This window comes from Phoenix dactylifera, chromosome 14, assembly GCF_051530095.1.
Source record: "Phoenix dactylifera cultivar Ajwa chromosome 14, Ajwa_hap1_PhDact_Kaust_v1.1, whole genome shotgun sequence".
Taxonomy (NCBI): domain Eukaryota; kingdom Viridiplantae; phylum Streptophyta; class Magnoliopsida; order Arecales; family Arecaceae; genus Phoenix; species Phoenix dactylifera.
In genome coordinates this window covers 18,285,900-18,356,733 of record NC_143203.1, presented here as the reverse complement: position 1 = coordinate 18,356,733, position 70,834 = coordinate 18,285,900, and the positions used below count along the sequence as shown (strand labels likewise).

At 40.8% G+C, this 70,834-nt stretch overlaps 5 protein-coding genes across 6 annotated transcripts; 4 read left to right on the top strand and 1 right to left on the bottom strand.

Moving 5' to 3' along the window:
- Nucleotides 1–11,356: 11,356 nt before the first annotated feature.
- Nucleotides 11,357–12,411, top strand: LOC103719693 (histone H2AX-like). The gene is made up of 2 exons (XM_039132627.3): nucleotides 11,357–11,690; nucleotides 11,893–12,411. Exons 1-2 carry the CDS (start codon nucleotides 11,493–11,495, stop codon nucleotides 12,112–12,114), a joined length of 420 nt encoding a protein of 139 aa, XP_038988555.1. The 5' UTR covers nucleotides 11,357–11,492; the 3' UTR covers nucleotides 12,115–12,411.
- Nucleotides 12,412–12,562: 151 nt separating this feature from the next.
- LOC103719691 (uncharacterized) lies at nucleotides 12,563–24,134 on the top strand. The gene is made up of 7 exons (XM_008809053.6): nucleotides 12,563–13,141; nucleotides 14,559–14,777; nucleotides 17,405–17,491; nucleotides 17,854–18,000; nucleotides 20,227–20,253; nucleotides 23,515–23,610; nucleotides 23,681–24,134. Exons 1-7 carry the CDS (start codon nucleotides 12,893–12,895, stop codon nucleotides 23,879–23,881), a joined length of 1,026 nt encoding a protein of 341 aa, XP_008807275.4. The 5' UTR covers nucleotides 12,563–12,892; the 3' UTR covers nucleotides 23,882–24,134.
- Nucleotides 24,135–24,275: 141 nt separating this feature from the next.
- LOC103698735 (aromatic amino acid aminotransferase 4-like) lies at nucleotides 24,276–33,845 on the top strand. Its single transcript, XM_088710339.2, has 8 exons — nucleotides 24,276–27,239; nucleotides 27,320–27,624; nucleotides 28,673–29,012; nucleotides 30,580–30,792; nucleotides 31,039–31,098; nucleotides 31,180–31,335; nucleotides 31,417–31,510; nucleotides 33,559–33,845. The coding sequence occupies exons 1-8, from the start codon at nucleotides 27,168–27,170 to the stop codon at nucleotides 33,684–33,686; spliced, it is 1,368 nt and encodes a 455-aa protein (XP_088566465.2). The 5' UTR covers nucleotides 24,276–27,167; the 3' UTR covers nucleotides 33,687–33,845.
- A 9,661-nt stretch (nucleotides 33,846–43,506) lies between these two features.
- LOC103719690 (nicotianamine aminotransferase 1-like) lies at nucleotides 43,507–52,260 on the top strand. Of its 2 annotated transcripts, XR_015973217.2 has the most exons (9): nucleotides 43,507–43,576; nucleotides 43,672–43,976; nucleotides 48,000–48,339; nucleotides 49,324–49,536; nucleotides 50,566–50,625; nucleotides 50,702–50,857; nucleotides 50,945–51,038; nucleotides 51,481–51,596; nucleotides 51,949–52,260. XR_015973217.2 is itself a non-coding variant. In XM_039132628.3 (8 exons), the coding sequence occupies exons 1-8, from the start codon at nucleotides 43,553–43,555 to the stop codon at nucleotides 52,065–52,067; spliced, it is 1,311 nt and encodes a 436-aa protein (XP_038988556.3). In that variant the 5' UTR covers nucleotides 43,507–43,552; the 3' UTR covers nucleotides 52,068–52,260. The 2 variants fall into 2 exon arrangements, 1 of the variants encoding a protein (XP_038988556.3); XM_039132628.3 differs by lacking the exon at nucleotides 51,481–51,596.
- A 4,452-nt stretch (nucleotides 52,261–56,712) lies between these two features.
- Nucleotides 56,713–59,142, bottom strand: LOC103719706 (paramyosin-like protein). Its single transcript, XM_008809073.6, has one exon. It carries the CDS (start codon nucleotides 58,928–58,930, stop codon nucleotides 56,900–56,902), a length of 2,031 nt encoding a protein of 676 aa, XP_008807295.2. The 5' UTR covers nucleotides 58,931–59,142; the 3' UTR covers nucleotides 56,713–56,899.
- Nucleotides 59,143–70,834: the final 11,692 nt, after the last annotated feature.

Here is a 70,834-nt window from a genome sequence, read left to right as displayed (position 1 = left end):
GCGGGCCTCAAGTATGAGGACGGGGTTTCCCGCCTCCGAATTGAGCAGCTTGAGGCCCGAGAGAGGAGGGCACTCGAGCGAGCTGATCATGCCGTGGAGCTCTTCAAGGGGTCGCAGGAGTTCCGCGACATGTTAGAGGAGGAGACAGTCGACGGGTTTCTCTGGGGTTTCGAGAACTTCCGGCTGCAGGTGATCCGGTATTGCCCCAGTACGACTTTTCGACGATCCGTCCGAAGATGAACCTAGGCTACGAGTCCGACACGGAAGACATTCCTGCCGTTTTGACATCCGAGGCGGGATTGTACGAACAAGACCCCACCGAGCCTTCAACGAGGGCGGCCGAGGCGGACGGCGTCCCGGAGGCGGCACCGGCGGCCGAGACGGACGGCGTCCTGGAGGCGGCACCCAAGGCCCCTGCCCCCGACCCCGAGCCTGTGCCGGCTGAAGGTCCCGAGGTCATCACAGTGCCAGATGATCCCCCGGATGTTGCTGCCGCCGCTTGAGGCTTGGCGCATTTTTTCATGTCAGCGGACGAGATCGTGGAGGCACAGGTGGAGAAGATGGATCCTTCCCTGATAGAGATGCTAAAGAAGCGTGGGCAAGACAAGTCAGGGAGAAAGAAAGGTGCTGACTTGAAACGGGAAGGGGGATGGCATGATCTGGGAAGTGCTAAGCCAGTTGGAGAAGACCCCGAGCCTGTGCCGGCTGAAGGTCCCGGGGCCATCGCCACGGACGACCCCGCGGATGTTACTGCCGCCGCTTAAGACTTGGCGTATTTTTTCTTTTTCATTGTATCCGAGGTCGGCTCTTGAATGGCCGACCTCCAATTTTATAATTGGCCTTCCGGCCCTTTGTCAATGAAAAATACTTTTGTCATTTTGTGCTCGTCTTTCCCTTTCTTGTCGTGAATGAGGCTAGAGTCTTAGCTAACCGCCTCGACGACCTCTAACTCTGTATTTTAGTTCTCGGGCCACTTAACGAAGTTGCCCTTTTCCTGAGTTATACCTTAGCCTTCTCGGATCTTAGTCATTCCGAGCAAAGGGAGCTCCGAGCTTAGGTTTCCAGAAAATTTTCTAAGTCCTATAACTCAGATCTTAGAATCGCGAAAGTCGTCATGTTCGACTTTTAGGAAAATCCCAAGGCATTGAGGTCGGGCCTTAGCCCTTCGAGTAGGACCGGGCTAGGTCTGTTCGTGCCGCTATTCGGGGGAGTCTAGTCGGGTTTCCAAACTTGACTTCCGGGTCCTTTGTAGGGAGCGCGGGCTAATAGTCGAATTATCGCCGAAGGTTTTCATAGTTATTGTTCTCGGACTCTGCCGAGATTTCAGTGAGTAAGGCTGGAATCTCTGAAGATCGCCTTAGTATCTGTGTTCGGCTGGTGCACTTGCGGCCGGGACCGCTTTCTCAGCTAGACATCGGAGTCTATGTATGGGGGCCGAGTTGGGCCCTAACTTACGAAGACTTTGTTCAAGTTGAGACTTGACGAGTGGAGACTTGTCGAACGGAGCATGCATAATGTAATTAGGAGATCGGTCTTAAGCCGACCCATTGGAGTAGCCCGACTTTGGGGCGAGATAGGACTCCAACGTTAGATGATTAGCGGTATGTAGATAAAATTTGACAAGGAGGGCATCGAATTAGATGTACCTCTTGCATTCTCGGAGTTGTGTTTCACATGGCGGAGTAGGTTGCTTCCCTTCCTCGTCGTCCTCCGGAGTCATTTTTGACTTGTAAGGGGGCTCGGGCTTCTCACGGACCCGACGACACCCACCGAAGTTGAGAGGATCTGGGGAGGCTTTATTGATCTACAGTTTTTTTCGAGGTCGAGGGAGCTTGAGACCCTCTGGTCGGACCCCGGGGCGCCCCAACCTTAGTTGAGGAGTCTTGTGTCAGGTCGGCAGGCCTGTGGGCGCTCTACCGAAGTAGGGTGCGCGCTAGTTCAATGGCAGAGCTCTGCTTCAGAAAGTATTGTCCGCTTCGGGGATCGTCGACCGCTCCCGGGGGTCCACTTTGTGGCGCCCCGGGTGGAACCACCCTTTCCACCCCTCACGGCTTCGTCCCGAGGTCGAGGGAGTTTGGAACTCAGCGGTCGACCCTCGGGGCTCCCGACCTTAGTCGAGGGATCGTTCGTCAGGTCGGTGGGTCTGGGCACGCTCTACCGACCTGCGACGCTTTCCGAGGTCGAGGGAGTCTGGTTCTCTACGGTCGACACTCGAGGCATCCCGACCTTAGTCGAGGAATCGTTTGTCAGGGGATCGGAGATCGTCGACCGCTTCCGGGGGTCCACTTTGTGGCGCCCCGGGTGGAACCACCCTTTCCACCCCTCACGGCTTCGTCCCGAGGTCGAGGGAATTTGAGACTCTACGATCGACCCTCGGGGCATCCCGACCTTAGTCGAGGGATCGTTCGTCAGGTCGGTGGGTCTGTGCACGCTCTACCAACCTGTGACGCTTTTCGAGGTCGAGGGAGTCTGGTTCTCTACGGTCGACACTCGGGGCATCCCGACCTTAGTCGAGGAACCGTTCGTCAGGGGATCGGGGATCGTCGACCGCTCCCGGAGGTCCACTTTGTGGCGCCCCGGGTGGAACCACCCTTTCCACCCCTCACGGCTTCGTCCCGAGGTCGAGGGAGTTTGAGACTCTACGGTCGACCCTCGGGGCATCCCGACCTTAGTCGAGGGATCGTTCGTCAGGTCGGTGGGTCTGGGCACGCTCTACCAACCTGCGACGCTTTCCGAGGTCGAGGGAGTCTGGTTCTCTACGGTCGACACTCGGGGCATCCCGACCTTAGTCGAGGAACCGTTCGTCAGGGGATCGGGGATCGTCGACCGCTCCCGGGGGTCCACTTTGTGGCGCCCCGGGTGGAACCACCCTTTCCACCCCTCACGGCTTCGTCCCGAGGTCGAGGGAGTTTGGGACTCTACGGTCGACCCTCGGGGCATCCCGACCTTAGTCGAGGGAATCTTGCGCCGGTCGACGTTTCGTCGTCCTGCGATACTTCTCGAGGTCGAGGGAGTTTGGGACTCTACGGTCGAGCCTCGGGGCATCCCGATTTTGGCCGGAGAATCTGAGGATCACAGACGACCCAACATTAGAAGAGAATTACAGTCATCAAAATGAGAGAATTATTTGCAAAAAGGAAGCTGAATCCATTGTCCTAATTGTCTTGAACCCTTAGGGGTTTCATTGGTGGTACATTCGTAGATTCTCGGAGTTCCAGCTTCGCGGGATCAGAGTCCCCTCCAGGGACTTCAATTTGTACGCCCCTGGTCGTTGTACCCGGGCGATTCTATACGGCCCTTCCCAATTCGGGGCGAGCTTTCCTTGCTCGGTCGGTTGAGAAGCCTCGGCTCTCCTGAGGACGAGGTCCCCTACTTTGAAGAGCTTGGGCTTGACTCTGGAGTTGTAGTATTGGGCCGTTCGCTGTTGGTATCTTGCCATGCGGACCCGGGCGACCTCTCGTGTCTCTTCGACGAGGTCCAAGTTGCTCCTGAGCTGGGAGGAATTGGTGTCGGGGTCATAATGCTCCACCCTTGGAGAAGGCAGGCCGATCTCCAACGGGATGACGGCCTCAGTGCCGTATGCTAGGTTGAAGGGGGTCTCTCCCGTGGGCAGTCGGAACGTGGTCCGGTACGCCCAAAGGACATTGTACAAGTCCTCGACCCACTGTCCTTTGGACCGATCAAGCCTAGCCTTGAGTCCCTGCAAAATAGTGCGGTTAGTTACCTCAGTTTCCCCGTTTGTCTGGGGGTGAGCAACCGAGGTGAAGCGGTGATCAATGCCGAGCTCGGAGCAAAATTTTCTGAAATGAACATTGTCAAATTGTCGACCATTGTCGGATATAAGGATACGGGGTAGTCCGAATCTGCAGATTATGGACTTCCACACGAAGTCCCGCATCTTTTGCTCGGTGATCCGGGCGACGGGTTCGGCCTCGACCCATTTGGTGAAGTTGTCGATGGAGACGACCAGGAACTTTCTTTGTCCGGATACTTGGGGAAAGGGCCCCAGGATGTCGATCCCCCATTGGGCAAATGGCCAGGGGGCGATGATAGAAGTCAGCAGGGCCGAAAGTCGGCGCTGGATATTGGCGTTTCACTGGCACTGATCGCATTTCCGGACGAAATCCGTCGCATCCTTCTGGAGTGTGGGCCAGTAATATCCTTGCCGCAGGATCTTGTGGGCCAGTGCTCGACTCCCCATGTGATTTCCGCAGATCCCTTCATGGACCTCTCGGAGGGCATAGTCCGCCTCGGAGGGGCGGAGGCATCTGAGAAGGGGAGAAGTGAATGATCGACGATAAAGTCTATTCTCGTACAGGACATACCGGGGGGCTTGGCGCTTGATTCGGCGAGCCTCCGTCTCGTCATGAGGTAGGGTCCCGTCTTGGAGGTAGCAGACGAGCCCATCGATCCAGCTTGGCTCGGAGTCGATGCACATGGTGGGCTCGGGTTCCTCCGTGCTGGGGATCTGAAGATACTCGAGCGTTGTTCCCTTGGGAAGCTCGCTCATGCGGGAGGTTGCCAATTTGGACAGCTGGTCTGCCTTGAAGTTTTCCGCCCTGGGAATGTACTGAATATTGAAAGAATTCAGGGCAGACGTAAGTTTCCGCACCTTTTGGAGATACTTTTGCATGGATGGCTCTTTAGCTTCAAAGTCTCCTTGGATCTGGTTCACTACCAGCTGGGAGTCGCTGAAGGCCGTCAGGTCTTCCACTTTCAGTTCTTTCGCCAGCTTGAGCCCGGCGATGAGAGCCTCATACTCGGCCTCATTGTTCGAGGCCGGGAATTCGAGGCGCAAGGCTTGCTCGGCCACTACTCCGTCTGGACTGGTGAGGATGAGTCCGGCTCCGCTACCCCCCGAGGTTGAAGACCCGTCCGAGTGCAGGACCCATGGCTGCCTCGGGGCTTCCTCCGCGGATACGGGTGGCAACTCGGGGTCGTCCGGCAGAGTACACTCCACGATGAAGTCGGCGAGTATTTGGGCCTTGATAGCCGGCCTGGGCCGATACTCGAGGTCAAATTCTCCGAGCTCAACCGCCCATTTGGCGATCCTCCCCGCACGATCCGACCTTTGCAATATTTGCTTCATAGGCCGGTCGGTCAATATAGCGATTGTGTGGGCTTGGAAGTAAGGCCTGAGTCTCCGAGCCGAGATGATGAGAGCGAAGATGGTCTTCTCAAGTTTAGAATATCGGGTCTCAGCATCCCTGAGAACCCGGCTGGTGTAATAGACCGGCTTTTGGAGCTTGTCCTCTTCCCGGACGAGGACTGAGCTCACTGCAGCTGGGGAGACGGACAAGTATAAATAAAGGACCTCGCCCTTCTGGGGCTTGGTGAGCAGCGGGGGAGAGGCCAGAAGGCTCCGGAGCTCTTCAAAGGCTCGCTGGCATTCTTCTGACCACCGGAAGTCTTTCGGCCGTTTGAGGCTCTTGAAGAAAGGAAGGCAGCGCTCGGCTGATCGAGAGACGAACCTTCCCAAGGCGGCAACTCGCCCTGCGAGCCGCTGCACCTCCTTAACTGTCTTCGGAGGCGACATCTCTTGCAGTGCCCGGATTTTCTCCGGGTTGGCTTCAATTCTGCGCTGGGTCACTATGAAACCCAGGAACTTGCCCGAGGTGACCCCGAACGCACATTTCGCCGAGTTGAGCTTCATTTTGTATCTTCTGAGCTTGGCGAATGTCTCGTCGAGATCGGCTATGTGGTGTTCCGCCGCTCGGCTTTTCACCAGCATGTCGTCCACGTAGACTTCCATATTTCGGCCGATCTGGTCTTTGAAAATTTGGCTGACCAGTCTCTGATAGGTGGCCCCAGCGTTTTTCAGGCCAAAGGGCATCACCTTGTAGCAGTAGGTGCCCTTGTCGGTGATGAAGGCCGTCTTCTCCTCGTCTTCTGGCGCCATTCGGATTTGATTGTACCCTGAAAAGGCGTCCATAAAAGTTAGCAGTTGGTGCCCTGAAGTAGAGTCGACGAGCTGGTCGATGATTGGAAGGGGAAAGCTGTCTTTCGGGCAGGCCTTGTTCAGGTCGGTGTAGTCCACGCACATACGCCATTTCCCGTTGGCCTTCTTTACGAGGACTATGTTGGCGAGCCAGTCCGGGTAGGAGACCTCCCGGATGAAGCCGGCTCCGAGGAGTTTGTCCACCTCCTCGACCGCAGCACGTTGCTGTTCCGGGGCGGAGCCCCTTTTCTTCTGCTTTACAGGCCTGCTGGTTGGCCTCACCTGGAGTCGGTGAACCATGACCTCAGGGTCAATTTCCGGCACGTCCGCAGGCGACCAGGCGAAGATGTCAGCATTGTCCCGCAGGAAGCTGACGAGGCGATCCCTCTCGCGGGCGCCGAGGCCGGAGCCGACCTGCACGGTTAGCTCGGAAAAATTTTCTTTTAGTGGAACTTGAACAAGAAGCTCACCGGGCTCTACTTGCTTCTTCCAGAGGGTGTCCCTCGCATCGAGGGTTTCTATGGGCAATGAAGGGCCCGTTGGCTGAATTGTCGTCTCGGTCGGTTGCTTTACTCCGTGGGCCGCCGTGTAGCATTGCTTGGCGACCAGCTGGTCTCCTCGGACCTCGCCTACTCCTTGGCCGGTGGGGAACCGCATGAGCAGATGGTGGGTTGAAACTACGGCTCGAAGGGCATTCAGCCCTGGCCGCCCAAGGATGGCGTTGTAGACCGAGGGCAGTCGGACCACCAGGAAGTCCGTCCTCACAGTGCTCTCCCGGGTGGCGAGGCCAACTGTGACAAGGAAGCTGGTCTCACCTTCGACCGGGATCGAATCTCCGGTGAACCCGACCAGTGGGGCGTTGATCCTCCGGAGATGTCCTTCTGTCAACCCCATTTTTTGGTAGGCATTATAATACAAAATGTTGGCTGAGCTTCCATTGTCAACTAGGACACGCTTTACATCAAACTTATTTACAATCATTGAGATGACCACAGCGTCATCGTGAGGGGTCTCGACCCCTTCTAAGTCCTCGTCCGAGAACGAGATGACTTCATCAGTGCGTGGGCGTTTCGGGGGTGCTCCCGGGGCGGCTGCTCCTGCTGAGGCCCTTCTAATCATGTTGATGGTGCCGGCAATGGGCCTGTTGTCGTCCGGATTTTCGGTTGGTACGACATCCTCCGCCGGCCTCCTTTCCTCGCGCCGGTTTCTCACGAACCGGTTGAGTACTCCTCGACGGATGAGTGCTTCTATCTCGTCCCGGAGCTGGAAGCAGTCCTCCGTGTCGTGCCCACGGTCTCGGTGGAAGCGACAGTACTTCCTGGGATTACGGGAAAATCCCGTGTCTCGCATAGGCGGCGGGGGTCGGAAGAAGTCCCGACCCTCGATTTCCATCAGGATCTCGGCCCGGGGGGCGTTGACGGGTGTATAGTTCTCGTACCTCCCCGGGTACGTCCGAGGCCGTGGTGGGGACCTCGATCGAGGAGGGGTCCTCTGCTGAGGTCGCCCCTGCTGACAGGGCGGGCTCCTCAGTCTGGGGAGATTCTTCTTTCGACGGGGGGATCGGCTCCTTTGTCGGTCGCGCTCCTCGCGGCGCTTCTTCTGCTTCTTAGAGGCGGGCTCAATTGCTCCCCGCCTAGAGGCAACTGCCTCCTCGGCCTTGGCATACTTCCGGGCCCGGGCCAACATTTCGGTGAAGTCGGCCGGGAAGCTCTTCTCGATGGAGAAGAGGAATCGGTAGGAGCGAACCCCAGTCTTCAGAGCCGACATGGCTATCGACTGGTCTAGCTCGCGAACCTCCCATGTGGCGGCGGTGAAGCGGTCCAGGTATTCCTTGAGGGACTCCCCCTCTTTCTGTTTGATATCGAGGAGGGAGTCTGACGTCCGTCGCTGGCGCCGGCTGGCAGCAAAGTTGGTGGCGAACTGCCTGCCGAGTTGCTCAAAAGAGGACACCGTGTTCGGCTTCAGTCCAGAAAACCAAAGCCGAGCGGTCCCTCGGAGGGTTGCTGGGAAGGCCTTGCAAAGTATGGCCTCCGAGGACCCTTGTAGGGCCATGAGGGCCCGATAGCTCTCCAAGTGGTCGAGAGGGTCGGTGATTCCGCTGTAGGGCTCCATCTGAGGCATTTTGAACCTCGCGGGAACCGGCTCATCCTCGATCCGGCTGGAGAAGGGGGACTTGGTAGTGAACTCAAAGTCTCCCTCTTGCCTCGCCTTCTTGCTGTGGAGTGCCGCGATCTGGCGCTCCAGATGCTCAACTTTTCGGTCGAGCTCCCCTGCCTGCGGAATTGTTGCCGTGGTTTGCACCGGCTCACGGCGGTCCGGAGCTGACTCAGCCTCAGAAGGCTGGAGTCTTCTGTCGAGATCTTCCCCCGGTAGCTCTCTCTGGGGGGAAGTCCGCTCCTCGTTATTGGCTCTGGAGGAGCCATGTAAATTCTGGCCGGGGAGAACCGGGCCGTTGGGAGGAAATTCCGGCGGGAACTGGGCCCGCGGGGGAAGCGTTGGTAAAGCTTCCTCGCGTCGCAGGCCCTGAACGGCGGCGGCCAGGGCCTGGACTTGCTGTACTAAGGCGTTGAACTGTTCCGGCTGGACCTGAGGAATTGGGTCAGCCGGAGTTGGAGAATTCTGGACGGAGCGTCCAGGACTTTGCGGGGGACGCCGGGAGACGTTGGAGGCTCCCTTACTTCTCAACTTCATGACTGCTACTCGGACCCTTCCTCTAGCGCTAACTGTTGCTGGAAATTGGACCCGGGGGCAATTTTCGGTCGAGTGAGAGGGAGCAGCGGGGCGGCGACCAGTCGGCGGGCGGCGTCCTCCGCTTGGGGTGGCCGGAGAGAGGGAGCTGGGGGTCCTCACAGCGGGACGGCGATCCGTCGGCGAGCGGCGTCCTCCGTTTGGTGTGCCTGCAAACAAGCCGGTGGCCGGGTCTTCCGGCGCCGGCCCTCCGACGCTCAAGTCAGGGAGGGGGCAAATAGTGTTGAAGAGGAGATAAAGTGTTTGTAGAGCGTGTAATTTCCCCCCCCCCCCCGCCTGAGAAGCCAAGGTTCCCTTTTATAGGCGGGGGTCGGTGTACCTGTGATGTAACGGGGCGAGGCCGTAGTACGGCTTGGCATGTTGTCCAGGTTGGCGCACGGTCAGGCGAATTATTACATCGATGTCGGCGGTGAGGTCGTCGTACGACCTGAATTGGGGCGCTGCCAGGCGAATTATTGCATCGGTGTCGGAGGTACGGCCGAGATCGGGGACTTATCACGGTTGACTAGACTCTGCTGGGCTAACTTGCCGTGGAGAGCCGAGGATCCGTAGATGTCAGGAGCCATGCGCATTAATTGTGGAGTAAGCCGGAGATCCGCATTAATGGTGGAGTAAGCCGGAGATCCACATTAATTGTAGAGTGAACCGGAGGGTTACAGCGGCCATGCGCAATAAATGCTGAAGCAGTGGCAGGGTATGGTCCTCAGTTGGACCTCGGAGGAGTACGGCCGTAGTAGGTGGCTGACAAGGGTAGACCTTGAGCATCAAGATTTTTCTAGGTCGGATGTCTTGAGGTCGGGCGTTCCGAGGTCGGACGCCGACTTCGGCTGTTCAGGGTCGGCGATTGTGCGGCTTCTTGGGGGCATTCGTGTTACTTGGGAAAAAATCTTATTCCCCCAACAAAAATCATTATTGCATTATAATGCCATTTTAACATTCCAAAGAATGCAATTTAACATTTCATTGCAACAAACTATACAATCGATTTATCACAATTTCTTGTTCATTAAACAACCCAAATAATTGATGCATAAACTCCCAAATTGATATCACTCCTTCCCTAAATTGATCATCACCAGAAGCTGTGGTGATGGGGTGCCCTAAGAAGTGATTCAGGCATCCCACAACCCAACTTAGTGTCGAAACTACAACTACAAGCAGCCATGATGCCACCAAATATCAGGTAATACATTTCACTTCAACCTTGCATCTTCTGAGCTTTTGCTTGAGCTATCTAACTTTTTAAATGAACTTGTTTATGTCTTTTTTTCCCTATCTGCCTGAGTCGGAGGATTATGCCATGAGAAGTAGCCATAGCTTCTGTCGATTTGCTACAACAAATTGAAGAGATTATCAAACAAAAACTAGATTTTAGTCAAGCAAAAAGAGAATATATCTCGAATATTGAGTGCCCACAATACCAAGGTTTGCTACCGTTCAAGAGGTTTGCAAAGTGATCCCCTTTCATAGTGGTAGACAAATCCTCTCTTTTTGTTACCTGAGGAGATGCTAGACAAATAATGTTACCAGGGGAGGTGCTAGAGGAGAGATGAAGTTTTGGCTTGCTTCCATGGTATTGCCTTCTCTCTCTCTCCCTCTCTCTCTCTCTCTCTCTCCCTCTTAGCCTTGCTCTCTATTTCTTTTATCTTTTATCTGACAACTCATCGTCTTGTTTCGTGGGAGCCTCCACCTCCTGGCCATCTAAAGATGAATTTCAATGGCAGTATGTCCGGGATTGGATACAGTACAGATGTGGATTTTGTAATCCGGAGTCATGACTCGAGATTGACTGTTGTGGAGGAGGAGGCGTCACTTGGCTGGACTGACGACCGTCGGAGCGGAGTTGAGGGCATCATGGGAAGACATTGCATATGTGAGATGGGTGCTAGGGGCCGAGCACATTTTAAATGAGGGAGATTCAACCACTGTGATTGATTGGATTCGACGGGTAAAGCTGAGGAGGGATGACAACCCTCTATTTCGTGACATCCAGAGGATAGCAAGTGGCTGCAGGGCCTTCAGGCTGCACATGTATACTGTGAGGCGAATAGGACCGTGAACTGGATCGCCTCTTTTGCTGCACAACATTCTGGTAACATTCTCTGGACACACTAGAGGGTTTTATCATTTTTTATCTCTTGATTTTATTGGTTGTACTCTATCGAGAGTAGTGTAAGCAGAAAGCCGTGTAAATTTGGATACGCGATAGTAACAGAGATATAGTGTAAATTTGGATACACTAGAGTTATTCTACCAGCTAGTTGACAGAGATGGACGGAATGATGCATTGTTGCCTCAAACCGAAAGTTAAGAGAGCTGATTGAAACTTTTAAAGAAAATGTAGTATTAGTATAATGGTTAAGGGTTGAGGGGTTAAAATGTAACTTTCTAAAGTGGAGTTTATCCATGCAGCAAAGCGCCCCCCAAAAACCGCCCCCCCCCCCCAACCAACCAAAAAAAAAAAAAAAAAAAGTGGAGTTACCCATGCGGAAATTGGAATAAACATAGAAACATGATAATTTCCGCTTCCCCAGTATCCATCCTACATCTGGCCACTTGGAACAACCCATGCCCCTCCACGATGGCAATCCGTGGCTACACCCATCCGACCAATTGCAGCAAAGCGCCGTCTCAAAACCCCCTCCCACCCGCGCCTATATAAACTACCCCTCTCTCTCTTTCTTTCTCTCAGACCACCGCGGCTCTCTGCGGAAGAAAGAAACCGCGAGATCCCTCGTCCTGCTTTCCCGTTTGCACCTTTTGTGTGGGTTAGGGTTTTCCTTTTTTACCTCGATCCAAGAGGAAGATGAGCTCCACGGCTTCTACCAAGGGAGGCAGGGGCAAGCCCAAGTCCTCCAAGTCCGTCTCTCGGTCCCACAAGGCCGGCCTCCAGTTCCCCGTCGGCCGGATCGCCCGCTTCCTCAAGGCCGGGAAGTACGCCGATCGCGTTGGCGCCGGCGCCCCCGTCTATCTCTCCGCCGTCCTTGAGTACCTTGCCGCTGAGGTCAGTGGCCTGATCCCTAGGGCTTGGCTTTTGTACTGTTTTTGTTCGATTTTGTGATTCAAAGTTTGATCTTTTTGTGTTTGTTTTGCTATTTTTTGTTCCTTTTCTGATTCAGAATCTGTTCTGTTATCAAAACTTCATCTTTTTGGTTTTTGTTCTATTTTTGTGACTTTTCTGATTCCAAGGTTTGATCTTTTTTCAGGTTCTGGAGTTGGCTGGTAATGCTGCGAGAGATAACAAGAAGACTAGAATCGTTCCAAGGCATATACAGCTTGCAGTGAGGAATGATGAGGAGCTGAGCAAGCTTCTGGGGACCGTTACAATTGCCAATGGTGGTGTTTTGCCTAATATCCACCAGACTCTGCTGCCTAAGAAGGCAGGGAAGGATAAGGGAGGGCTTGGGTCTGCATCGCAGGAGTTCTAGAGTCCTAATCATCCCAAATCTATTCAGGAGATGATGGGGGTATTTTCCATTTGTGGTTTTCATGTCAGTGGTATTGACAACTTGATGTATGAATTGGGTTGACCTATGTAATTTTTTTGGTATTGAATCAAACTATACTCTTTGCTTTATCCAAAAAAATTGCCAAAATAATGGATCTCTTTCTGTGTGTGTCATGCTCTTTGCCTGTATCAAATTGGCAATTTGATTTTGTTCATGTAATTCTTTTCTGTATTTTTGATTCCATACGTATTCAATCTAGTTGTTGTTAGTTTCAAATGTTATCTTTTGATGGATCAGAGTGTCTGAGTTTGGGGGTTATAGTCTAATTGTATGATGTTGATATGCTTCATCATGGGGTTTGTCTTGTGTTTCTACCCCTCGTAGGACTTGTTTTAAGCCTGAAAGGTAAAGTTTGTCTTGACTCTACTATGACATTGTTATTGGGTATTTGCCACTGGCTTTGTCTTCCATACATCCATATACATATACATATATATTATTTGTCTATACTTAATCAGGATTTGATTTTGAACATTAACCTTGGGGTCAACTTGTGTGGTTCAGATGAAAAGAACAAGTGATGTTGCTGATGTCACGTTCAGGGCTGATATCTGGTTAAGTCATTTGTTTATTTGCGGGGTGGTTGTGTGGCCGAGGTGTACTCTTCTTCCTGGAAAAGAGAAGAGAAAAAAAAGTTCATTTGTTTCACACAAATTACTCTGGCTGTCTTCCAAGATGTCTGATTTGTGAAAAGGAGATGGGTTTGGTGATCTGTTACAGTGGTGTGCCACTGCATGTTAGGCTGAGGGTGCTGACAGTCCGAGCTGTGAATTCCTCTGAATCATCTCTGGATTCTGTCATTCTGAAGTCTGGTGGTTCACGGTTACAAGTCCTACAACAAGTTGATGAGTTGCTGAGGAAGGGGAATGAGAGGGGAGCTCTCTCCCTGGTCAAGGATTTGCAGGGAAAGCCTCGGGGTCTTCAGTGCTTTGGAGCAGCAAGGCAGGTTGTTCATTTGGATATTTTCTCCTTTGTATGGTGTTTTTTCCTAGAGATTGTGCCAGGATTTGTTTTGATAGATGTGCATGCTTCTCATATTATTTTGATTTTATGTGGTGGTTCCTGGTCAGGTCAACCTGGACAATTGTCTAATTAATTTATGTTAGTTATGGGATGCTTCTATAGCACATCCAACTGATTCAAGGCTACTTATAATTTCACAAACATGCTGTCCGTTTAGTTTGATTTAGGTGGGGCAAATCCAGGGATCCTGAATACAGAATATGCCTCTTCTTCCACTGGTATACATAAGAAGCTGATGCTTGCCTGAAATATGTAATACAATAATTTTGTGATGCTATGAAACTTCTTTCTCCTTAATAAAAATATTTTTGGTTTGCAACACAATTATGGGTCGCCAGGTTTTAAAGTTCTGAATTACATGGTTATTTCTTCCAGAAAACAACAAATACTATTGACTCGCTTGATGCTGCTGAGTTTCTATCTGTGATTAAGAGACATGGGTCGCAGCCTATATTAGACTACGGAAATATAACATCCATATTGTCCATGAGATTCATATTTCAAGAAGTATAGGTAAATAATTGAGTTCATTGTTATATAGCACTTCATAGCAGTATTTCTTAGGTAAATTATTGATGCACCTTTTATATAGCAATAAGTACAAATAGAAGGTGGTCTATGCATACACGCGGAAGATACATTAAGTGTAATGTGCCAGTGAGGCTGAGTATGGTAGGTTAAAACAAGGTTCAGCATTCACCAGTTCTTACGTTCTTGGATCTAATGTGCCTGTAATGGCCCAAATTGTGCTGTCAGTTTCCATCGTTACCAACTATATAATGTATTGGCCAAAGTACTGATAGGTTGCTCTCTAATTGTATGATTCTTTCAAGCAAATTGTTTGGGATTAGCTTGAGTTTTCATAAGGTCAAGTAGATGCATCTCAATAATTCTTTTGATACTTATGGGACAACTATCCTTGAATTTTATTTGTTTTGAGATTTGCTAATCTTGGAACTCTAGTTTTTATCCATTGGATGTTCGATATCAAATGATTTTTAGTCCCCATTTGTCATTGTTATGACATGTTCATTCATTTTTAACCTTCATATGTTATTTGGGAGCTTTGTATTTTAAATACTCCTCTTCTTGGTTGTTTTCCAGGCTGATGCTGCAAAGCAATTGTACAATGTAAAACCACTCTTATTGTGACACTCCAAACAAAAACCGTTCTAATATGCAAACAATCATATTCTGTTTCATGTTGAAGTTTTTATAAGTACGCATCTGTTCCGATCGTTTACCTTATATATATATATAATGTTTTTTCTCTCTATTTCTATAAACCTTGGCAATTGCTTAGCTTTTCCTTGTTTAATGTGTAAAATTTGTGCTGTTAGGTGCCACAAAGATTCTATAACTTGGATGAGTTGAAGCTAAATGGAATCAACACTGCTGCTTTTTTGTCTCCTGCGGATATAACTTTGGGTTCGATAGAGAGAAATCTTCAACTTGTTGCAGTCCTGGGAGGCTTTGCTGCATGGCTTGCATTTGGTTTTTCTCAACTACAAATATTGTATCTTTCCTTAGGTTTACTGTTTCTATGGACGTTAGATTTGGTGAGTTAATATCTCCTGTTTTACTGAACTGCATTTTTCAGTGCCTGGATTAATAGAGCTTACTGTTAGATTAAGTTATGCTAGGGGAAAATGTATACATGCAAATGTGCATTTACTTTTGGGGTTGATAATAGTTTATTCAGATCTTTGCCTCTGACTTAATGATACAGATTCAGTAAAGACAAATTCAGTGCGCATAAGTTTTATACCTTAATGTTTTTGGCATCCAAAAATTTCTAAAATTAGCTGTTGTTAGTCTCATTTTTGTTGTGCAAATGTTAATATTTGCTTTATGCTTATAAGCTTTCTTAGTAAGGAAGCATTAAGAAAATTTACATGCAGATATATTTTCTTTGTTATTACTTTTCAGGCAGAAAATCTCTTCTGATTTTCTTCTCAGTAAAATTTCGTTATTTGATTTAGAAATCACATTTTTGCATGTTGAGTAATTAAATAAATATAAAAGAGGACTAATTTGAACAACATAAACTTGAAAAATACTTTAATAAATGAAATAAATGATGGAAATAGTCACTTTACCATTTAGCTCTGTCTAATTGTTGACAAAATGAAAGCTAGTGTCAGTCAACAGAAGAAAAGAAAATAAACCAAAGAATTTTCTTTTGTTTAAATGAACCAGCAGAACTGCAGAAAGGGTTGTTCATATTTGGGCTGGCAATCTTGATCCACTTGCTTTCTATCAGAGAAGAAAAATAATTAGTCTATGAGAACATAAAATCTTTTCTCCTTATTTTTCTTTCCCTTAATTTTCTTTTTTGTGCCAAAACAGAAAAGAAGAATATCTTTTTCATCAGTTTCTTTGCAAGTAAATACTAAATAGGGCACTCTCTATCCAAAAAAAAAAAGAAAAGAAAAGAAAAGAAAAATGAAGCTGTGGTTGCAGGAGCTGTTGATGAATTGAAGTCCCATTTACCTAGTAAACCTTTTTCTTTCCTGTTATGGGTCCCATATATTTTTAGGACCGTGTACTTTTACTTCATGCAGATCAGCTTCTTCCACCGTGTTATCTCTAGTATGCCCTTGTCTTTAGATAATGTCCAGAAGATCCATTTCCCATCCTTCTATATTTGACTTATGTTGGTGTGTCATTTACTCATTTCCCAACTATTTTGGCTACCTATAGATTCATGATGTCATTTTCTAGGTAACTCACTACTCTACTGCTCATCCATTTTGTTATGCTATTTATTGAATGTCTTTGCGAGTCTACCTTATTGAATATTCCTTCACCAGCCTCAATAAGATTCTTGTGGACATTGTGCCACTATTTTCTTGAGATTCACCAATGATTCATGTTACTATGCTGCGTTTCTTTTTTCTTTTCCATTTCTCTTTGTTAGCGTTAGCAGTAAGGTTACTCTATTGCGACTTAGGTGTTACAGGTTCGAAACACAAAAACAACCTCTCTGTATGTATGGACAGGGTTGCATACTTCTAACCCCTACAGACTTGCAATAGTTGGGGCCCCGTGTGTTAGACTGTCCTTCTAATCAAACTTGGATGTTCTTTTAATATGCAGGTGGCTATTATTGAGGCATGGGGATGCTCGTATCCTGACCTTTATTGTGAAGTGACCAATATCTAACTAATTATATAACGACCTAGGATTTTACCGAAATGGCTGGACAGAAGATATTATTTGAATTCCTCGATCCTGTAGAAGCACCCAAGTTTTTCCTAGCGTATAATTGATGTAGGACCAAATACAGGACCACACAAGTCCTCATATACTAATTTAAGATCCTACTGCACAGTGGAAATATATGTGAGGATCTATGCGGTTGCGTATTTAGTCCGACATTGGTTGTACGCCAAGGAGATCTTGGGTACTTCCATAAGGCCAATAAACCCAAATATCACTTTCTGGCTACCTTCTTTGATGAGGTTTTTGGTCGTTACAAATGGTAATAGAGCAGACCCAATCAATGGACAATGTGTGATGAGGTGACACTGCATCATAGACCCTTTTGGGGTTGAGCATGAGCTGATTGTGATGATTTTGATTGGATTTTTGTGATTGGATCCTTAGCCTGGTAAGAACACGCTAGCTTAAATAGACGGAGTACATGAGGACTTGTGGGTCTTGTGTTTAGTCCCACATTGAGTGTATATTGGGAGATCTTGGGTACTTCTACGGAGCCAAGGAACCCAAAAAGTACCTTCTTACTTGCTCTTCTGGTTGAGTCCTAGGTCGTTACAAATTAACTAGTGTTGGGTGTATAGTTTTTATGCAAGTGAATCCACTATGAATGATGTAGGACAAACGTATAATAGTGACTTGTATGTTGTTCTATAGGTTTCAATGCAAGTCAACCAACTAGCAACATCTTCTACTTTATGTATATCGAGAGATGAATGATATATGGAGGTCACGAATGTAACAAGAGCAAGCAAAAGAGAGAATTCATAAGATGACGCAAGAAAGAAAGAATTAAGTCAAGTCTATATCTCAATGGGGCTATTTGTAAGATGATGGTTTCCTATCTCATTTGAGGGGAGAGTTGGACTTTGTATTGTCTTTTCGAGCCCCTTTCCTTGCTTGAGTGTCTTTTAAAAGCTTAAATCTATTTCTTTGTTTTGGCTTCTTTCTGATTGTGATCTCTTAGGCCTCTTTTGATGGAGGAGTGAGGAACTTGGTGCTTGATACGATTGGTCACAATCTGAGTCAAAAATATCACAACAGGGTTATTCAGGTTAGTCATGTTATGCATTGAGCATTCTTTATTCAAATATTCCTTATTGTGTATTTACCCTATTCTTATGAAGAAGAGTGTGTGCGTTTGTCATGTTTTCCTAATTTAGTCCAATTGAGTTGGCATGAATTTAATTGCAAGAACAGGAGATGTTCTAGTCATGCTTAAGTCATAATAATCATCAACTGGCAACCAATCATAATGTTTTAATCGGATTGTCTCCAAGACGGTCCTGAAAGGTGGGAACTTTTGTCCACATACACTATTGCGCTTAGGAATCAAATTAAATCATATGTTTTAAATATGTTCATTGGAGCTAGTTGTTTTCGGGAACTAATGTTCTAAGGATGGGTACTTTGCAGCATGAAGCTGGTCATTTCTTGATAGCCTACTTGCTTGGAATTCTTCCAAAGGGATACACATTATCAAGTTTAGAAGCCTTAATGAAAGAAGGATCATTCAATGTGCAAGCTGGAACGTCTTTCATGGATTTTGAATTTCTTGATGAAGTATGTTTGTTTTCTCTTTATTTCTTCTGTTTTCTTATCTGTTCTAAATTTGGCATGTACCAGTGCCTTCATGCTATTGGCATCATTAAATTAGGAACCTGAAGATTGCCTTGGCTTTTTTTTCCCCATCCAGTGTTAAAGGGTAATAACTTTTCAAAAACTTTCTTATACTCTTCCTGCCTGCCTGAAATTCCTGTAGCATTGTTATCACGATCTGTGATCTCTTTGCCATATCATTTAGTTTGTATTATGCTTTAAAATGCTAAAGATGTGCACTAACCTGGATGCTTATGCCATATTGGTGGTATGCTTTATACCTTGTGGGAAAGTTAGATGCTTTATAATTTTGTTATGTATAATTGTGGCAATCCTTATCAATCTCTTTTTATCAATATTGTAAGGTGAATATGCCATAACATGCTGTTGTATGCTTACTCATTGTATCAAGTACATTATTATTGGTCTTCTCAAACTAGTATGTTGTTGGGTTGTAGGGTGCCTATGGGCTGTTTCTACGATCTGTTTCTCAATATGTGGAGTATTATTAACCACACAAGGTGTATTCTGAGTTAGTGCATGGTGCTGGAATTATTCATGTGGAAGAAAAAGGCCAAGGATATTTTGGTTGCTTAACAACATAATAATCTGCCCCATGTGCTGAAAGGCCAATGATCATTGCAATTGTTAGATGAGCAGCATACAATTGTTTGGCTCTTGGTATTCCATGTGACTAAAGCTGAAACATCTTTATTGGTCATTTTGTAGCTTGCGAGTACTCTTGTTGCAGATTCTGTTTGTGTGTGACCCTCCTATGACTATGGGGCCTAGGGAAGGTCAGATGTATGCTGCGTTACCTCCATGTTTGGAGAGGTTGTTTGTGTGTGTGAACCTCCCAAGGCTATAGGGCCTGGGGAAGGCTGGATGTATGCTGCATTACCTCTATGTTCAGAGGCTGTTTCTGTGATTTGAACTTATGACACTCATGTCATAATAGAGCAACCTTACCATTGCGCCAAGGCTCACACTTTATTTGAAACTAAAAGAAATAAATACCTAAACATTTAAGGATTTCTTACCTATATCTCTTTGCAAAACTTTGACTTGAAACATGGTTCGAGTATCTAGAGTTCCAGACCCTCTTAAATTTGGTGCAAATATGGAATTTTTTTAACAAATTGACGAGGATGCACTATATCAGCACTATTTAAATGGAGTGTTGTTCAATAGTTTGATGCCATATCGAAACCCTCTGATGTTCTTAAAAACTTTATGGCTATCACTGGTTAACATTTTGCTAGTTATATGGAGGGGATGTTAGTAGGGTTATTTCCAGTGGGGGAGACTGGATTTAAAGCCAACATGTGGCCTGAGAAAACCATTCCTTATTCTGCTTTTTTGTCAAGTCAATCCGGATGCCATTGCTGCACTGACCAGATTTATGCTAATGATAGGCTATTGCTTCTCCCATAAGACTACAGAGTACAAACAGCATACAGTCATGGACTATTTCCAAACGTTGTTGGTTACAGTTCTTAAATGTTTATTACAAATTAGAAATGTTTCAGTTTACATGCAGTCATGCATGTGAATGAAAATACAAGTTTGTATTAGACAAATTTGTTCCCCCTCTCTCCTCAGGGTTATTATATCAGAATATTTAACAAAAAGCTACATTATATAGATCCAAACCAAGTGCATAGTTATATGAATAACCTCAGTAATCCTGTATGTTATTTGCGAGACACAGCTGCAGCTTCTGATTATGTTCTAGCATGCTTTTGTTGAAGTGCCAAGGAACATATTTCCATCCTGAATATTGTAGAAGTTGCATCTCAGTCCTATATGCAACTGCATTCAGATGTAGCATAAGATGATACTAAAGAACACCTTAAATAATTCATTTTCTTGTTTAAAACTATAATTTACACTACCGGCACATGTTTTCTGCATGTATATTGTCTCCGGAGTTCTCTGAGTTGCAATATTGAGCATCTAATGTTTTGAAGCTTACTTACATCCTAGTCATATAATATAAATTTGGTTCCTGTACCGTGCCTAGGAAGCTTTTGGATCAGAATAATGCGATAAGCAGTTAAGATATTTTTAAAGTTGAATTTAAGGACAAACTGATGTATATCCTGAAGATAGTGATAACTTTTTTGGTTCAACTTTTGTATGATGTGCTACTCTTGTGGCTTTAATATATTCTTTTTGTATTTTTTGCAGATTGCTATGGGAAAAATATCTGCAAAGGTGAGACTCTTTCTTTCCTCTATAACATTATGGTTTGTTTCAAAGAAGAGATCATACTAAAGCTGTTTTCAGAGTTCTCATTGATGTTTTTTTTCCTGAGTTTGCTTCTTTCATATCACTTATTTGAGAATACACGCACCACGCACACATGCACTATCCTGTTCTTTATGTCATTCTGTTCTTGTCACCGCAAATATCTATTAGAGCTAAAATTGCAGATGCCTAAAAAGATGTACGCACATAGTTGCACCATCTTGAAATTAAACTTACAAGCTGCATTGTGAACTTATAAAATAAGGTGGCTGAGCAGATACAAATGACTATTATCTTTGAGAACCAATCTTGACTTTGGGAAGTTAAATATCAATGCTAATTCCCAACTTATTAATTAAGGCACGAGCAAGGTTGAATGCTAAAGTAAAACTATGTATTACATGCAGAAGATGTGGTTCTAACACTTAGTTAAGCCAACGTAGAATATGATTGAACGGGCCCTCATATGACTAATATATTATAAAGAATGATCTTTAAATATGTTTTCTCTGAAACTAAGTTCGCTCTGTATGATACTTTTATTGTCGTTTTGATGTATTGTATTTAATATTTGATTGACATCTCTACATAAAAAAAAAGAATGCATGCTTTGTGGCATACGGATTCGTATATATTTGGATATATAATACTGGATATTGGCACATGCCACGCATGTGACTATTTCTTGACATTGTCGGCATGTGTGGTTCATGTGGAAGGTAATGTGGATGGCTGAGATCTTCCAATTTGATTGAAGATTTCCATTATTATTATCTTTTTTGATTATTTTTTACTCTTCCTTTATCTTGTTTCACTCCCTTGCAAATAAATACTAAATTATGTGGAGTATATCTATTAGATATAATAATTATTAGTAGGGTGAAATATTTCGTTTTTATTTTGATCACGTGCATTGTTGATTGAGAGTAAGGAATGTGGAGACAGACATAACTCAGGTCTTTCTGTCTAAATAGAGGGCTCAACCAACACCAATCTTTTAGTATTCCTGTGTTTTTCTGTCTCTATCTCTCTCCTTCACTCACTCTATCTTCTCTGTTTTTTTATATATATAGTTTAATTAGACAGGTGGCATCTATGCTACAGTTCTCTGTACAACAGAAGCTAATATGGGTGTGTCACTGATCCAGTGAGTTGCCCTTTCTCTAATACACACTAAAGCTTCAGACTGGAAGACTCAACAAACACGAATGTTTTAGTTGTTCCTTTCCCTTGCCAAAGCAAACGGGATTCTACTGCAGTCCCTCTTTCGGATTTTGATTCCTCCTCCCTTTCATAATGGTAGAGCAGTTGGCTAGTGGGTCAGCTGACTCTGATATGAGAATGAACTGCATTAGCTTTTTGTCGAAGATTTGGATCCAGACCATAATATTTGGATAAATTTGGATTTAATTTTGATCGGATATATACTTTTACATGACATTTTGTAGTTTTTTAATAAGGCCTACCCATGTTTCTGGGTTCGGTCCAATTTTGCCATATCCGCAGCCCACTTAATTTGAAAGCTGGGTTAGTTTTGGGATGCAATTCTGAACCATAGGCAGGGATAACAAGCTGAGTTTGGGTTGCTGAGACTTGATTCAGTCATATTTGGAGGGCATTTGACCACACCTTAAGCTAGCGACCACCCCGTCTATTGTTGTTCAAGGCTTCAAGCTTGGCTTGTGAGCCACATAAATGTGCTATCTTGAGCCGAGTTTGAGATTTTATTTTTTTTAAAAATTGGGTAAGGCCCAATCTGATTTCATTTAGAGAATGGTACAAGGGACCTCAGGGAGGTTGAAAAGAGTGAGGAGCAGGTGGAGAGGGGGACGGGGAAAAGATGGGAGCAACAGGAAACGATTAGCGTAAGGGTATATTTACCACCTAGATGGCAATAAATAATAGGAGAAACCTTTGCTGAGTCGGAGCTTTATTCCTCTTCGGTGGCCAGCTAATGTAGATTCCAGCTTGTTTAAAAGCTTAGATTAAAGCTTGTGCTTGTCTTGTTTGCTAAACAAAGGAGTTTGATTGGCGTGGACCAGATCATGGATAAACTTGGTCCACCAGCAGCCCTGCCCATAGGTCAAAAAACAACTTGTGCCTCTAATTAACACATCCCATAATCATCATTCACATTATGTCAATTTCAAGAATTTGGCATGCAGCTTATTATTTCATGAAATATGAAGGTTGAATACGCGCCCATATAGAACCTTATCTCTTTACAACGATGGTCGTCAGTTATGGTTTAATGGAGTCAACTCCTGATTGGATGTAAATATAGTGGTAAACATAAATGAAATGCATCCTGATTACAATTGATGACTTTATAAACAATCCTGGGGTTACTGTTTCTGTTGTCTTGATGTGACTATAAACTATCCCACAATAATTTTTTCTGTTATCTTGATTTAGCTATACAGATGGATGTGAAAGTAGAAAAACATATTTCCAATATAATGAGCTGGATGAATTAGGTGATGTGCTTTTGGAATGATGTCTGACAGCTGCATGCTTGCAAGACTAGGGGGGAATGTTCTGAAACCTATGTATGACCATAAAATGTTGTATGGATGGAGGTATCACATCATGATGATGGTTCATGTATGTAAGAAAAACACAGTTAAAGTTGCAAAGTTGAAATGGATCCATGCAAATAGAAAGGATAAGGTCATAGCTAATAGGAAGAAAAGTGGATGGGTGCCTTAATATAATGGAGAGAGTTAGAGCTTATGGGAAGCTCATGTAGGTTCAACATATAGTGGATAAAATCATGGCAAGTGTGTAAGAGAATGGGAGAGGACAAGGATTGTGGAAAGTAACAACGTTTCAGGGATGATCTACAAAGACTGACGTGAAGTGGCAGGATAAATTATTTTATTGTGGTCATGATGATAAATATACATTACTAGATCACTAGAAATACTAGATACTGCAAATATTCCCGTCATTTTGTTCATTGAACTTGTTTCTCAAGTTCAAGCATGGACACAAAAACTTGCTTTGGTTCGATAAAAACCAAATATTTTTTTTAAGTTGATCATGTCCTTTGATGTTTCTGTAGGGTTCATCCCACTTCCCACCGAACTTCGTAAGGGATGTCACCAGTTAAGGTCGTCTCGTAAGCACATTGCATGAGCCGACCAATTAACTAGTTTTGAAGCACATACCAACCTGTTTGCAATTAGTTTCCTTGAATGGTACCTCATGTGAACTGCTTTTTAGCAGATGTTGAACAGGTTCTCATGCATAGCTTTGGCAGGAGTGGCTACGGAGTATCTTCTATTTGGATATTCTGAAGGTGGGCTTGCAGACATTGATAAGGTCAGTTCATGAATTCAAACATAAATGTTTTGACCGTGAACTGGTTCTGACTCTATTCATTCGGAAACAGTTGGATAAATTACTTAAAAGCCTGGGGTTCACACAGAAGAAAGCGGATTCTCAGGTGAGATGGGCTGTGCTGAATACTATTCTAATACTGCGTCGTCATGAAAGAGCTAGATCACAGTTAGCAGAGGCCATGTCTTCTGGTAAATCAGTGGGGTGTTGCATTGACATAATAGAAAGAAGTATAGATGATGCAGATGTTTGATAGCAAAAAAGTTGGAGAAACATGCTGTGATAGAACTGGGAATGGCTAAATCTTTGATGTTTCAAAGTTTTTTTTTTTTGACAGGTAAATCTAGTAAATTGCACTTATAGGTAGAAGACCTCCCAGATTCCATAAAGAAGGGGAAAGACTGTAATTTGATTGCTTAAATTTTCAAAATGTTGCTTTCCTTGTTGGACACATGGGGCATCGAAAAAATAAAAAATAAAAATAAAAATGTTAGCTGTTCAATCAATTTTTTTGGTTAATATGCATTTTTTTTAACATGCAATTTTTTAATTCATGAACTTGTGACCTGTAAAACATTCTTCTGTTAACAAAAGATCAAGTGAAAAAAAAGGACAGATTGGCAAAGATGGATTCCCTCAACTGGATCAGCCCTGAGAGAGGTTAACATTGTTAAATTGGTAACTTCCCTCCAAAGTGCAGGTCACACTTAATTGCATGGTTAAAACTCCATGGCCCTATGGCATCTCAAGCACAGGAATCTCAAGGTCTGACAAAATATGAAAAAAAAAAAGCTACTTGATTATATATTCTTACTGAAGGGAAACTGAGGGTTAGATTGATTTAAAGGAAACAATAATGCTGAATTCATTGAATTGTACCACCAGAACTTTGATATCTCTTGCATATTTAGGAGATAATTCAGTCTGCAATGCGTGAGCTTTATTGGAGTCTTGGTTCTGTGACTTGTTTGCACCAAATTTATTTATTAATGTTAAAAGAGTCAAACTTAGTTTCCCAGGGTTTTCTTTTTCAACTTTGGAACAAAAGATTTAGGTGGAACTTGGAATGCAGGTGGAGTTGAAACCCAAACCCAAACTTAATTTCTTCTAAACTCGCCGGGGAATATAAGATCCACCTCGACCTTGATTAAAGAAATTTCTTCTATTGTTGTATCTGATTGGAAGAGTGCCTAAAACCAAAACGAACAAGATTTGACTACAAAGTGATTTAGAAGAGTTGCCTCATCTAATTTGTTTTCAAAAAGTTCTGGTCTGGTTTCAAAGTCTTTGCGCTGTTAGCAAAAATGATTCTCTTTGAGCATGCTGAACCGTCAATAAGAAGAAGCTCACAAGGGGCTTAGGCAATACTGAAATGGAAAAAAAAATGCAAACACTATTTGTTCAGCCTCAGTTCTGAGTAGTTCTATGACTTGCACTATATAGCAAGAAGGTAAAAGGAATTGGACTAACTTTAATACTCTTATTAAATCAAGATTTTAATCTTGGACCAAGATATTTGCTGACCTTTACAATAACAAGTTCCTCAATCCCACTTGGATTTTAGCATGGCAAGTCATAAAAGCTCAGTTGGATTTTAGCATTGCAACTGATAATTCGGCAATTGTATATTGTACTAATTTTCCTGAATCACGATGATGCCTTAGTGTCTCATTGCATGAGGAACTTTTTTGTGATTGGATTGGCTCCTCCTAACATTAAATTAAGCTTAATTATTTCATCTGATATAAGCCAACATATTACAAGATTGGTAGATATGAATCATATGATATCATATATCAGCTGAGGTGTATGAATCTAACATTTACTATTTTAAATCAGATTTTGATTATTATTTCTTAAATCAGAATCTCGAATGGTACTTAATTTAATGTTAGTATATTGGCCAATGCATTGATATCTTAGTTGTTATATAACATATGGTAGGATCATGTCGTCACTTACAGTGATCGACAAAGGACTTTCAAATATCATATTTAAAAAAAGAAGAAGAAAAAAAGAAGAATTCCAGAAAGGATCAATAATTATTTATTTGCATTTATGGATCCCTACTCATTTTTCTTTTCCTTTCCCTTTTTCTTTTCTTTTCGAGCAACAAAAAAAAAAGACAGATGCAGAGAATAAGTAGGTAAAATTAAAGCAAGCAAAATGGGTATAGGAGACACAAATGCAGCAAAAAAAAAATTGGTTACATAAATGTTCCAGCCCAAGTTGCATTGGTTACAAACAACAGCAATGGTGTCATATTTGATGAACAATTATAGGCCTATGGGAACCAATAAATTTCTAGGAGATCAAGGACCTCCCCTTCCATGCATGCTACACCAACCACTCCAAGTGGATGCCATTTTTTCTCTCACTCACCTTTGGAGCAATTCTGCCCCCCTAAAATTGGGAATTTACTTGATATGGAGTTGCTAATAAAGAAATCCAATTGAGGCTAGCCACTATTGCAAACCCTAAAATTATCGGTTTTGTTAAATATGTGTGGCAATCAGTGGAATCCATTCATTTTTCAGTCAGCCCACTTATAAATTAGGATTGAAATCTCCAGATTTCCATATCCAATTAATAAGTCCAAATCCCTTCAAATCTTGAAATCATCTTAAAACTGATGTTTTGAAAGTAATGTTCTTTCTTAGAAGATGATGAAGGCTGCGAAGTAGCAGTTAGGACAAGGTACTTCTAATTCTTGTTCTACGTTTTTTTCCCTTCATCCACATTGTTATGTTATTTCTACCAGTAAAAGTGCACGATCGAGCTTCTCTTTTTGTTTCCATGCAACCTACAATATAAGGGTAGCCTCCGACCTCCTCCCAGGACCTATGGTAAAATTTTAACATTTAATATGCCCACTCTTGATCAAAATCGTTTCCATTGCAATCACAATTTTATCAAACTTGGCTTGTTTGTATCTCTTTTGGTGAAAAGAGAGGCTATCCTTGGCTCGTTTGGAGCAAACTCCATGGAATCATAAAGTTGGATTCAGATGTCTCGCAAATATCATCTACAAAGATACTCCATAGAATCCTCTTTTTTAAGCTACTTAAAAAAAAAAAAAACCTGTTTAGAGACTCTTTGAGATGATCAAGGAGAAAATGGAAAAAGAAAATGCGAGGCAGGTAAGAAAATTGCCGGTTAGTTGAACATGAGAGGCTGTATATAATAGCTCACATTTCATTCCCGTGAAAGAGAAACATCCTAAATTGAGGAATAAGTGAGAGGAGGATTAAATAATATTTGACATGTTTCTAAATGCTTGTCAACGTTCAGCATAGGGATAGTCGACGTTATCAGCTTCAAAAGCTGACATCTTTAACTCATACTTTTCACTGTATCATTTACAATGCTTTTTTTTTTTTTTTTTGCTTTGATTTTACAATGCTTTTAATTCAGTGCAAACTAAAGCTAACTGAGAGTTCATTTCATACTCAATTTGAGGCTGCCTTCTACTTCAGTGAATTAGATGCTCATGGTGTAGTCTCATATCCTTCTTTCCACAGCCTAACAGGAACTGAACAATGAAACAACCCAAGAAAAAGGTCAGAGTAGTAAAAGACAGCTCTTCAACAATGGCACCACCAGTACCTCAGGCACTCATTTCCCTCAAACCCATATCTATTTTTTTTTTCCCTTTTGTTTCTTCTTCTTCTTCTTATTATTATTTTTATAGATTCCAACTGTTAAAAGCAATGGAGTTGATCTCAGCAACAAGAAGGCAATAGTGACCAACTGCCGAGTGCAGTGCAACCCAGTACTTCTACTGGAAAACAAGACATCGATAAGAGGAGTCGTCGGGGAGCTGCTGAAAACGACCAATGGGGAGAAGCCTCTCATCTCTTTGGGCATCGGCGACGCCTCGTCGTTCCCGTGCTTTCGGAAGGGGAAGGAGCGCTTCGCAGCGGCCGTCGCCGATGCGGTGTCGTCGTCGTCGTTTGACTGCTACGCTCCCTCCTATGGCTTCCCCTTCGCCCGCCGGTGGGACCGCACATCTACTTAAGTTAATTGTCTTTTTTTTTTTTTTTTGGTGGATTGGCGGGGAAGAAGGTGGGGGGAGAGAACGAACCTCAATTGTGTGACGATCTGTATGGACGTATGTTTAGTTTCATATCGATTATTCGTTGAATAGATTTTGAATACTTAAATAGGAACAAGAAACTCAAATAAGATCGTTACAAATGAATACCAAAGTAGATCTGATTTATAATTTATGTGGACTGATCTATCTTTTAAGGAAGGTAATTTGATAGATAGACTTTGATAATTTTACCCTTGGCTCTAACTATATAGGACAAATAATACTCGTAATTATTTACCATATATTTGAATTTGACATGTATCATGTATTTAGTAAATATGTATTATCTTTTTTTTATCTAGATGCAAAATAAAATCATCTAAGAATCTCTAAATATAATTTATTTTTTAAAATCTTTTCTTGCAAGATGAATAGTTAAGTCAAGTTTTAATGCAAAATTCATTTTTTAATCTTCGAGCGGGGGCAAAACCTACAAAAGAAGGGAAGTGAAGGGGGAAAATAAAGATAATGAAGCATAAAATAGGAGCTCAGAAAAAAAATATAAGCAAACATGCTCATGACAAAGGACCATGAATAGTGTGGGTTTTCATACCAGTTTAGCATTATTGTAAAACAAAGTTTGAATTGTTTTTTTTAAAAAAATGAATAATTAATTCTCCATCCTTGAAAGGACCTGGTATAACAAAGAGTCCCTATTGACCATAACTAAAATTTTGGATTCAACAACTTTACTAACTTTAATTTTCGATCTCTGAATTTTTTTTAAAAATAAAATACCGAATATGCCTCCGCCCTATAGTGGGAAGGTGCCGAAGAAGGGGATCGGTTTTTTGCACATAGGCTGCGGCTGCCCTTGCCGCGGCCATTGCCAACCATGGCCTAGCCCCTTCTCATGGCCGCCCCGGCCCGGCCATCTTCCGGTGCCGCAGGCTTGTGGGAGGAGAAGAAGGGCATATATCTAAAATTGTCATTTCTCAAAATAAACAGGGCAGTGGCGGAATACCAATCAAGGGACGTGGAGCATGGGATCAAGGAAGGTGACGTGTATTTAACGGTGGGAGGAACGCATGCGATCCATGTATGCATGATGGTATTGGCCAGCCCTGGAGCCAACCTGCTGTTGCCCCAACCCGGCTTCAGCCCCTACGTGGCTGCCTGCGAGCTCTACGGCATCGAGGCCCGCTTCTACCACCTCCAGCCCCGCCATGGCTGGGAGCTCGACCTCACCAAGGTTCGCTCGTTGACGGATGCCAACACTGCTGGAATTGTCATCATCAACCCCAACAACCCCTGCGGTGCCGTCTTCTCCTCCGAGCACCTCCATCAGGTCAGCCGATCATTTCCATTGCTGATACAACTGCTGCTGCTGCTGCTGCTGCTGCAGCTGCTTCTCTACTCCTCCTCCCCCCTCTCTCTATCTATCTCTATATCTACATGCACATACACATATTGTTTTTACTTTCATTAATTTATAGGTTGGTATATTTTGATCTTAGTATTTCCATTACTAACTATCAACCTGTTGCAAAAAGAAAGAACTTTATACATAGCCTAGAAAAGATGTTTGTAGTGATTGAAATGTGGAAAGTGAAAAGTATTTCCCAAAAAAATGAAAATGAAAGTGTGCACATGCTATTTGGCTGTCATGAAATGGGAATATCATCTACCATTTGATTTTTTCATCATCCATGGGGTTAAAGTAAGTTTTTTAAAATATTCGTGTTGGTTTTTAAAACATTTTTAAATCTTGCGAATAAGAGCATATCAGTCAATTGCTTGCTTTTATTCTTGACACGAGATCTCCTTTACTCCCATGTCAGTCAATTGCCACAGCTCAGTGTGTTTTGTTTATTAGATTTGTGAGGACCCGTGCGGGCGTGTGTTTAGTCCCACATCGGTTATTCGCTGGGTAGATCTTGGGTACTTATACAAGATCAAGGAACCCAAATAATAACTTCCGGCTAGCTATTTTGGGTGAGATTCTAGGTTGTTATAAAAGGTATCAGAGCAGACCCGGCCCATAACTTATGTGAACTAGGGGACACTGCAGCACGGATCCATTGGGGTTGACCACGGACTGATCGTGGTGTTTGTGATTAGATTTGAATGGATTTGAACCCTTAACCTGACGAGGACGTCAGGGCTTGAACGGGGGGCGTATGTGAGGATCCGTGCGGGCGTGTGTTTAGTCCCACATCGGTTATTTGCTGGATAGATCTTGGGTACTTATACAGGATCAAGGAACTCAAATAATATCTTTCGGTTAGCCATTTTGGGTGAGATCCTGGGTTGTTACAAATGGTATCAGAGCGGACCCGGCCCATAACCTATGTGGACTAGGGGACACTGCAGCACGGATCTATTGGGGCTGACTACGGGCTAATCGTGGTGTTTGTGATTAGATTTGAATAGATATGAACCCTTAGCCTGACGAGGACGTCAGGGCTTGAACGGGGGGAGTATGTGAGGACCCATGCGGGCGTGTGTTTAGTCCCACATCGGTTATTCGCTGGGTAGATCTTGGGTACTTATACAGGATCAAGGAACCCAAATAATAACTTCCGGCTAGCTATTTTGGGTGAGATTCTGGGTTGTTACAAGATTAATAACCAAATAGCTTACAGGTTTAATATCAATGGTTCTCATTTCATATTGCTTTGGTGGTAATGTCTTTGATTGTGTCTAAACATTGCTTACCTTTTGATAAGCCTAAAATTTGAATATATATGTCCTTCGAAAATTTTGAAACATGCGAACATGCCCATCCAAAATCTTTCATGAAGAATTATGCCTACTCATGTTTGGATATATGCTTTCTTCCAATGATCATGTGAACTGTGAAGAGCTAATTTAGTATAGTTTAACATTTTCTTTTTTTTTTTTTTTGGTTGCAGATTGCTGAAACTGCAAGAGACCTGAATATCCCTATAATTGCTGATGAGTTATACGGACATATGGTCTATGGTGATAGCAAATTTGTGCCACTGGCCTCCTTCGCTCACTTGACACCAGTTATTACTATAGGAGCTTTGTCAAAGCATTGGATGGTTCCTGGATGGCGTCTTGGATGGATAGCCATATGCGATCCTCATGAAACTTTTAAACAAGTATGGCGCAGCAAACACTTCCAAATTGGCTTTGTTCATTTTCAAAACTTTTAAATTGGCCTTAACTATGGGGCACCCAGATAATTTGATTGCCATGCATCACAGAAGCAATCCCAAATCAAAATTTTCTAACTCTTTTTCTAGACATTTGACCGTCGCAAGATTCAATCTGCTTGATTCTTATGAAATTCTTGTACAAATTCTAACAATGTTGAGGCATGCTTTCTTCTTTCTTTGCTGTGAAAGGTCAAAGTGGCAATTGAGATGCTTTTGAATGTGACGTCGGGTCCGGCTTCTGTAATTCAGGTTTAACTCTGATCTACTTTCATGCTCTTTCTTTGCTCAAGCTGGTATAACAGCTCTCATTCATGTGACCTTTCACAACAGGCTGCAGTTCCTAGTATTCTTTCTGATTCACATGAAGAATTTCACAAGAATGTCCTTGCAGTATTGGAGTCCTCGGCCGAAACACTTTATACAAGAATTGATCAAATTGAAGCACTGCAATGTTACTCAAGGCCTCAGGGTTCAATGTTCATGATGGTTGGCTCTTTAATTCATATGTATATATCTTTGCTGTCAGCTTACTAAGGTCAGACATTACCATTTTTTGTTTAATGGTAGGCCGAAGTCAACACAAGCCTTCTACTTGGCATAGAGGATGACATGGACTTTGCTAGGGAGTTGGTAAAAGAAGAATCTGTCTTGGTGCTACCAGGTTAGAATGCATATTCCTTTCCATTAAGCATATAGTTTTAATCAAGTGGCATGGCTATGTGTTGTAATTGTAATTAAAATTAGAGCAACAGGAAAGAGTCTAGGTTGGAATTTGAAAATTTCCAATGTATTGTGGCAAGCTTTTTAAGTCGAAATAAGAAGTTTGTTTTGAAAAAAACAAGTGGCAGCTCTAGAAGTAGAAAATGCCACTGTATGTAATAATTGTGTAAAGCTAAAGACATAACTATGCTTCTTGGAGCATAAAGCTTGGTGCAAGTTTCCCCAGAATTCAGCAACTCAGGAGTCTTACACAGAATATGAATTAAGACATGGATGCTATCTACTTATTGACGACAAGTCAGTGTTGGTTTCATAGGCATCAGACTGGAGGCAAAACATGTTATCATCAATCAAGTACACAATAAATAAATTTCTGGTAAGGGATTCAGTTCAACTTCATAGATTGCTAGTTCTTTTTTTCTTTTTGAGTGAAAGATAGATTTCTAGTTCTAACACTTGGATTCTTCAGGCTTGGTATTAGGGCTAGGGCCACAGGTTTGAGTGAGTCTGGTGATCGTCAGCCACATTGAGTCTGATATTTTAGGACCAAGGCATTGGTAGGAATCTTAAAATCATTATAGGTTTTGATGATCTGATAATAAACAAGAGAAACTGAGCAAGAAGATCAAAATCGCTCTGGTCGCCGTATGTATATAAATGTTTGTTTTTGTCATTCAAACCTTACTTTCTCCAGATATAATGCTGAGTTATTTTGCTCGGTGCTAGAAAATGTATTTCTATGAGTCAGGAGAATTGTTAGGGGACAAAAATGCATATAAGTTCTTGGTATTATTAAAATTTGCAGTTTGAGCAGGGGTCCATGCATATTTTTGAGCAAGGTACCCCGTCTTGGTACCGGGCCTCGTGCTAGTGCTATCCTATTATTTTATGTCCGGTATAGAGGCCGGTTCGGCATATAGAATGGTAGTACGTCCCCTCGTACCGTATTTTGGTATCAGTACTAAACTAGTACGGTACTTTATTCTCCATACGGTCCGGTCCGGTACGGTACGGCATAGAGTTATGTGAAAGTAAGATATATGAGCCATGACTTGTCATCACAGGCAAGGATCATCTAGTTGTTTCTAAAGGCCAATATGTTCTATTTCTCAATAGGGAAGGGCAAAACTAACTCCTGAAATACCTATGCTCTGTTATTTAGTTAAGTTTGGCCTGTGTTTCTAGCATTGCTTATTTTTTGAGCAAATCTTTGATAAAATATTTGTTCAGGCTTTCGTGAGACTGTTTCAGTCATTACATTCAAGTTAGGCATTTTCAGCCAGTCTTGGCCACAAAGTACATAATAGTTTGAAAGATTTTAACTTATTTTTGACAATTATGTTTTGCTTTACTATAGGCTGATATATGGTTTAAAACTGGAACCTTGTCATGTTATTGCCTCAGTTCTTTCACCTAGACAAGGAAGACCATGTCATGGAAATCTTGACTATAAAATTTTAGACCTGTTCTTTAAAGATAGTCGCCTTGACTAACAAGTTGACTGTTTGCTATATAAAAGTGATGGATATTCCCAGCAACCCATATGTAAGCAAAGAGAAGGATCCCTTTTCACCTATGATGGTATCCATTTTAACATCATTTGATCAAAATCCTTAGTCTATTAGCTTCCGATCTCCTCCTTTGTCTTGATAATTACTTCAATGTAAGTTGAAAATTTGACTTCCACTTAGTTTTTACTAGAGTTTGACACTTGCAATGCATTGATGGAGATGGATGACTCCCTTTGTGCATGGAGCCCCCATGATGTGCTTGGGAGTTTTGATGGTAGAATAGATATTTATGTCTATTTTCTTATAATTCAGAGTCTTACTCAAAAAGGCTAGTCGAAAAGTATTATTTGAGTTCATAAGTAGTCAAAATACACCAAGTATATAACCGATGTAGGATTAAATACATGCGCGCGCAAGTCCTCACATGTTTTCAGTGCACATATACTGCTCTACTGATTGTGAATTTATTGTCACTTAGGTTTTGTAATTGGTTTGAAGAACTGGGTGAGGATATTCTTTGGTGTTTCTCCCGATCTACTAAGCGAGGCTTGCGACAGGATCGAGTCCTTTTGCAAGAGGCGACACCCAACAAATCTGACCTGTTAAAGTCATACAAGTTATACAGACCTTACTTGCTTGGGATTAAATCCAATTCAAATCCAATTTTGTATCATTCTTAGGTCCTTTTGAGTATATGATATTCAAAGGCATTGTAGCTGGTTGTACTGAACTTCAGAATGGAAGTAAAGGTTCTCTCTATTATTGTATTTGAGTTGGAAGTTGATATTCTAAATGCAAGAAAAAACACAACATCTCAAGGTGGTCATGCGGAATAGATTGCGGTCGCATCTAATGCAGTGAATACTCTCCAAATTACAATCTTTCTATTGAACAATGTCTTTACTAAAAGCTAGTTGTTTCATATAATCAAATATTGATGTCTATTGAATGCATATGAATTTTCAAAGTTATGCTTCTAAAGAATGCCAAAACAAGACAAATCTAGCCTACTCCTGTTGAATTTTGTATAATTAGGGGCTTATTCAAAATAATATTATTTAAAAAATGGTTATCTAAATAATATCTATTTAATTCTCTAGCAAACTAGCCCTACCAAAGTCCATGTTGCACTACAAACAAAATTCCTGCCACATTCGGCGTTTTATTTTAAAATGCATGGAATCTAGTTCATTTTATTTTTCCTTCACACAAGCGTTCCATCTCCTTCCAATCTCTCTATTTATGTCCATCTCTGCGCTACAAAGTCATAACCAAAGACCACAAGATCCTTGAAATCCTCATTGTAACTAAAATGTCCCTCTTCTTCTTATGTCCCTTGATTTTGGGAGCATGTAACTTTGTAGCTTCCTATTCATCCTGCACATAGAAATTGATGGCCCCACCCAAATAGGCCTATTTAAGCTCCATAAGGCTCTGTTTAAGCTTGGCATCCTTGTCAGACAAATTTAATCACGAATACTATAATCGGACTATAGTCAGGTCAAATAGACGTGCAGTATCCTTTAGTCCATATATACTATGGGTTAGGTCCCATCTGATATCATTTATAATAACTGAGAATTTTATATAAAAAAATTAACTGAAAGATATTATTTGAGTTTCTTAGCCCTGCATAAATACCCATGTCCTCCTAATGCCCAACCATTATGGGACTAAATGCGTGCCCTTACGGATCCTCGCGACATCCGTGCCCCTTTTTATTTCCTTGCAACATTGCAACCTAATAATACAAGCCTAAGATAAAAGTTCCTGTCAAGCCATTTTAAGAAACTTTGATATTGATCAGATTTATTTAGAATATGATTATTTAGATACTTCAAGTAACTGATTTATTTATCTGTCTCCTCTTCAATGAAATCCTCCTCCTCATTGCAGTCCTAAGTCTTGGCTTGCATGTTGCAACCCTTTTGACTCACAAAGGTGGATCCAAGGTCTCGTTAGTATACCAACCATGATACAAAGTTACGGAAAGACAAAAGAGATGTGTTGGAATGGCAAAGCTCTATCCATCATCAATTTCTTTGATAAAGAAAAAAGGCCTATAAATAGGCTTTACATCAGAATGATTCACCCTAGCACTAACCACAACTCCTATAAAATAGGATCACACATAAAACACTTTCTCAGCCACGAAATCAAATAACCAAATACCTAAAGACTCGGACAAACCTACCAATGACTAGAGCTTTCAATTAATAAATATGAAATAAAACATTAAATCTTAACACCCTCCCTTAAGCTGAAATCTGCAGATATCAGTTTAAAAGAAAATCAACCCTATGTAAAGTCCTCCTTTACAGCAAAATGTGAACAAACTCCAAGTAGACCACGCAACTTCACAAATGTAGCCAACTTGAGAGGCTTGGTCTGTATATCTGCAACTTGGTCTTCACTTCGACAATAAACCAGTTTGATTATTCCATCATTGCTGAGATCTCTTAAAAATATTTCACATCGATATGTTTGCTTCTTCCGTGTAGCACAGGATTCATGGAGGGTTTGATTGCTGAGTTGTTGTCACAAAATACTGTAGTTGCTTCAACTTGCTTTAACTTTATCTCTTCAAGAATTCTTCTCAACCAGATAGCTTGACAAGCACAAGCTGTTGCAGCAATAAATTCAGCTTCTGTAGTTGACAAGGTGACAATTTGTTGCTTCTTAGAAGACCACGAAACAACCTCCGTGCCCAACATAAAAACATTGCCCGAAGTGCTCCTTCTATCATCTTGATCTCCTGCATAATCACTACCAGTAAAACCGAACAACTCTAACTTTTCACCCTTCTTGTAGAACAACCCAAAATCTCTAGTTCCTTGTAAGTAACGAAGGATTCTCTTGGCAGCTAACAAATGCATTTCTGTTGGATTCTCCATATATCTACTTATTAAACTCACAGAATACATTATATCTGGTCTTGTTGCTATTAAATACATCAAACTGCCAACAATTTGCTTGTAAAGTGTGCTGTCCACCTTCTTCCCTTCATGATCTTTGTTTAGCTTCAAGCCAAACTCAGTTGGAGTGCTTACAAGATTGCAATTCTTCATTTGAAACCTGTCCAAAATATCTCGCACATACTTCTTTTGAGAAATAAAGATCCCATTAGCTGATTGTACCACTTCTATGCCAAGAAAGTAATGCATCATTCCAAGGTCAGACATTTCAAATTCAACCATCATAGATTTCTTGAATTCTTTAAACATGGCATCATCATTTCCAGTAAATATAAGATCGTCTACATATAAGCAAACAACGAGCAATTTTTCTTTATCTCCAATTTTAACAAAAAGAGTGTGCTCATATGGACATTTGTGAAAGCCTTCTTTCAAAAAATAAGCCTCAATGCGACTATACCAAGCTCGTGGAGTTTGTTTTAATCCATAAAGAGCTTTCTTTAATATATACACTTTAACTCTCCTCAGCCGGAAATGGTAAGAAAGAATATTTTGGCTGCTTTGCTGCTGAATGACGTCTGCATGACTTCGCGCTAGTCTCATTTCTCTTTGGGTATCGACACCGGTGCGGGCAGGCGGAAGGCTTCCAACTTGGATATTCTGATTGTACCGTGTCTTGCAACGGGAGCAAAAACTTCTGTATAATCGATCCCATATTCCTGCTTATATCCCTTAGCTACCAAACACACCTTATACTTATCAACTTCACCATTTTCCTTTAGTTTTGTTTTGAAGATCCACTTTACACTAATGGTTTTGTGCCCGTTTGGAAGATCAGTAAGCTCCCAAGTATCATTTCTTTCAACAGCGTCAATTTCATCATCCATCGCCTTCCGCCATTTTGCATATTTGACGGTACTTTCAAAAGTTGTAGGATCATAATCTGCAAATAAAACAAAGTGAGTGATTGGATCATCAATTTCAGTTACCTCATAGTCTTCCATCCATGCGGGCCTTTTTCGAATACGATGAAGAGATCGAGCTGCTGCATCAGTAGCTTCTGCTGTTGTTGGCAAAATTTCAGCAACTGTTGGAGTTGCTTCTGATGAATTTTCAGGCATAAAGGCTGCCGGAGTTGGCTCGCTTTCAGAATCGTTGTCAAAAACAACTTGAGTAGGTTGCTGCCTATTCCAATCCCAAGTGTTTTCTTCATCAAAGACAACGTCTCGACTGGTCACAATCTTCTTGGTTTAGGGATTGAACAATTTATAAGCTTTGGATGTTTCACTAACACCAAGAAAGACACACTTTTCTCCCTTATCATCAAGTTTCTTTCTTTTCTCATCCGGGATATGTGCATAAGCCATGCAGCCAAAAATTCTAAAATAATCTACAGTTGATCTCCTTCCACTACAAGCCTCTTATGGTGTCATATTTTGAACAGCAAATGTAGGACTTCTGTTCAGGATGTGAATACTCCAATTTACTGCTTCAGGCCAAAAAGGTTTTGATATTCTCCCTCTTGCCAACAAGTTTCTCACCATATTGAGGATGGTTCTATTTTTCTTCTCTGAAACACCATTTTGTTCTGGTGTATAAGCAGCGATCAGCTCTCTTCGAATGCCATGAACTTCACAAAAAATTTTAAATTCGGTTGAACAATATTCTCCACCATGATCTGTTCGGAGGGTCTTAATGATCTTTCCTGTTTCATTTTCCACATGAGCCTTGAAGCTTTTAAATGCACAAAAAGCTTCTGATTTTTCCTGTAAAAAATAAACCCAAGTTTTTCGAGTATAATCATCAATGAAGGTAATCAAGTATCTTTTACCTCCATTAGAAAGTGGTGTTATAGGGCCACAAATATCGGAATGAACTAGCTCCAAAACACCTTTTGCTCGCCATGACTTTCCTTGGGAAAAGTGAGAACGATGTTGTTTGCCAACAACACATTTCTTACAAACTTGGGAAGGAATACTAATATGAGGAAGACCTGTCACCATATTTTTCTGTTGGAGTGTCTTCAATCCACCAAAACTCAAATGGCCATAACGAAAATGCCACAACCAAGAAGGATCTTTTACTTCAGCTACCAAACAAGATTGCACACTTTCAATCTTTAATGGAAACAACCTGTTTGAACTCATTTGCACAATAGCAATAGCTCCTCTAGTAGGATCATAAATCTCACAAACACCCTTTTGAATAGTGATCTCATAACCCTTTTCTTGCAATTGACCAGCACTTAACAAATTAGTTTTCAAGTCAGGAACGTAAAGGACATTCGAAATTGTTTCTACAAAACCATTCTTGGTTTTATCTCAATATCACCCTTTCCCATCACCCTCACAGTGGAACAATCACCAAAGCTTACTGTAGAATGAAAGCCTTCATTAAAATAAGAAAAAGAAGACTTACTTCCACACATGTGGTTACTGCAGCCCGTATCCATATACCAAACATCAGAGACAGGTTCCTGATTAGCTTGAACAACTATCAACAAAGTTTTCACTTCCTTCATTTCGGAAAAATTCGATTGCTCTTCCTTTCCTTTGTCATTAGGCAGCCTAGTATAACATTCAGAACGATAATGTCCAAATTTATGACATCGAAAGCACTCTACCTTGGATTTGTCAAAATGTTCATCTCGTCTTCTGCCTTTGTCAAAATATTGATCTCGTCCTCTGCCTTTGTCAAAATATTGATCTCGTCCTCTGCCTTTGCCCTGAATTGATCATCATTGACTTCGAAAAACCTGTTGCCATCTCTAGTGCCTCGATCTCCCCTACCTCTACCTCGACCTCTAGAATTTGAGAAATGAGTAGAGGTAGAAGCCTTCAAAGCTTGTTCCTCTGAAGTTGAACTTCGGTTCATCTTCTGTTCATGGACCAGCAAGGAACTCTGTAGTTCATCAAGAGTGAATGCATCTATGTCTTTCGATTCTTCAATGGAACACATGACATAATCAAACTTTGGTGTCAGGGAACGCAATATCTTCTCCACAATGATGACATCTTCCATCTTCTCACCATGAAATCGCATTTTGTTGCTTATCTCCATAGTCCTAGCATAGTAGCTGGTGACAGATTCCCCATCCTTCATTTGTAGAGTCTCAAAATCTCTTCTTAAAGCTTGAAGCTGTGCACGCTTCACTCTAGCAGAGCCTTGATATTTTTTCTTCATGGAATCCCAAATATCTTTGGAAGTTTTTTTGCTAAGAATTGTTTCCAAGATGGGACGACTAATAGCCTGAAAAAGGTAATTTTTTGCCTTTAAATCTTTTAGCTTTTGCCCTTCCAACTCTGTTTTCTGGGCATCCGTCAAGACTGTATTTGATGCTACTACTTCAATTCCAGATTCAACAATCGGCCAATACTCTTTTGACCGTAGAAAATTCTCCATTAGCATACTCCAATGGTCATAGTGACCATCAAAACGTGGGATCGCCGCCTGCACAAAAGTTGAATATGAAGCCATCGATTTCTACAAAAAATAAGTCAGAGGAGAAAATAGCTGTGGCTATTTTGAACTGTTTTGGGAACCCTCACTATTTGGGGACTCTTTCTCTCTTGCTTTCTCTCACATGATTTTTGGCTCTGATACCATTGATACTTTAAGGAAAGACAAAAGAGACGTGTTGGAATGGCAAAGCTCTATTCATCATCAATTTCTTTGATAAAGAAAAAGGGCCTATAAATAGACTTTACATCAGAATGATTCACCCTAGCACTAACCACAACTTCTATAAAATAGGATCACACATAAAACACTTTCTCAGCCACGAAATCAAATAACCAAATACCTAAAGACCAGGACAAACCTACCAATGACTGGAGCTTTCAATTAATAAATATAAAATAAAACATTAAATCTTAACAAACCAATGATATGTTAGCAAATTCTTCTTTTCAATTGCCCAATAATTCAAGAACAATTGTTACAAGGCTTTTCTTTCGTGCTAAGTGATCATAATTGTCTCTTATGGCATGTGTCCAAAAATAACAACGACTATAATGTTACAATGGCCCCTATAAATATATTGAAGAAGGTGTCACCAGAGAGTTAGTGACCACTAAAAATAACAACTGCTAATTTAATGGAAATGTCTCTTGATGATTACACTAGAAATTTAGATCCAATCTTGCATTCATCAAGATTAAGATAGATAGATAGATAGAGAGAAAGAGTCTAAAAAGTTAATGGGATTTAATGGAGGCACATAACAGCAAATCAGTCATAGAGATGCATGTATATTGTTATGTGATATGAGGCCGGTGATGCATCAGACAATCAAATACTTTGATGACTGTCAAAATGTCTCATAGGACTCACTCTATATGATAGATGTTTAAGTGAGAAAGATTTTTAAGCTATTATCCTATTAAATTGCTTGTTTCATATTATTCATCTTATTAAAAAAATACTTCTAATCATATATTCAGAAAAAATAAAATGTTAAAAATAATTTATTTTCATTGATGAAAGTGAGATAATATACTCCTTAGTTTGTTTCTTTCAAAATGAAATCTCTCTTAATCCAGTCACAATACTCTCTCTTTGTCAAATTACATCAAATTCTTCTCTTTTTTCTTACATCTTGTACAACAATTCCTTCCATTGAATCTACAAGACTCTGCCACTCCTTCACCATTGAATAATAAAATATTTATTTTCTTAAAATTAGATATTTAAATATCTTCAATGCTTTTGTCGCCTCAAATACTTTGCATAGTAATTATTGAACCCTTGCCGTATGTAATGCATATCTAGCATTCAAAAGAAATAAAAATTAAGATATGGAGGAAAAAAAAGGAGAGAGAGAAACAAGGAATCATGTTTGCCATAATTGGATTGCAAAGTTATATGGAAGGAGACACAAGAGAAGATGAGGATGGTTGAATGCAAATATTTAATTTTCTTCGAAATTTTGAAGGTGGCCTCGTTATATTTCTAGTTTTGATCAAGACTTTTGTTTGTAAAATATTATATAAATTTGGTATTTAAACAATTAAAATTCTAAAGAGGGAAAAGTTTAGAGAATATCGAGGCTCAATTCATGCCTCTTAATGTAGTATAAAATTTGTACCAAAAAATGCAGTATAAATTGTAGTGAATTATATCATGAACTTGTTTAGTTCATACTAGGGGTGGCAATTGGGTTGGGTCGGATGCGGGTCGGGTCAAAATTTATTAATCCAAATACAAATTTTTATTAAATAGGTCAAAACTTCGAATTTGAATTCGACCTATTCATTAAATAAATAATCCGACCCGACCTACATAACCCATTTATTAAATAGGTTAGACAGTTGGACAAATTTTTAATGAGTTAAATGAATTCAAACAAGTTAAACAAGTTAAGAAGGTCGGGTTAAACATGTTAAAAACATATTAAGCATGTTTCAAACATGTTACAAAAGGTTTTAAACTAATTAAATAGATTTTAAATAGGTTAAACAGATCATGTTATGACCCGACCCAATTATTAAATGGGTTAAAATGGGTTAAACGGATCAAAGATTTAAACCTAAATCCAACTCATTTAATAAACAAATTTAGACGAGTTGACTCATTTATGACTTAAATACATTTATGTCAAACCCAAACTTACTTAAAGTGGGTCGTTTGCAGATCGGCTTAATGGTTTGGGTCATAAATTACCATCCTGAGTTCATCCAAATGATCAAAAAGGCAATCCATGAAAAAAAACTAAGCGTGTATAGTTGCTCTTGCTTGAAAACATGTCATTTAGAAAAACAAAATTTTCATTTTTTTCCTTTGTTGGAAAATTAATAATTTGGAAAAAATTATAACTAGTTTTTTAAAAAATATTTCCTTTTTCGTAGCAAGCGCACCATAATAAGGCATTTGCTTTAATTGAACCTGAGAGACCATATATAACATTTCATATTACATGAAGGAGAAATGCCTAAAGAAAAAACAAACAAAACAAGGCATTTGTTATAATTGAAGTACAAATTTATTGAAGTACAAATTTAAAACTAGATATACACGAGAAGGGAATATATAATGTGAAAAAAGGTTCAAATACTAAAGTGTTGAATCTACTTTTAGTTGTATTAGCCCCCATAATCAAGGCTTGGTCAACACATACCTAGACCATCATTGGGTTGTCATAGGAGGTAATCATGGCAGTATTGCTATTTATGAAGGACAATATTTTTTGGAAACAAGCTTGATCGCCTGCCAAACATAGTATCCGATTTTGGAAGAAACTATGATTGAGACAAATTCAATTACATTCCTATCATGACTACAATTACCTTTCTAATTTCACCAGTTTTATTAGTTAAAATAAATTTTAACTCTAACATATTCAAAATTTATTTTATATATATATATATATTCAAATGATATTTTTTCATAAAAAGATTGTAGAGTCCACACATCTGCACAGGAACAAGATATTTCAACGAGGGAATGAATATACACTTCATTTCCTGGATTTGATTCATCATTAGTTGTATTAGTTAATTGAATGAGAAGAATGAAAGCTAAACACATCAACATGAGATCTAGGTTTTATAATGAGGGAATGATTTATGACTTGATTCCTTGAATTTGATTCATATAGCTATGCAAGGTGTCAAATCTTAAAATTCTGTTATATATATATATATATATATATATATATATATATATATATATATATATATATATATATATATATATATATTCAAAGTTTAATGTATAGAAATAATGTTCACAAGCAATGCCTCCACAGGATTTGGAATGTATTAGGAGGGTAATTAAGAAAAGACAAAAGAGATTTATTTTTTTTGGTCTTGGTTCATGGATTATTATACAAGGTATCCAATTTAGAATTTTTTTGGTTAATTAGATCCTCCAAACACGTCCTTCCAAATTAAACAAGCATTATTGCTATTCATTCTTAGAAGAAAAACTTTGTTGGAACAAACTTGATCAATGAAAGGTCTTATTTTGGGATACTATTTTTTGAAATGCCACTCAATTAATGCATAATAAATTTGATCTCTGCATATGTTCTAGCCTCGTATATGATGTTAAATATAATGGGATATTACAACTGAAGCAATTCTTCTTTTGAGATGTTAGATAAATTTTGATTTTTTTCTTTCCTCTCGAATTTCACCAAACCCTCCTAACTCTGGTGAAGGTGGGATTAGCCAAGATCTCTGGTACAACTGTTTGAAGTTTATACCTTCTAACAATGTAGATTAATATATCTATCATAGGAATTAACGTTCAAATTACTTACAATCCCAAAACAAATCCCTCCTACTTTTTAAATAAGATTACAAAGTAAACCAAACCGTATCTCGAATCAATTCAACGGATACTTTTTTTTGAAATGCCACTCAATGCATTCTAAATTTGATCTCTGCATTTGCTCCAGCCTCGTATCTTTCTTCACCCAACCCAAGCAGTTAAGCTCACCGCGATTGAGCGGACCTTGGAAGACGTAGCTCAGAGGTTAAATTCCTGAGAAGTTTATGTAACAAAAAGCCCTTCAGTTGCCCCACGGGCCACGGTTTTCCTCTCCTCTATCCTCGAATGGCACCACCACCCTCATCTGAGGCACTTCTCCCTCAAACCCATTCATCAATCCTTCCTTCTTTCCTCTTGTGCTTGATGTTTCCCAGCTCTAAATTTTTTTGTGTTGAATACTTTAGATTCCGAACGGCGAGAGCAACGGAGTGCACGTCAGTAACAGCGAGCTTGCAAGAGTGGGGAACTGCAGAGTGGAGTGCAACCCAGTTCTATCACAGCAGAAGATCTCGATAAGAGGAGTCGTTGATGAGCTGCTGAAGTTGGCCAATCCGGAAAAAGGTCTCGTCTCCTTGGGCGTCGGCGATGCCGCGTCGTCCCGGTGCTTTCAGAAGGGGAAGGAGCGCTTCTCGGAGGCCGTCGCCGATGCCGTATCCTCGTCGGCGTTCGACTGCTATGCTCCTTCCTACGGCTTTCCGTTTGCCCGCCGGTAAGCACTTCATTTCCAACCACCTGTCCTCTTTAAGTTGTCGTCATGTGTGGAAGACTCCAAGTAACGTTTTCTTCTTCTACTTTTTTTCTTTTTTTCCGCTAAAAGTACCACCTCCCCTTAACCTCCCTAAAAATGTGCTTGGCCTCAAGAGCCACTTCGTTTTCGCCCATCGCCCAAATATCATACAGCAAGAATGGTCCTCTTAGGTAACGTTTCCTTAGTGGGATGTGCCATGTGCGAGGTCATGGAGCTGTTGAACAGTGGTTGTGGGTATAGGAATTAGGTGTGAATCTGTTGATTTTTAAGGCAAGTAGAAATCTGCTATAGAAGCTGTATCTTTGGCCGAGAATTAGAGTTTACCGTTCTTTGCACGAATCTACTATTAGATCATGTATTGATCACTTTAAAATTTATACAGTCAATAAATAAATTAGTTTAGAATATTTTGAGATCTATGCAGCATGGTGATAATTTTTCTATCAAAAAAAAAACAATCTGAACTCTAGAGAGAGAGAGAGAGGAGAGCATAAAATCATTCTCGAATTTTGGGTCCCGGCCATCCAGTGTCAAATTTTTATATCTTAAGATGCACCCAGTTGATCTTCGAATATCTCAAAATTTTTAATTATTTTATTTTCTAATTTTTATGGATGTATCAATATTTATATCATTTAATTTATACAACTTTTAAAAAAAAGGGAGGTTGGGGGGGGGGGGGGGGGGGGGGAACGTTGCTCTGTGTTATAATCCTGTAGGTCCCATGTTGTCCTGCCAATGGGAGTTTGAAACAGTTTCTTGGAGCTAAGAAGGAGTGCATATCCTTTCAAGAGCAAGGAACACTGTCTCGAGACCATGTCTCACTTAATTACCGACAGTAAGAAAAAAATAAAATAAAAAACAAGATAAAGGTCATGCCTCTAATTTCCTTTGACCTACACTTTGTGAACGTGTCCGAATTGCCTTCAAATAGTTTAGGGCTCCCTTCTTATCCTTTGATGAGTGGCCAGCTGCTCATAGCCCATGTCTCACTCTTCTGATAACCTTTTGGGAACCTGTTTGACTTGTCTCTCATGAGGATATAATTAACCTGCCTTGCTTCTAAATCTAACCTCCTTTGTGGACCTGTGGGATTTGTCTCAATGCATGATGTAACATTTAAACAACTAGTCCATGTACACGCAATGCATATGGTGTCAAGTCGACTAGAGCCTATCAAGATGATGGAAAGAAAACAAAAAAAGAGAAAGGCAATGGTCACTTTCAAAGAAGACCAGAGAGAGAGAGAGAGAGAGAGTCGAGTCGGTGGCATCTTAAGTATTTTCATTACATGGACTAGAAATATATTGCTGCTTTTATGATGTCAGATAATCACCTCTTTCTGCTATAGAGATATGCAATTGCAATTATTTTTTTAAAAAATACTAGTGCTTGCATGTTATAATGGTGCAGTATATATATAAAGCTCATAATTTGGACATATTATTGTTAAATTAACATTCGATATTTAAAGATTTTATTTCTTGAAAAAAAATAATATATGTCCGGTCGAATACTGCATTTTTTTTTCTTGTAAGAATAGCTAAAAACAGTTGTTATTTAAAAAAAAGAATATGAAAAATAAAGTTTTAAGATAGAAGTCCTTTTATGATTGTTATAATGAGCTTTTCTTGCTCCTTGTATTTTGGACTTTTTTCCAATGTTTAGTCCATGGTAGCCATCATTTGCTCATCATGCCATTTCTCTACAAATTTCCAACACCAAAATGCAACCAAACGATGAAGTATGTGGTTATTATTAACCAGATAACATGAGGTGAAACATATGACCAATTGTATGATCACCACCAAACCTACATCCATAAGGGGCTTTGCTCCTTTCACCAGGGCCACGAATTTTGGTAGCTACCATCTCACCAACGTGACCATCTCTGGAGTCCACATATAATGTTAGATTTCTAGAACCTCTTTTAATATATCTCCAAGCAGCAAATGATGCATGGGACAAGCATGCATACCTCTTTAATATCCCAGTCTTTGCCACTTCTCACATGAAATTATGTGCATGAAAGGTGGGGTATGTGTAGAAAACTCACAACTACAGAGCAAACTAATAATTCTCTTGGTCGCCCATCTTCTACTGCTCTAATAGGTCCCATTACTGTAGAGAAACATAAAATGCAATTATGTGGAGGCTTCACTGTGGAGGATCGTGATCCGATCGAAGAGAAAGAATTAATTACTTCAACTTGTCTGATCTTGAATCTTTAGGATAGAATAAAAGAAAATAAGATAATTGATGATAGTAGGATCTTGATTATATTTCTTATATTAATTTTTCATAATTCACAAATTGTAGTATATATCACAAGTGAAATGTAAAATCCATGCTTTTCGAGTTCACTTCTACTACTGCTAGGTTTCTAGCAGATAGAAAGTAGAGTAAATGCTTCTTGCTTTCACTTCATTTTATTCTTGTTCTTCAAGACTATAGCATATGCCTCTATTTATACTATCGAGGTTCTCTTCATTTGAGTCGAATTCTCCTTCTGATTAAAAGAAGAGGTGGAAGTACTCTACTATTGTATAGAGGTTCACTCTCTTTATTTGAGTTGAAATTCTCTTTTAGTTAGAAGAGATGAAAATTTCTTTCTTCTTATGCTAGTGAAATCCTGTCTAAATAGAATTGCATTACTATAATAATTAAAAAGAATATAATTACTAAAATAATAAAGAGCTTCTTTATTATTTGGGCATAAGCAAGATTTTGACATCTATATTGATTTTGACTTTAGTCGCATTTCGTTGCTCCATTAATTCTTGGATATGGTAGATTTTGCTCTTTAAACTTGTTTAGACCTACCCCCCCCTCTCCCAACTGTCATTGATTGGAGAATTTAGGTCATACTAAGGCACAACATATGTATAGGATCTAAGTTCTGATACCAATTTGATATAATTGGAAAGATGGAGAGAATTCTTTCAACCCATTGAACTCAAACCTTTAGAATAGAATAAAAAAAAATAATTGACAAAAGCAGGATCTGAATTCTCTTTTCTCTCTTGACTTTTCATGACCCACAAATATGGCACATATCACGTTGGAAAGTAGAATTTATATACTTTACTTTCACTCCCTCTATTCCTGTTAGCTGACTTTGGCCAAAATAACCCATGAACTTAGTTCAGGCCAAAACAACTTATTTCTTCCTCACTCTAAGAAAAAAATCATTTTTAACCATCCAAACCATACCCTTCATCCCTCGTAGATGATCCTAAGTCTCATTCGATATTTTTTCGTTCAATATATACTTTAGTTGATTCAATTTTCTATCTTTATGAAAGAACTCTAAAAAAATCAAGAAGAAAAATTCATGAAAGAAAAAGATTTTTTTTTTTGAAAAAACTTAAGTTATATACAACTCACACATTAATATCTAAAGGCCTCTTTTTATTGTTGCTATTTTTATTCTTTTTTTATATAAATTAGTAAAATATCATATCAAGACTGATGTAGAAGATAGAATTTCCACAAAATTCAAGTCAACTACTACTACTCATTGCTTTCATTTTCACTTTTTTCTCAAAGCAATAAAATTTTGTTACCAAAAGTTCTAAAAAATTTTACAATCAATTTGAAAGATAAAAGGGCTTCATGGTATATGTTGTTCCATCTAGTTCATTTTCATTAAGTTTTTTGAAAGTACAAAGAAATGAAAGCAATATGAATTAGGTCATACTAATTAGGAGGAGGACTATGCGCTTCAGCTACACACCTTGTCATTCTTTAGTATCATAAATTAGTAATTTAGAATATTAGTTTCTTTAGTATCAATAAATTAGTAATTTTAAATTAATATCTACAAAATCATCTATTTTTTCTACTCAATATAATCCTTTTATTAGAATATTTATCATGGAGTTCAGATGCTCTTCAGTTTGAAGATGGACCAAACATATCTAGCTTTTTGCATCTACTTCCTTTCATTTGTTTTAACAAAATTAACATTTTGAAATGGAACAGTGCAGTGGCAGAGTATTTGTCAAGGGACACAAAGCATGGCATCAGGGAGGGGGATGTGTACTTGACTGTGGGAGGCACACAGGCTCTCCATGTGTGCTTGACCGTGCTGGCCAGCCCAGGAGCCAACTTGTTGCTGCCTCGCCCCGGCTTCGCCCCTTACGAAACTGCCTGTGAAATCTATGGCATTGAGGCCAGGTACTACCACCTTCAACCCCATTGGGGATGGGAGCTCAATCTTGATCAAGTTCGGTCCCTTGCCGATGCCAACACAGTCGGCATCGTCATCATCAACCCTAGCAACCCCTGCGGTGCCGTCTTTTCTCCCTTCCACCTCCAACAGGTCGGTGTGTTCTTCTTCTACTGTTAGTAATCTTACTAGGGTTGAAACTTGAAAGCGAATAGGATTATATCTAATTGTATTCATTTCTGTATCTTTTCGGATACTATTTTTTTTTGTTCGAACGGATCCGGATACGGATTTGGATAGCCAGTTCAAAAATCTCCGGGTATGGATACACCTAAGTTTTCTAGATTCGGATCTGGATCCGAATATCCGTATAATAGGAATAAGCAAAAAGAAGAAGTTTAAGCTAGGTTAAATTAGGAAAACAATTAAGTAATTAGCCAAATCTAAACTAAAAGAAACCCATGTGTTAGACGACCGTCACTTAAGACAGTAATCCAAATATAGAGTACCTAATTCAAAAAAAAATCTTTTGAATCATTCCGCATATTTGAAAAGCTCAAATCTCTCGTTCGTCCATTTTGTCCCTCTTTTCTCTTCGTCGATATTAGAAACCAATGCGAGAGATATTCTAAATATCAACTAACAATTTATTAGAAACAATATGAGATATATTAGAAACAATATGAGAGATTTGTATATATGTGTAGTATGTGTGCATATACTTTTTTCGTTTTGGAAAGAGAAGGGTATTCTCACCCAAAAATGTATTAAAAAAAAGGGAAAAGTGCATCCATAGGATATCAAGTTAATAGCCAATTCGCCATCTATAAGTTTACTATCAATGATTATTTTCTCATTATCAAATTTCTTTAGTAATTATGCTTGACTGCATCTAATGTTAATTAGATATCGACTTTTATTAAATACACATGCGTGTGCGCATGGGAATACCACTACTAAAATAAGAACATATGCCCCTCAAAAAAATCGATACTTGTATATATGCCCCTCCACAATTATGTTGAAGAACTATTTCTAATGATGTTGCAGTACTTTCTGCCGATGAGCATTTGAATTTTGAAGAATTAAATCATTATCATTTGAGATTTTTATTTATTTATTTATTTTTTGATGCAGATTGCCGAGACTGCAAGAGACTTGAATATCCCTGTAATTGCTGATGAGTTATATGGGCATATGGTCTTTGGTGATAGCAAATTTGTGCCACTAGCCTCTTTTGCTCATTTGACACCAGTTATTACGATAGGAGCTTTGTCAAAGCGTTGGATGGTTCCTGGATGGCGTCTTGGATGGATAGCCATATGCGATCCTCATGAGACTTTTAAACAAGTATATGGTGCAGCGAACAGTTATATATTTTATTATTGCTAGACTAAGAATTTTTCTCAATGTTATCACAGCAACTGTTTCAGTTCTACAAAACTTTTTTTTTAAAAAAGGAGCATTTTTGTTAGTGACTTGCCACCTTTTCATCTCTTTTGAGCAAACTCATCTGTTCAAGATTAGGTTTAACACAAGTTTCAGATATACTGCCTACTATTTTTGGTAGTTATTCAAGTTCATGGCCCAAGGCCATGAGTTCACAATTACTGGCAGTCCAACAGTTCAAAGAATAACTATCATCAAAACCAAGGAGAGGGTGAATCAAACTTTAGAAAACAGAGGTAATTGTCCCAGAGATTAAAACGTTTTTGATGTACCAAACAGATCTAGTACTTCATTCATGATGAGGCTCTTGATTCAATTTGTTGCATAGCCCCGCCCGGTGGTCTCATCGCATTCTAATCTTTTGACTTTGTAGGCTTACATAGTGAATATAAAGGAGATCATCAAAGGATTTAGGACTACTTTGGTTGCTTGTATAATTCATTTACATAAATGTCTTGGCTATTTTGATTTTACCTAGCATGCAGATTTATAAAAAGGTCGGTGTCTCGAGGATTCCATAAGTGCACAGCTTTTGAAATTTAATACACATGCATTCATGCTCTAATAATAATTCCTAAAATTATAATTAAATTATGAGTTTCGGACTACATGTTGAGTCATATTAGGCTTTTACTTCCATCCTGCATCTTTTATGTCAAATGTCATTGACATAATACCCAATGATAATGGTAGTGAAATCACTGAAACATAAGGATCGCATCCTTTATACTTTAAGAGGAAAAGATCATATCCTTTTATATTGCATTAAATATGGTGTTGGTGATTGCTTGATTGCCACAGGGTTGGACACTGTTTTGTTGTTATGGAATCTATCACTATAACCAAATTTCCTAACTCCTTGTCTGGATATTAACTTCTAGACCAATCTTATTGTCAAGCAATGCCTTACTCTTTGTTTTGTTGTGAAAGGTTAAAGTGGCAATTGAGATGCTTATGAACGTAACATCAGGTCCAGCTTCTGTAATTCAGGTTGATCACTTCATAATTTTTTTTTCTTCACTCATGTCGGTATAGCAACACTCATCCATATGAACCTTCGCAACAGGCAGCAGTTCCTGGTATTCTTTCTAATTCACATGAGGAGTTTCACAAGAATGTCCTCACAGTGTTGGAGTCCTCAGCTGAAACACTTTACACAAGAATAGTTCATATTGAAGCACTGAAATGTCACTCAAGGCCTCAGGGTTCAATGTTCATGATGGTTGGCTTTTAGTTCATTTATCTGTGTCTTTTCTTTGGTTTTTATTTAACATTTTAGTTAGACAAGATAGTTTTTGTTTAATGGCAGGTTGAGATCAACCCTGCCCTTCTACTTGGCATAGAGAATGACATGGACTTCGCTAGGGAGTTGATAAAAGAAGAATCTCTCTTGGTGCTTCCAGGTTAGAATGCACATGTAGTCTTTCCATCAAGCATGTAGCTGTAATCATGTGGCATAATCATATGCTGTTTCTGTTTTAAAATTATGCCAGTAGCAAAGAATCTATGTTGAAATTTATGTTGAAATTTGAAAATTGTAACACATTCAGGCAAAATTTTTCCAATCGAAACTAGTTAAACCGGTAGCTCTAAATGTCGAAGATCCCCCTTGTATATAATCACTGTTTAAAGCTAAAGATATTCTCATGCTAATTATGGCTATATGAGATAAACTCTAGGTTGAAATTTGAGTGCAGTTGTGCAAAGCTTTTAAGTGGAAATGAGTAGTTTGGTTAGAAAGAACAAATGAACAGATAGGTCGAAAAGTAGAACATACCACTGTACATAACCAATGTATAAAGCTAAAGACATAATTATGCTTCTTGGAGCATAATGCTTTTGCAGGTACCCCATAATTCAGCAAATAAAAAGTTTTGCATGAGGAATATGTGCCAAGGCAAGGAAGCTGTGAACATACTCAGAACAAGTCAGTTTTGTTTCCATAAGGGCATCAGCTGGAGGTAGGAAAGATCATATCTTCAATCAAGTACAGATGAACAATTTTTGATAAGGGCTCCAGTTCAGCTTCATAGACCATTAATATTAACATTAGGAACAATAATAAAAGAGTTGATCTCCTCTCTTCTTGAGGGTCACTGTGCTAGCATCTTTCATTTAGAGGCTTACATGGTCCATTAGCTTCTAACCTAATTCTTCATTTCGACAGCTGATTCACACTGTGTTGAAATCTGAGTTATACTTACCTGTTATTAGAGTTTGACAAAGCCTGGAAGTTCAAGTCAAATGGTAAATTAGATATCTAATTGAGTTTAAGCTTGTTACTGTACTAATTATGAGTTTAATGATACTCAGGTTTTGTCATTGGTTTGAAGAACTGGGTGAGGATATTCTTTGGAGTTCCTTCCGATCTACTAAGCGAGGCTTGTGACAGGATTGAATCCTTTTGCAAGAGGCGGCGCCCAACAAATTGATCTGTCGAGTGAATATAGAAACTACAAACCATGCATGGTCGAAATGCAATAATATTTTTCCGAATGTAAACTTCTTTTCAAGTATTCTTTGGCAAATATCAATTTGGATTATCCAAGTACAATACTTCTAATCAATTGTTTTGTAAGTAAAACTTTTGAAAGATATAATATTAAATGTGTCACCAATTATCCAGTTCCTGCAATTGTTTAAACCTTTGACAATTTTTGGAAATACTTGCAAACAAGCCCTTAGCATTTGCTGATCATCTACATGGTATGATGCCATTATCTGCTTGCTTCACTCATTGCAGTATGCTCCACTCGCTTTGCTCGCTCCGCGTGGGAAAAAAAAGCTTCTGTTTGGCTCTCTAGGACTTGCAAACGCAAGGCACACTCAACACTATCATCTATAATTAGTCAAACTGCATCACAGCCTCAAATCAATTAGTAAGAAACTTCTGCATTTCTTCAAACTTCAAAGCTTCCACTTATTTTCAGAATATTTCGGTTGATCTCCTCATCCTTGCTCTCAAGTAAAGGTAGATCTTTTGAAGAATATAATAATTGTTAGTCAAGCCAAAACTCATCTTCAAAGGCCCTAGGTAAGCGAAGAAGCTTAAGTTTTAGATGGCCCTCAATATTAGTTTGAGAGCTTAGAGGTTACTCACAGGCAATACACCCTCTATGGCTCTATACCTTAATTGGAGAACCTTTTTAGACCATAGAGGCACATACAAAAGATTAAATACCATTATTTTCCTCGAACTTCTTCATTTTTGGTAAGGATTACCTCAACCATATGTTCTTGAGAATTCCTCATCAAGATCTACAAGTTCCTCAAGCGTTGCTCGATGCAAATTAAGAGTAGAAATCAGTCGATTATAAATGTACTGGTTTGAAGAGATCAGAGCCAATCAGAAACACAACAATGCCTCACACAGTAAAGCATGTCTATGATCTCATATCATGTTGGGGATGACCAGGTGGTGGTTGTGGATCGAGAACTTGCTCTTTGTAATGATTTGTGCTCATCTCGATTATGCTTGACCCAGACTCTATTCCATCAGAACTGCTCCTTTGTCTTGAAAAAATTTATGCCCTACCTTCCAAACTGATCCAAGTTGTGCTGAAGTTCGAAATACCTACATTAGCGAAAACCAAGGCGACAATACTTGAACTGGCCCATCCTCAAACCTCAGCCCCACCATAATGCAATTAGAGAAAACATAATCATCGGTTAAGAAATTTTGTCAACCATTATCCTCATGATATGAAATCCAGCTCACAAACTCAAGTCATTCTTAAGATGCAGCTAATGTATAATTTAGGTACCTATATTCAAAGATAGCCATGTTGGGTCGGGTCTCTTATGCTGCAAAAATGCAACCACACAAAGCAAGGATACTATCATTACTGGTCTCTGCACTCAATTAGAGAGATGATCCTTCTCAAACACGGTTCATCTCTACAACATTCAATCAAAGCTGCTCCATTTTCTCTTGAAAACTTTACTGCACTCCTCCCAAATATATCCAAGTAATGATCAAGCTCATGATACCTACCTGCTTTTATCAAGATATGAGCGATATTGCTTGCAAGAACCCCATCCTCTATTCTCAAATCTGAAATCTTATGCTCTTCGAGCACAGCTAATGCATGATTTAGAAGACCGGCTTTCAGATAACCCTCCATCAGAAGCGAATAAATTGAACTAGTCGGTCGGATCCCACGGCTTCTCATGTCAGAAAGCTGACTTCTTGCTTCATTAAGCTTGCCTGCTTTAACCAAAGAATTTATAAGAACACCATAACCTTCCACATTCACACAAACTCCCCTCTGCAACCACCTATCAAACATCTTGACTACTTTCTCAAAGAGCCCAAGTTCACCATACATAGACATCATATACAAGCATGCCTCCCCACTTAAAGCCCCTGCAACCTCCATTTCCTCCCAAGCCACCTCTGCTGGCCTCCTCAATCCTGCTTTTGAGTACACATAAATCATCGAAGCATAAATCGAATCCAACATCTTATCCCCCTCCAAAGATTTCATATCTCTAAATATCTTCTCAGCCTCTTCGATCACACCAAGCTTTCCACATCCATGAATGAGCGAAGCAGCATAAAATTCCGGCTCACAGACTGTTCTTAGAAGATCAAATGCTTCCATCACCATCCTCTTCTCCACCATTGCCTCCGCAAAAATGAAAAAGCTCTCCTTTTTCTTTATCATTCCCTCTCGAAGCAAAAAACCGGCTTCGGAAACCATTCCCTGCTTCAAGAAACCCTTCATCAGGTCCAAGCTCAAAGCTTCATCAGGTCTAAAGGTAGCATTTTTCATCATCTCCTCCAAAACCACCCAAGAGAGCTTCATCCACCCAACTTGGCACAAAATCCCTAACAAATTCCTATAAATTTCCTCGTCGGCCAAAATTGCTCTCTCTCCCATCTCCAAGAATGCCTCCATTGCCGCCTTCCCATCTCCAGTGACCGTATAAAGATTCAGCAAGCTGGAATAGAATCCTAACGCAGGGTTGTCAATCTCTGCCTTTGCTCTCTCTGAAACCTTAATCGCCTCATCAACGAGCCCATTCTCGGTCAGGATTGCGACGGCAATGGAGTAGATCTCTGAACTGGGTCCGAGGGCTTCGATCAATTGCTCGAGCAGGGAGCGGGCAAGATCGCGTCTTTCGGGGAAGAGACCGACGAAGAGGGAGCGGAAGTCAGCGGGGGATAGGGCGACGCCATGCTTTCTCATCTCGTCGAGATAGAACCGGATCCGAAAGGGGTGGGGAGAGCGTGATCGGAGCTGGGTGCGGAGGAGGGCAGATAAGAGGGAGGAGTCGGGGCGGAAGTGGGGCCTCGAGGCGCGGAGGAAGCGGTAGAAATCGAAGGCGAGGAGGGGGTCGGCAACCGCGGAGACGAGCGTGGCAGCGGCGCCGGAAGAGACGGTGGCCGGGGAGGTCCGGAGGGCGTCGAGGGAGTGGGAGAGATTGGGGTCGCGGGCATTTTGGGAAGAGGGAGATAGAAGCTTTAGAAATCGGCGGACGGCTTGCCGGCCCTTGCGGGGAGGAGAAGTGCCGGCGGCAGGGCTGTTTTGGGAAGGGGAAGAGTCGGAAGTGTAGAAAATGGGAAGAGGGTTAGATCGGGAAGGAAATTTCGGTCGGAGTCGTCGAAGATGACGGCGGAGCAGCATACCTGGTTCTTCGTTTGGTGCTCCCCTGAACTCGGCGTTCATAAGATATGTTCCTCCACAGTTCACCCAATAAAAAAGTGCCACGTAGAGACATTATCTAATTCATTCTGCTTTGATCAGAAAAAAATATTAGATAAACCAGGCTCACGACTAATTATTTTTCTTCCCGTAATAGCAACATACTAAAATAATTCCATGCTAGATTCATGATGAATCTAATCTACCTAATAATTTCTCCCTATATAGTCCCAACTATTCATCAAAATTATTCTTTTTAAAGAGTAAAAAAAATTACCATCAATTTATATTAATTTGGAATAGTCATAGATCAATAAGAGTCCCATCTGCCACACCAGCTGAATTCTTTTATATTCAATGAAACTGCTGATTTTTTACAACCAACAGTTAAGTTTGCCATAGCTATAGCAATACTTTGATTTGGAAGTAGTCCAAAACTACTATGATGACACTGTAGAAGATAACCAACCTATCAACTTATCTAATACAGTTTGAGGTTTGGATTGGAGTTTGCTATTATTGCACATTTTCAGTGCTTTGCCACTGCATGTTTCTGACACAAAGCACCAACCTTTTTCTACTTTAGGAAATGCATTTAACTTTTTATTTTGACAACTTGTACAAGTTTTAGCCTAGATGTTGTTGTATATCTTTATTATGTGGACCATTGCCTTTTTATCCATGACCCTGCAGCCATGCTTGTGCATAGGTATGTTATGCATCAGTTTATGGATTGGGATGGAACTGGGCATGTGTTTTGATGCTCGTAGGCAATATGCTCAAATTTTCGTTAACCTACAGATACAGACATGGAAAAACTTCCAAGGAATATCCAAAAAATACTTAGGAATGATGCATGAAAGCACCAGCAAACAAATAGTGGTTGAGAGGTGCCAATTAGAGCATGTATTGCGTCATGCAATCCTTTGCAACACTTATTTGTATCTCAGGAGGATGGCTCAAAGCAAGATTGAAGCACTCTGAAATGGTCCTGGTTTTCAGCATACTCACATCTGAGATTGAGAAATTCAGGGGGCATCTCATCACCATTTCACAAACATCCATCCTAATTTTCAGGGCTTGAGAAGGATAAGGTGATGAGGGGAAACATTGGATAAAGTTTTGATTCAGGATAACAAGCTTAGTTACTTCAGCAACGTGCATCGACGAATTAAAAAGTACTATCAGTGGAAACTATGTAAATGTTGCACTGCTGATCCTAGATTCTAAGATGGGCTCAAACATTCTCATCTGTCTCTTAATCTCTTGAAAGATAAGAGTGGACACCATCTGAAACAAAAATTCAGAAACCAACTTGGATCAATTTCACCCGTTGGTGCATGAGCAATTGCTTGCCAGTGTGCTCTCAATCCAAAAAATATGATGGAATTCACACACACAAGATTTTCACCTCTCTGAAACATATAACTGGGCATCATAGAAAAAGATGGATAGGATGGATAGGAATCCAGCTCCTTGCAGATCAAAGCACTGAAGTCTTACATTGGAGTGATTACCAAAACAAAGCAACTCAAAAGTTTTCTTGTCACCTTTTCAACGAAACATGCAGATGAGAGTATGATTCCAACACTGCAAGAGCTTGAACTGATAAAAAGTTAACGCCCCCTGACGGCATAGGCAAAGGAGATGGCAGCAAAAACGGTGGTTATAGCAGGATACAGCCATTTCCAGAGTCCTGCCTTCTGAGTCTTGGTCACGACATGCTGCAAAACCACAAGCTCCCTATTCATGTCCTCAATCTTCCCCACCCAACTCTTATAAGCCATCTTGATGGTCTCCAACTCTTTCACAAATGGTTGCATCTCCTCATCCTTCTCTTCCTCACTCCCAATGTCCCTCGCAACACCGACCTCTCTGACTTCAACTGATCCATGCATCATCTCTGTGGTATTCTTCAGAAGGGATAGAACCCTTTTAGAGCTCATATCGGCAGCTTCGATCTTTCTCTCCATACCCTCAAGGCTCTGCTGAGCAGTCATCAGTTTCTTCTCGAACGAAGTGTTTTCCTCCTTCAGGACATCAGATTGCACCTTCCATCCCTCCTCCTTCAGAGCAAAGTCATTGAGTGCCCTCTGAACCTGCTGCATCTCTTCTGCAGCCTCATTATTCCTCTTCTTTAGCTCCTCAGTTTGCACTCTCAGGCAATCCTCTTCCACCTTCTGAAGATCTAGGTCTCTCCAAGCAGAGTCCCTCTCAGCTTGCAATTGAAAGTTTGTGTCGGTGTGGTCGTTGCACATAACTTGCAGCTTGTAAATGGTTGATCGGAGCTGTTGCAACTCTTTCTGTAAATTATTAATTTCAGTCTCCTGCGCAGCCCTCACTCCTTCAATTGCAACCTTCTCCCTCTCAATCTCCCTCATCCATGTCCTCGAAGTATCCAACTCCTTTTCAGATGACATCACTCGTTCCTCATAGTAGAGGAAAATTTCTTCCTTCTCGTTCTCCAGAGCACCCAACTCTGCCTGAAGCCTCTCGAGCTCCTCTGTAACCTTTTCATGCTTCTTCTCCATCTCCGCAACTTCAGACAGCAGCCCTTTCTCTTCCTTCTTCAGCAATTCAAAAGCAGACTTGGAGCAATTAACCTCAGCTTCCAGCCTATGGTTGTTCTCGGAAAGGCTCTGGAGATCAGGTTCCAAATTCGATACCCATGCAACAAGAGCCTCCTTCTTGACAATTTCAGACAGCAGCTCCTCTGTGACCTTCGCAATCCCCTTTTCCATCTCGGCAATCTCATTCCGCAGCCCTTCCTCTTCCTTCTTCAGCAAAAATATGACAGCCTTCAAACAACCAACCTCAGATTCCAAGCTTTGGTTGTTCTCGACCAGGCTCCGATGCTCTGCTTCCAAAGATGTTACCTTCGCAGCAATAGCCTCCCTCTTGGCCTTTACCGACTCCGCCTCTTCTTGCTTAATCTTGATCACTTCTTCCATCCTCCTCTCACCACCCTCCACCAATTGTTTGTATTCGTCGAGGCTGGCTTCCATGGAAGCCTTCTCCTGGAGAAGAGAATGGATGAGTTCTTCCCTCTTCTTACCCTGTTCCACAAGTTCATTGCGCTCCGTCTCTAATTTCCCAACATTTGCTCCGATCTCAGCGATACCAATCTCCAGCTCCCGGACTTTGGCTTCCAGACCCCTCACCTCCTTCTCCTTCTGATCAAGATGCATCGAGTTCAAATCTTTCTCCAAGAGGGCACGATCAAGAGCCTTCTTGACCTCATCCCTCTCTCCGACCACCATCTCCAACCGCTCGCCGCCGCTCCTCAGCTCTTCCGCCGTGGAGTCCACCCTCGCCTGCAGGGACCGGAGGTCTGTCTCCACCCGCCCCGCCGCGAGCTGCCGCTCCGCGAGGACGGAGGAGAGGACGAGGCGGCTGACGTCGCGCTCGACGCGGGCGAGGAAGGCGTGGTCGTTGGCGAGGCCATCGAGGCGGCACTGGAGATGGTCCACCTGCTGCCGCCGCTCCACCGTCTCCTTGATGAGGAGGTTGTTGAGGGTCTTGAGGCTCTCCATCTTGTCCGGCAAGAGGTCTCGGCCCGACGGAGGTGGTGGATGCGACAACACCTCCTTCTTCTCCACCGCCTCCGTCGCCAACGCCGTCGCCGGAGACACCTTCTTCCGGGCCATCTCGATCGCCAGATAAGGAGACACAATGGTTAGGGTTTAAACGAAGGGGAGAAGGGAACGAATGCTAGGGTTTTAGAATATATATATATATATATATAGGAAGGAATGGTGACAGTTTGAGGAGGTACTGAAATTCGAAATAGATCACCGGGTAGAGGACGGATGGGATTCTACGTTTTTTTAGATATCTGATCGGTCTGTCTTTCAATACTTCCTATCTTCTTGCTTGGGAATCAGTATATGTTGCAATCGCTTTTTATCGGCGCTTGGATCACCAACCCACAATGACACCCAGTCACGTTTGAATGGAATCAACCGCCAGGTTTTTCATATTTTCGGTGAGTTGAGCGGGTGTGTTTCTGGGGCTATATTGTAGAAAAAAATTATATCCTAGATACATCTGTATGCTATTACAATCACCTCGCCTTATTCTTATAGCTCCATTTATCATGGATTGCTATCTTGCACATATTATCACGATTTATTTTCGTGGTGCACTGCTGATATAGTGTATGCGGTATAGAATATAATTCTCATTTTGTAGATACATATGCAACTGATTTTTTTTTCTGTATTGGTATCAGAGCAAAATTTCTCCATAAGTTTGTATCAGAGTCATACATTTATTTAGTGGAATTTTAATTAGATTAGATTAGATTAAATTGGTATCAGAGTTTCGTTTTTCTGTTGGTAAATCATTCTATGCTTACGTTCTTTTAGTTTTACAAGTGGCCCATCAGGCCCAATTACACACACTCTCCTACGTCATATTAAAGAAAAAGTCTTCATAAAAAAAAAATCAGGGCGATGACTCTACGATAAGGCTGCAAATGGGTCGGGTCGACCCGTGACCCGATCCGACCCGACCCGCGTAGACCCGACCCGACCCGAATTTTAGGACCCGCGGGTCCGGGTCGGGTTCTAAAATTGGACCCGAATCATTTTCTGGATCGGGTCTGGGTTTACCAAACGGACCCGACCCGACCCGAATGGACCCGAAGAGAGAGAGGAAAAGCAAAAGAAAGTCTTTTTTTTTCTTTTTCTTTTTCTTTTTTTGGCGTGGGTTGTGGTACTGTTGGTCAGTGTGGGAGGATAGCAAGTTAGCAACAAGCATAGGTTCACAGAATCCAAAGGAACGTCGGCCCGTCAGGATTCTCTCTCGATCTATTACACTGTTGAGACCTCTGGTGTCTCGGTAGCTGCCTTTTTTTTTTTTTTTTTTTCCTTCTGTTTTTTGGTTTTTGTTTCTTTTAACTTTTGAACTTTGAAGGGAGAAAGTGAGGGAACACTGCAACTGAATATGGGTCATGTGCCAGTTTTCTGTAATGGAATTGGATTTTGGAAGAAGGTCTGGGATTTTTTTTGTCCTCGTGAGAGGGGAGCTGGGAGACACCGAGTTCCGTCCAATCAGTCATACAGATAAAAAATAGTGTGATATGAAATTTGGCTTGTAGACCGAGTTAGTTAGTAAGTCATGAGTCATCTGTTCTGACTGGAGCTCAATTGCAAGTCTTTCAAGTCATGGGTCACCCAGCACCTCATAATTATGATATGACCAAATTAGATTTGCCCAAATTTTTTCCCAAAAGCACAAAAAAATTAGACCCGATCGGACCCGAACCCGACCCGAATCAGACCCGAATCCGACCCGAACCCGACTCGGACCCGACCCGACCCAACTCGATCTTCAACCGGGTCGGGTCCGGGTCCAAAATTGAGACCCGAACAAAAAATCGGGTTGGATCGGGGTCACCTAGGACCCGACCCGACCCGACCCATTTGCACCCTTGTCTACGAATATAAAAATACGCATCACCTATGAATGCATCAAAATTCACAAAAGAGCAGTGGTAACAAGGTGCGCCATCAAGAAAAGATTAAAGAGAACTTTTATTTTTATTATAATATAAACTCCGGGAATTAGATTTCAACCCATACTTTATATTTTTTTTAATACTATTTTATGTGTTTCCCACTCCACATGGACTCGATCATGGAACCAGTGAGCCATGCAATCTTCCCCCTTTTCTCTCTTTGATTGCAACACTCCATGGTCATGGAGCCCTGCCTCCTTTCTCTCACATTCATCATGCATGCCAAGTTTTAGTTTTAGGGGTAATTAATCACCGGTCCATTTATTGACCGGTCTCTAACGTTTAATTCCTGTTGACTGGTTGTTTAACAATCAGTCTAGCCATATTGCAATACTTTATTATGAGATGAAAATGTCCCATACGGATATTTTAATCTTTGTCGCTTTATCTCCCATCCCACCGGAGAAGAGAAAGAAAAAAGGGGGTCGGGCCAGCCACTGCTGGCGCTGGCCATGGCCCGACCCCTCCCGAGTCTCCTCCCGCGGCCGCGCCACCGAAAATGCTCATGCCCCCGCCCTACGGTGGGGAGGGGCCGAAGAAGAGGAAGAAGGGTGGCCATGGCATCCTGCGGCCATCGTCGGCCTTGACCCGCCCTTCTCCCGCGTCCGCCGTGGCCCGGCCCCTTTCCGGTGCCGACGTCCTCGCGGGAGGAGAAGAATTCTCCGCGGGCCATCTGCGGCCGCTGCCCGGGCCCCTCTCGTGGCTTCCTCCTGCGTCCGCCACTCGATCCCTTTCCGACGCCGGTGGCATTGCGGGAGGAGAAGAAAGAAGAAAGAAGAAGAAGGGAAGAAGAGAAGAAAAAAAGAAAAAGAAAAAAAAGAAAAAGGAAAGAAAAAAAAGAAAAAAAAAAGAAGAAAAGAAGAAAAGAAAGAAAGAAAGAAAAAATAAATAAATAAATACACACACACAGATATATATATATACACACACACAAACAAAAAGAAGAAAAAAAGAAAAGAAAAAAAGGAAAGAAAAAAGAAGAGAAGGAAAGAAAAAGAAGAAAAGAAAAAAAAGAACAAAAAGGAAAGAAAAAAGAAGAAAAAGGAAAAAAAAGGAAGATAAGGAAAGAAAAAGAAGAGAAAGGAAAGAAAAAGAAGATAAGGAAAGAAAAAGGAAAGAAAAAGAAGAAAAAGGAAAGAAAAGGAAAGAAAAAGGAAAGAAAAAAGAAGAAAAAGGAAAGAAAAAGAAGAAAAAGGAAGGAAAAAGAAAAAAAGAAAAGAAAAAAAGGGGAAGAAAAAGAAGAGAAGGAAAGAAAAAGAAGAAGAAGAAGAAAAAGGAAAGAAAAAGAAGAAGAAGAAGAAAAAGGAAAGAAAAAGAAGAAAAGAAAAGAAAAAAAAGAAAAGAAGAAAAAAAGAAAAATAATGAGTTAGTGGTAGTTAAGTTAGTAAGCTTGGTACATAGGTAATATAGTATGGCACACATTTAAGTAAGCTTGGCATACAATTAATCAATGTTTTAACACTTAATCTAGCCTGACACAGTTTTCTGTTTTGTGCACATAGTTTACCTTTTCCTGCACATAGATATAGTTTCTGTGCACACAGTTAAGTTAAGCTATCTAATTTTGGTCGAATATTTCGAATCAGTTACAACGGCGTGGTAGATGTTGGGAATTGTATCCTAAATGTCAATCGTCAGCATATTGATGATTGAATATTGTAAATAAATTGACAAATTAATAAAGTATTATTTGGCATTATTCATCATTTCATCTTCAAATGAACTCTTATATGATGAAGTCCTTAGGACTTATGTTATGATAAAGGAGGATTTATCTTTGAGTCCTTAAACTTGTTCGCGACCAAATGATATGTTGTTACTAGGACGACAACATTATCGAGATTAGGTCGTTGTGTGACATATACGTTGGTTGTCCTCTTAACCAAGGAGTGTGGAGACACTGGTATGCCATACAGGTGAAGTGTAGGAGTACATTTCACTGAACGTGACCAATTCCGGAACGCTCTACTGTCGAGAGATGTTCCGAGTGGATATGGGTATAAGTTTGGCCCTCTGACCTGAGACCGCAACCTGTGACTAGCAAGCAACTCACTGTACTTTGGTACCGGACTACCTGAATTTCTAATTCAGTGACGGAAGGTCACTGGGTGCAGTCAAGTACTTGCGTAGTCAGTTGTGAGTCAAGATGGAATTGACCCCTCCTGCAAACAGGAGATAATGTCTTGTGACTAATTTAGCAAAACCTTGGCCAGGGTAATCTCAGTGAGGAGTCACGGGATATCTAAAGTTAATCACATAATGGATGTACTAATTATAGGGTTGACAGTGAGCTCTAAGTCATCCTGGCATTAAGAGTCAAAGGGATTGAATTATACAGTAACCATAGTTCAGGGTTCCAGAATATTTGCTTCGCATATATTCGGCCTATTCGGACGTCGGGTACCATTGCTAGATGGTCACATCGATTAGTGTAGGAAGTCGTTCCTATACTACCGGCTTAGGTTCGAACCTATGAGGTCACACGCATAGAAGATTCCTGATTGATCAAGAAGGCTGATGAATGATTAAGAATCATTCAGGGGTAATTTGGTCAATTCGATTGGCAAATTATCTTATAAAATAATTAAAGTAATTATCGGAGGATTAATTAGTAATTAGATTGCTAATGAACTCAATTGGATTGAGTAATTAGACTAAGGATGAGCCAAATTGAATTAGATTCAATTCTGGGCTCAATCAGGGTTTTTGACCTGATTGGATTAGGTCTGAATCAAGAGGACTTAGGTTGACCAAATTAAATTAGATTAAATTTGTGCTTAATTAGGGATTGACCTAATTGGATTAGGTTCAACCCATGGTAATTGAATCATTCTAATTGTTAGGATTTAATTAAATTAAATGGGTTTGATCTGAAACTATTCGGATCTTGAAATCCACTTGTCACATATCCATGCATGGCGCCATAAATTGATTTTTAATATGATTAAAAATTAATTTAATTTATTTAATGGTGCCATGGGACACTTGGCAACATCAGGGACCTCTTTCATCATTAGATGGGTCGAAATGGAGAGATAAATTCATGAAAAGAATTGGATAAGATCAAATTCTCTCTCTTCATGACATATGCCATCCTTATCTTTATCTCACTTCTAATTAAGGTTGAATTTCGAATTTAATCACCACAAAATCACCACGTGACCCTCTAATCTGATTAGGGGCATGGGAATTTCGAAATTGAAAGAGGGAAGTGGCAACATGATGAATGGTTTAGATTAGATCAAGCTTCATCATGTAATGGCACATGAACTTGAATTTTGAATTCAAAATTCAAAACTCCACAAAATCCTCCACAAATATGGGATGGTTGGCATGAAGTTAGGTAGGAGAGCAACATTAAAAGGACCTCCATCATCTGGTGGTCGAATTCAAGGAAAAAAGAGAGAAAAAGAAGAAGAAAAAAGGGAAAAGAAAAGAGAGGAACCCTAGTTCATGCATGGAAAAATTCCGCATGCTTAACACCGAAGAACCTAGGATTCACTTTCAGTGGTATCAGAGCCAGGTTCATGTTTAAACTTTTATGTTTTAATTCTTGTAATTAAATCTGAAATCATGAGCATGCTTAGATTAGATCTAAAGTATTTTTTATGATTGATTTAATTGCTGATTATGCATGATTAACTAGATTTGAAATTTTGAATGCATATGATGCATGTTTGTGTTAAGATTTGTAACATAAATAAATCTGAAATCATAATATTGTTTAGATTAGATCTAAATAAAATTTATGATTCATATGATCTCTGATTTTAATGAACAAATCAGATCTGAAAATAAAAGTGAAAAAACAAATACATAAGATGTATGTTGTTTGTATTAATTCATGTTGTTATGTATATGTGATGCATGAACATTAAATATAATGACTTAAACATGAATTTAATCTGATTACATGTGATTAATTACAAAAACTCAGATCTGAAAATATGTTTTAAGAACTGAAAGATTGTAATTAATATGTAATTAAAAAGAAATATGCAATGATCAAAACTTTCATAAGTCTAAACTTAATTGAGAATTAAGTGTTATGAAATAGAATTGTAACTCAATTAATTGACATTGCATAATTCTTTGGGCATATGGGTTAGCTTGAATCAAGTTCCTAGGATTGGGTTAGACCTAAGGTTAGAATCATACATGGACAAATAGAATTAATTGATCAAATCTAATTAAGTAGTAACTAGATTAGGTCAAGAAAATTCTAGATCAATTTACAATAGTTGTAGATGGATCAAGTCCATGTCTTTGATTAGACCAAGATGGAACTTGATTTAGGCTCAGAGGTGTAGCCCGAGTCATTTGAGTAATCAAATCGAAATTGATTAACCAGTCGGTGTCTAAGGTAAGTTTGGCAGTTTTGACCGGTGGTTTTTAATTGGGAGCTACTCGCACTGATTCGTCTTTGCCGAGTTAATGGCATATCCCTTCCACCGATCTCACTTAGCTGGCCGACATGGTCAATCACATTTTGATTGGATCACTTAATGATTCGAGTTAGCCCATGCCTATAAGGAAAATCAGTTTGACTGATTTAGGTGTCTCCTTAACCGGTTTGAGTCTAATCTGATTTGGTGAAGTCAGTGGGAGAAATTAGACTAACCGGATCTTCTCATCTATCCTAATTATGAAATCCTCTAAAATTATTAGGTCCTTAAAATGAAATGGTTATGGGGATAACTAGGTCATAGCCTCCCATTAAGTTGGGTGATAATGGGTCCAATGTTTTGATAATTATTGGAGGCGCGACACGCCTGGTACTTATCAAGCATTGGAATTGTCATTCAATATATGATGAGTTAAGTGTACCTTCAATAGGCGGTCAGGTGAGCCGAGCCACACTCGGGCTTGGTCATCTATTAGTTGATTAGACTTAACCCTATCATTTAATGGTTGGACCTGACTAGGGTATTCGGTGGAGGCGCCACACGCCTGCCGAAGAACCTAGGGCAAAATTATCACTAGAAGTTGCTTGGTGAAGCAACTGGTTTAGAACCTACCAATAGGTGCATATGGGTTAGCCGAGCCACACTCGGGCCTATATGCGATCTATTGGGTTCTAGTGCCCACTAAAGAATTAGGAGTAATTTTTCGAATTTGAGGTAGAGGCTACCAATTTGTATAAAATAGTGGGAGTATCTTTAGACTAAAGTCCAAGTCTACTGTGTTTAGTCAATTCATATACTAATAGCCAAATTTTCTTTTATGTAGAAATGGCCACAAGTTTGTCACTTCGCTCATTATTGGATAATGACAAGTTGACTAGTCCCAACTTCAATAATTGGTATAGAAAGCTGAAAACTCAGCATAGTCAGACCAAAAGGGTTAAGAATGACCAAAGTCAGGCAGAATGCTTCTATTGTAAGAAGCAGGGGCATTGGAAGAGGAATTGTCCTCAGTACCTTACCTCACTTGACCCGAACAGGCTAAGCAAGAGAAAAGGGCAATCAGTTGCTGATCAAGGTATTTATATGATAACACCTTGTAATTTCTCTATATGTGATAATTCAACCTGGGTATTAGATACTGGAAGTCCGTTTAATATATGCAATTCATTGCAAGGACTTCAGGTCAATGAGAGATTTGAAAACAGCGAGAGATTCCTGAATGTTGGAGATGGAAGATCTGTTCCAGTTCTAGCTTTAGGAAATCTCAAACTTGTTTTCAATTCTCATGTAGTTGTCTTGAGTGATTGTCACTATTGTCCTGCATTCTTATTGAATGTAATTTCCGTAGGCCTTTTGGCCATGAACGGTTATGAAATTTCAATAAAGAAATATTCTTGTGATATCATTATGAATGGTGTTACTGTAATGAATGGACAATTGAGCAATGGCATCTACTTGTTATCACAACCTGTTAATGTAATGTCCACGTCAAGTAAGCGTCCTAGAATAGATAATGTCACGGATGTCTACCTTTGGCATCATAGGCTAGGTCATATTAACAAGAACAGGATGAACAGGTTAAGTAAAGAGGAAATCCTCAATGTTAATGATTGTGAATCATTGACAACCTGTGAGTCATGTCTTCTTGGTAAGATGACCAAATCACCTTTTACCGGAAAAGGTGAACGAGCCAGTGATTTATTGACCCTTGTACATTCTGATGTATGTGGGCCAATAAGCACAGATGCTAGAGGTGGGTATTCATATTTCATTACGTTTACAGACGACCTTTCTAGGTATGGTTATGTCTATTTAATGAGACATAAATCTGAAGTATTTGAAATGTTCAAATTGTATCGTAATGAAGTAGAAAAACAAACTGAAAAGAGTATTAAAACTCTTCGATCAGATCGAGGAGGTGAATACCTTTCCAATGAGTTTTTGACATATTTAGGAGAGAATGGGATTCTCTCCCAATGGACTCCTCCTGGTACACCACAGTATAACGGTGTATCAGAAAGAAGAAATCGAACTCTGTTAGACATGGTTCGATCCATGATGGGGTTTGCAAGTCTGCCCATATCCTTTTGGGGATATGCACTTGAGTCAGCCTGCTACATTCTAAATAAGGTTCCAAGTAAGTCTGTAAATAAAACACCACATGAGATGTGGACTGGATGTAAGCCAATGTTGTCTCACCTTAGGGTTTGGGGGTGTCCAGCATATGTCAAACGTTTGAAGACAGACAAACTTGAACCCAAGTCTGACAAATGTTTCTTTGTTGGTTATCCTAAAGAAACTAAAGGATATTACTTCTACTTTGCTGAAGAACAAAAGTTATTCGTAAGCAATAGAGCTGTTTTCTTAGAGAAAGAATTCCTTAGTGAAGGAACTAAAAGCTCTAATGTTGAGCTTAGGGAAGTTCAACATGTAGAAGATCCGACACCATCTACTGAACTAGTTGAGTCAGATTTGATTAGATTAGATCCAGAACCCATCTTAGATGCACCATTAAGGCGATCAGGTAGAGTACCACGTCAGCCGGACAGATACTACGGTTTCTTGGTCCAGGACGGGGATCCTGTCGAACTTGATGAAAACAATGAGGATCCGATCACCTATATGGATGCTATGCAGAGGCATGACTCTGATGCATGGCTTGGAGCCATGCAATCCGAAATGGAATCCATGAAGGTCAATGATGTATGGACATTAGTTGACCCACCCGAAGGGATTAAACCCATAGGGTGTAAGTGGATTTTCAAAAGAAAACGGGGCGCAGACGGAAAAGTAGAGACCTATAAAGCCCGTCTGGTTGCCAAGGGATATCGTCAACGTTATGGTATTGACTATGACGAGACGTTTTCTCCTGTAGCAATGCTCAAATCCATTCGGATTATGCTTGCGATAGCAGCACACTTAGATTATGAAATCTGGCAGATGGATGTTAAAACCGCTTTTCTAAATGGAGATTTAGAAGAAGAGGTGTATATGATGCAACCTGAAGGTTTTATATCTGCAGATGAGTCTAAGGTGTGCAAGCTTCAAAAATCCATTTATGGATTAAAGCAAGCTTCACGGAGTTGGAACATACGATTTGATAAGGTGATCAAATCATATGGCTTCATTAAGAATGAAGAGGAACCTTGCATTTATAAATGGGCAAATGGTTCAGTTATTATATTTCTTGTTTTGTATGTGGATGACATTCTTTTAATCGGGAATGACATTCCTGCATTACAAGGAATAAAGGTTTGGCTATCATCTCAATTTGCCATGAAGGATTTGGGAGAAGCATCTTACATCCTAGGGATGAAGATCTATAGAGATAGATCTAGAAGATTGCTTGGATTATCCCAATCCACATACATTGATACTATACTGAAAAGGTTCAGTATGATTAATTCCAAGAAAGGCTATCTTCCAATGGGCCATGGAATTAACCTCTCTAAAAGGGATTGTCCGACAACCTCTCAAGAAAGAGAGACTATGGATAGAATTCCATATGCTTCGGCAGTGGGATCTATAATGTATGCCATGACATGTACTAGACCAGACGTGGCATACTCACTAGGAGTAGTGAGTAGATACCAGTCTGATCCAGGTAGCAACCACTGGAAGGTTGTCAAAACCATCCTTAAGTATTTGAGAAATACTAAAGATCAGTGGCTTGTCTACGGTGATTCTGACTTAAAACTTGAGGGATATACCGATTCAAGTTTTCAGTCAGATCAAGATGATAGCAAGAGCATGTCGGGATATATCTTCACTCTTAAGGGTGGGGCCATCTGCTGGAAGAGTTCCAAGCAGCATACAGTGGCAGATTCTACATGTGAAGCAGAATACATTGCAGCATCTGATGCAGCCAAGGAAGCCGTATGGTTGCGCAAGTTCATCACCGAGCTGGGAGTGGCACCTTCCATTGATGGTCCAGTTCCTATATTTTGTGATAACACTGGAGCCATAGCTCAGGCAAAGGAACCTAAAGCACATCAGCGGACCAAGCATATTCTGCGACGTTATCACCTGGTTCGAGAGATTATAGAACGAGGTGATATTGATCTTCAGAAGATTGACACAAAAGAAAATCTGGCTGACCCATTTACCAAAGTCCTCGGCATCAAAGAGTTCAACGAACACAAGTCGAAGATGGGTATTAGATACTGTGCCGATTGGCTTTAGGCTAAGTGGGAGTTGTTGGGAATTGTATCCTAAATGTCAATCGTCAGCATATTGATGATTGAATATTGTAAATAAATTGACAAATTAATAAAGTATTATTTGGCATTATTCATCATTTCATCTTCAAATGAACTCTTATATGATGAAGTCCTTAGGACTTATGTTATGATAAAGGAGGATTTATCTTTGAGTCCTTAAACTTGTTCGCGACCAAATGATATGTTGTTACTAGGACGACAACATTATCGAGATTAGGTCGTTGTGTGACATATACGTTGGTTGTCCTCTTAACCAAAGAGTGTGGAGACACTGGTATGCCATACAGGTGAAGTGTAGGAGTACATTTCACTGAACGTGACCAATTCCGGAACGCTCTACTGTCGAGAGATGTTCCGAGTGGATATAGGTATAAGTTTGGCCCTCTGACCTGAGACCGCAACCTGTGACTAGCAAGCAACTCACTGTACTTTGGTACCGGACTACCTGAATTTCTAATTCAGTGACGGAAGGTCACTGGGTGCAGTCAAGTACTTGCGTAGTCAGTTGTGAGTCAAGATGGAATTGACCCCTCCTGCAAACAGGAGATAATGTCTTGTGACTAATTTAGCAAAACCTTGGCCAGGGTAATCTCAGTGAGGAGTCACGGGATATCTAAAGTTAATCACATAATGGATGTACTAATTATAGGGTTGACAGTGAGCTCTAAGTCATCCTGGCATTAAGAGTCAAAGGGATTGAATTATACAGTAACCCTAGTTCAGGGTTCCAGAATATTTGCTTCGCATATATTCGGCCTATTCGGACGTCGGGTACCATTGCTAGATGGTCACATCGATTAGTGTAGGAAGTCGTTCCTATACTACCGGCTTAGGTTCGAACCTATGAGGTCACACGCATAGAAGATTCCTGATTGATCAAGAAGGCTGATGAATGATTAAGAATCATTCAGGGGTAATTTGGTCAATTCGATTGGCAAATTATCTTATAAAATAATTAAAGTAATTATCGGAGGATTAATTAGTAATTAGATTGCTAATGAACTCAATTGGATTGAGTAATTAGACTAAGGATGAGCCAAATTGAATTAGATTCAATTCTGGGCTCAATCAGGGTTTTTGACCTGATTGGATTAGGTCTGAATCAAGAGGACTTAGGTTGACCAAATTAAATTAGATTAAATTTGTGCTTAATTAGGGATTGACCTAATTGGATTAGGTTCAACCCATGGTAATTGAATCATTCTAATTGTTAGGATTTAATTAAATTAAATGGGTTTGATCTGAAACTATTCGGATCTTGAAATCCACTTGTCACATATCCATGCATGGCGCCATAAATTGATTTTTAATATGATTAAAAATTAATTTAATTTATTTAATGGTGCCATGGGACACTTGGCAACATCAGGGACCTCTTTCATCATTAGATGGGTCGAAATGGAG

What these genes read in the sequence shown, in the direction of transcription:
- LOC103719693 (XM_039132627.3), top strand. Translation starts at nt 11,493, where the DNA reads ATGAGCTCCACGGCTTCTACCAAGGGAGGCAGGGGCAAGCCCAAGTCC. An exon ending in TTGAGTACCTTGCCGCTGAG is followed by an intron (nt 11,691 to 11,892) that starts GTCAGTGGCCTG and finishes ATCTTTTTTCAG; the next exon opens with GTTCTGGAGTTGGCTGGTAA.
- LOC103719691 (XM_008809053.6), top strand. Translation starts at nt 12,893, where the DNA reads ATGGGTTTGGTGATCTGTTACAGTGGTGTGCCACTGCATGTTAGGCTG. An exon ending in GCTTTGGAGCAGCAAGGCAG is followed by an intron (nt 13,142 to 14,558) that starts GTTGTTCATTTG and finishes TTGTGCTGTTAG; the next exon opens with GTGCCACAAAGATTCTATAA. An exon ending in ATTTTGAATTTCTTGATGAA is followed by an intron (nt 18,001 to 20,226) that starts GTATGTTTGTTT and finishes TATTTTTTGCAG; the next exon opens with ATTGCTATGGGAAAAATATC.
- LOC103698735 (XM_088710339.2), top strand. Translation starts at nt 27,168, where the DNA reads ATGAAACAACCCAAGAAAAAGGTCAGAGTAGTAAAAGACAGCTCTTCA. An exon ending in GTCCGGCTTCTGTAATTCAG is followed by an intron (nt 31,099 to 31,179) that starts GTTTAACTCTGA and finishes CTTTCACAACAG; the next exon opens with GCTGCAGTTCCTAGTATTCT. An exon ending in ATCTGTCTTGGTGCTACCAG is followed by an intron (nt 31,511 to 33,558) that starts GTTAGAATGCAT and finishes ATTGTCACTTAG; the next exon opens with GTTTTGTAATTGGTTTGAAG.
- LOC103719690 (XM_039132628.3), top strand. Translation starts at nt 43,553, where the DNA reads ATGGCACCACCACCCTCATCTGAG. An exon ending in CTCCCTTCCACCTCCAACAG is followed by an intron (nt 48,340 to 49,323) that starts GTCGGTGTGTTC and finishes TTTTTGATGCAG; the next exon opens with ATTGCCGAGACTGCAAGAGA. An exon ending in ATCTCTCTTGGTGCTTCCAG is followed by an intron (nt 51,039 to 51,948) that starts GTTAGAATGCAC and finishes AATGATACTCAG; the next exon opens with GTTTTGTCATTGGTTTGAAG.
- LOC103719706 (XM_008809073.6), bottom strand. Translation starts at nt 58,930, where the DNA reads ATGGCCCGGAAGAAGGTGTCTCCGGCGACGGCGTTGGCGACGGAGGCG.